At 49.5% G+C, this 61,986-nt stretch overlaps 2 protein-coding genes across 6 annotated transcripts; one reads left to right on the forward strand and one right to left on the reverse strand.

The window, feature by feature from the left end:
- Nucleotides 1-14,906: 14,906 nt before the first annotated feature.
- Zc3h12a (zinc finger CCCH-type containing 12A) lies at nucleotides 14,907-23,960 on the forward strand. Of its 3 annotated transcripts, XM_052715845.1 has the most exons (6): nucleotides 14,907-15,043; nucleotides 15,742-16,215; nucleotides 20,398-20,537; nucleotides 21,453-21,687; nucleotides 22,140-22,246; nucleotides 22,443-23,960. In XM_052715845.1, the coding sequence occupies exons 2-6, from the start codon at nucleotides 15,776-15,778 to the stop codon at nucleotides 23,306-23,308; spliced, it is 1,788 nt and encodes a 595-aa protein (XP_052571805.1). In that variant the 5' UTR covers nucleotides 14,907-15,043; nucleotides 15,742-15,775; the 3' UTR covers nucleotides 23,309-23,960. The 3 variants fall into 3 exon arrangements, with proteins under 3 accessions (XP_052571805.1, XP_052571806.1, XP_052571807.1); XM_052715846.1 differs by lacking the exon at nucleotides 14,907-15,043 and having other exon boundaries at nucleotides 15,287-16,215; XM_052715847.1 differs by lacking the exons at nucleotides 14,907-15,043; nucleotides 15,742-16,215 and having other exon boundaries at nucleotides 19,681-20,537; nucleotides 21,364-21,687.
- A 9,246-nt stretch (nucleotides 23,961-33,206) lies between these two features.
- Nucleotides 33,207-58,172, reverse strand: Meaf6 (MYST/Esa1 associated factor 6). Of its 3 annotated transcripts, XR_008213631.1 has the most exons (9): nucleotides 58,039-58,172; nucleotides 57,012-57,127; nucleotides 52,449-52,536; nucleotides 52,254-52,299; nucleotides 39,475-39,667; nucleotides 35,605-35,634; nucleotides 35,443-35,500; nucleotides 34,803-34,836; nucleotides 33,207-33,977 (listed from the first exon to the last, which is right to left on the reverse strand). XR_008213631.1 is itself a non-coding variant. In XM_052715848.1 (8 exons), the coding sequence occupies exons 1-8, from the start codon at nucleotides 58,126-58,128 to the stop codon at nucleotides 33,969-33,971; spliced, it is 606 nt and encodes a 201-aa protein (XP_052571808.1). In that variant the 5' UTR covers nucleotides 58,129-58,172; the 3' UTR covers nucleotides 33,207-33,968. The 3 variants fall into 3 exon arrangements, 1 of the variants encoding a protein (XP_052571808.1); XR_008213632.1 differs by lacking the exon at nucleotides 35,605-35,634; XM_052715848.1 differs by lacking the exon at nucleotides 35,443-35,500.
- Nucleotides 58,173-61,986: the final 3,814 nt, after the last annotated feature.

Raw genomic sequence — 61,986 nt, forward strand, 5'->3', positions numbered from 1 at the left:
CTGTAACTCCAGGATCCAACACCCTCACACATACATATAATGCAGGCAAAACACCAATAACACACAAAATTTAAAAAACGAAAATAAAAAAGAATATGTTAGTAATGTTTATCCATAAAGGAAAACCAGGCTGAAGCATAGCTCAGTGGCAGAGTGCTCACTTAGATTTATGTGGGGTTCTATCCCTAGCACTGACCAAAAAAAAATGTTTTTAATGGATAAAAGCTTATGTGCATATATTCTTTGTTATGGGGTGAGTTGCATTCCCCAAAATTCAGACATGAAGATCCTGGATGCCTCCCCACCCCAACCCTGTGACTTAATTTGGAAACAGGCCTTCTGAGAAGTAGACTGGGACCCTGATTTAACATGCCTAGTATTTCATTTAAAAAATAAAATAAAATAAAGGACCAAGCTGGGCGGTGGTGGTGCATGCCTTTAGTCCCAGCACTCAGGAGGCAGAGGCAGGCAGATCTCTGAGTTGGAGGCCAGCTTGGTCTATTGAGTGAGTTCCAGGACAGCCAGGGCTACACAGAGAAACAAACCCCTGTCTTGAAAAACCAAAAAGAAAAGAAGGAAGAAGTGAGGGGCTGGGAATGTGGGTTCAAGGTAAACCTTAGGTTCAAACCTCAGCACCGCACAAATGTGGAAGAAGTCAGGGCGTGGACACACACAGGAGAGCGGCATGTCATACAGACACTGGCAGAGCCCCAGGTGCTACAGGAACAGGCTAGACGGACATCAGTAGCAGATCCTCTGCAAGGCCTGTGGAAGAAGCTGGCCCCAGATACCTTGGGCTCCAAGACTCCCAAGCAGTGGACAGAAGCATCATTTCCATGGCCCAGACTACCCAGATGCCAGGCCTCTGCTCCAGCAGCCCAGAAAGCCAAGACACCCTCTGCCATTTGCCTCCGAAGCCCCTGGTGCTCTGGTAAGTGGTGGAGCCTCCGGGAGGAAGAGGGGCTGCTGAGACCCTGGCCCTGTCTGCCTCCCTCTGCTCCCCAGCTGCCATGAGGAGAGCAGCTTCCTACCCTGTTCTCCGGCCTCATGCTCACTCTCCCCAGTCTCGATGAGGAGAGTGGCTTCCCACCCTGTGTTCACACCTCAGGCTCACACTCTTGGATGGTTCATTTTGGTTGTCAGTTTGACTGGCTATGGAATCAACTAAAATACAAGCTTCCAGACATTCCTAAAAGGGATTTTCTTGATCGGATTATTTGAAGAGGGAAGACCCACCCTGAATATGGGCTGTACCTTCTGGTCCCTGGATCAAAGGACGTGGAAGGAGGAGACTGTATTTTGCCTGTTTGGCCTCACTCTGGCTGCCAAGTCCATCTATCCTGTGTCACCCCTTTGCTAGTATTAGAGGCAGCTTCTTCAGGCTTCCAGCTTAGACTAAGGACCAGCAGCTCTCCGGTAATCCTCCAGGCCTTCAACACCAGGTTGGGACCACCAAGACATCCAGCCCTGTGGACTGAACAACTCCTGGCATCTCTGGCATGTCTGAGATGAATCAGCTTGTCAGGAAGAGAGGTTGGCTTTCTGTTGGAGGTTTCAGACATGGTTGCCAGGCTCCATCACCCTGAGGCCTGTGTCAAGGCATTTAGCATGGAAGGAGAATGGGGCATGTATTGGTCAGAGTTTTCTAGATAAAAGACTGATAAAATGCATACATGTTATTATATTATTAGAGGAGCATTTATGGGGCTGGAGAGATGGCTCAGTGGTTAAGAGCACTGGCTGCTCTTCCAGAGGACCAAGGTTCAATTCCCAGCACCCATACGGCAGCTCACAACTGTCTGTAACTCCAGTTCCAGGGCTTCTGACACCCTCACACAGACATCCATGCAGGCAAAACACCAATGCACATAACGTAAAAATAAATAAATCTTTACAATTAAAAAGAGGATTTATTAGATTGGCCTACAAGGTATGTATGGTCCAGGTAGTCCGACAATGACTGTCACAATCGATGTGGAACTGCCCCGCACACTTGGTGTGCTCTGGTGCCTTGCACAGTGATGAGCCCTTGACAGCTCAAGACCAGAGATAGCCTAGAGCTCAGCACATCGCCGGAGGAAGCAGGGCTAGCCTCATCTACATACAAGACCAGAGATAGCCTAGAGCTCAGCACATCGCCAGAGGAAGCAGGGCTAGCCTCATCTACATACAGTGTTGTTCAGCTGAGACCGGGGAAGTACCTCAATGGGGTGTTTTCAAATAAAAACAGCCAAGTGCAGCCTGGGTGGATAGAGAGCCTCATTAGGGGCTGAGAGGCATGTGAAAAGCCAGGCAGGATTGTGTGTGTGCTTGTAAGCCCAACTCTGGTAAAGCGGAGACAGGAAGATTCCAGGGGCTCGACAGTCGGATGGTGAGCCTAATTAGCCTAATCGGAAGCCCTGGGTCCCAGTGAGAGACATGTCTCAAAACCAAGTTGGATGGTCCCTAAAGAATGCCACCCAAGCCGGGCGATGGTGGCGCACGCCTTTAATCCCAGCACTCGGGAGGCAGAGCCAGGCGGATCTCTGTGAGTTCGAGGCCAGCCTGGTCTCCAAAGCAAGTTCCAGGAAAGGCGCAAAGCTACACAGAGAAACCCTGTCTCGAAAAACCAAAAAAAAAGAATGCCACCCAAGGTCATCCTCTGGCATCCACATGTAGATACATACATGCACACAGATGTGCACATAGTTTGGGTTACTATAGCTTGCTATGATAAAACATTGTGACCGAAAGCAAAAGGGTTTATTTGGCTTACGCTTCCACATCCATCACTGAAGGAAGTCAGGACAGGAGCTTAAAAGGGAGAGAACCTGGAGACGGGAGCTGATGCAGAGGCCATGGAGGAGAGCTGCTTCTCTGCCTGCTTTCTTCTAGAACCCAGAACCACCTGCTCAGAGGTGGCACCACCCACAATGAGCTGGCAATTACTAATTAAGAAAATCCTCGCTGGCGGTGGTGGCGCACGCCTTTAATCCCAGCACTCGGGAGGCAGAGCCAGGCGGAACTCTGTGAGTTCGAGGCCAGCCTGGTCTACAGAGTGAGATCCAGGACAGGCACCAAAACTACACAGAGAAACCCTGTCTTGAACCACCCCCTCCCCCCAAAAAAGAAAATCCTCTATAGGCTTGCCTACAGCTGGCTCTTACGGAGGCATTTTCTCAGCTGAGGCTCCCTCCTCTCTGATGGCTCGTGTCAGGTTGACATAGAACTAGCCAGGACACCAAATAAACAGGGGCTAGAAAGACGGCTCAGTGGTCAAGTGTGCCAACTCCTGCACTCTTCTGGCCTCTAGGGGACCCTGCATTCGTGTGCACACACCTACACTCAGACACACAATTAAAAATAAAATAAAGCTTAAAATAAAACAGTCTGGGGCTATGGCTTAGCAGTAGAGCACTTGTCTAGCGTGTGCAAATGTCCTCAACACTACAGAATTTTAAAAGCCGAAATAAAATAGAGGCCGAGGCTCATGCCAGCACTCAGGAGGCCGAGACAGGAGAATTGCCATGAGTTCAAGGGCAGCCTGGGTTACAAAGTGAGACTGTCTGAAACAACAACAGAACAAAGGCATTGTCTGTGAGTGCATCTGTCTGTGGGAACTCTTGGAGAGCTTGGCTCCCTCCCCAGCCCCGCAGCCCGAACAGAAGGGAATGCTTCTCCGGCTGAGAAACTTTCCGCAGGGAACATCGGGGTGTCTCTCGTACTTCAAACTGGGGCACCGGACTGGGAAATGTAGCCGTGTTTGCTTTTCATCTTCGGGAAATCACAGCCACTCAGAGCCACGTGGGTAATTTGAGGAAGCAGCAGCTTCTCTCTTGTCTTTTCATCTAGAAGCAACAGGAGCAGATCACAGCACTGAAGCCCACGTGCAGGAGTCCCAGACCTGCGTCTGAAAAGCAAAGCAAGACGTCATCGTGGGTTAGACCCCTAGGTGTACGCTTCCAGTCACTAATGAGAACGTCAGAACGCAGTTCCCTAATCAATCACATACGGCCAGTTATTCACTTGTCTATAAGCCCTGCTTTTCCTCATACAGTTCATTTAAGGTCTATTAAGCAGTAAACGTCACTTACTAAACAGAAAACAATCCAAAGTGGTCTTTGGGCTGTCAGGATGGTTCAGAGGGTAGAAGTTCCTGCCACCAAGCCTGAAGACCTGAGTTTGATCCCCAGGACTTGCATGGTGGAAGGAGAACTGACTCCCACATGTTGTCATCTGACCCCCACATGCATCTATGTCATGACTGCCAGTTCACGTGGTGAGAGAGAGAGAGAGAGAGAGAGAGAGAGAGAGAGAGAGAGAGAGAGAGAGAGAGAGAATGTGTGTGTGTGAGAGAGAGACAGAGAGACAGAGAGACAGAGAGAGAATGTGTGTGTGTGAGAGAGAGAGAATGTGTGTGTGTGTGTGTGTGACAGAGAGAGTGTGTGTGATGATTGTGTTTACTGATTTTTCACACGAAGAGTTGAGTCTTGGCTGAATGTCTCACAGGGTAGGATATGGGGCTTCTTCCACATTTAAAAGAGTTAATTAGCCGATTGTGGTGGCACACGCTGGCAGGATTTGCTGAAGGAGGCAGAGGCAGGAGGATCACGAGTTCGAGGCCAGCCTGGGCTACAAAATTTTTAGTTAAAATTAAAAGAAAATTTTAAAAAAAGGAAAAAAAAAGAGTTAATAACGATTTCATAATCAAAACACAGTGCAAGGGGACAGAGGTGCGTTTAGGGCCATTTCAGAAACTGTTGAGTGTTGAGGGATATTTGTTTACAGTGAGTGAAGATGTGTCTATGTTTACCTCACCTGGCTGAGGTACCTGATTGGGTTTAATAAAAAGATGAGTGGCCAATTGCTAGGCAGGAGACAATAGGCAGGACTACGTGGCAGAGAGAGGAACTCGGGGTTAGAATCTGGTCCAAGAAGAGACACCAGAGAGGTACAGAGGAAATCAGACATACAGAATGGAGGAGAGGTAAAAGCCACGTGGCAGAATGTAGATTAGTAGAAGCAGGTTAATTTAGGTAGTAAGAGCTAGTTGCAAACAAGCCTAAGCTAAAAGCCAAGCTTTCCTAATTAATAATAAGTCTCCGTGTCATTATTTGGGGGTTGAGGCTCTGAGGAAAGTCCGATAAGAAAGACCTACTATACAGTTGGGGATTCTGTCCTAATCCCAAACCAGGATTCATTGAACAGCTTTTTGTGAAACTTGAGTCAGCAACCCAAGAAGCAATTTAATAAATTATTATTTTTGAGACAGGATCTCAATGTGTAGTCCTGGCCTAGAACTCACTGTGTAGACCAGACTGGCCTTAAACTCAGAGATCTTCCTGCCTCTGCTGGGATTCAAAGCACACACCACCATGTCCACCTTTAAACAGCGATCTTTAAAATGAAACATCCGAACACAGCACAACCCGAAGGCAACCTGACTCGGTACTTACTGGCTGGGGCACGATGATAGAAAAATGCTGTCTTTGTCTTCTGTAACAAAACTGTCATGTTTCTATAGGAGCATAAAGGCTTGTACCTATGGTGAGAACACTGTGTCCACTGTGCACGGTACTCTTGAATTTGAGCAGGAATGCTCACTGGGTTGCTGTGACGGTCTGCAAAGCACATGTGCTGTGTGCTCAGGACCAGGGCTGTGGTGCAACTCAGGCAAGCTCTGCCAGAAACACCTCAGACGCCTTACAAATTTGATTCTGAGTTTTAATTCTTCTTGTTGTGTGTTTAGAACCTTATGTAGGGCGACACCAGCTTAAGAAGCCAGGCTTGGGGCTGGAGAGATGGCTCAATGGTTAAGAGCACTGACTGCTCTTCCAGAGGTCTTGAGTCAATTCCCAGCAACCCCAGGGTGGTGCACAATGTGGTGGCCTGCAGGGACACATGGAGACAGAACACTGTAGAGATAATAGATAAATCTTAAAAAGTGGGGATGGGGGTGGGGGGGTGGGGGGGCAGGCTCTAAACCTCTCTGTTGGAGGCTCTAGAAGGTTTGAACTTCAGCTTTCCTAAGTGAGGAAGGGCTCCTCAGTCCTTCCCATGACACAATGCCAGAACCCCTTCCTGACCCCTTCAACTTCAATGACTCAGCAGCTGGAGAGGAAGGCCACAGCAGACACTGACTCTCCCATGCCACCTGAATGGAGGAGAAGCAGCTGGCACAAGGGGACAGACAGGACATTTGGGACCTTGAGCAGCTCTACAATCACCGTGCTGTGTGGCCTTTGGTTAATCGGCAGCCTCTCTGGGCTTCTGCTTCCCTATTTGGAAAATGAAAGGAATTGTTGTCATCCTCCTATTGGGAAAACACAAAAGAAAAGGAGAAAAACGTGGAGTGATGGTTTCTCTGGGGATGCAGAGAAATCCAATGAAGAGCAATAATTAGTGGGTGGGGGGCTGGGGATGCCAATGAATTGGTAGAGTGCTTGGCTAGCATGCACAAAGCTCCGGGTTCAATTCCCAGCACAACATAAAAAAACAAGCACAGTAACCCATCCATGTAATCCCAGTGGGTGGAGGCAGGAGGATCAGAAGGTCAAGGTTATCTTCAGCTATATAATGATTCTGAGGTCAGCCTGGACTACATGAGAAACTGTCTTAAAAAACAAGCAATAAGCCGGGCGGTGGTGGCGCACGCCTTTAAACCCAGCACTCAGGAGGCAGAGCCAGGCGGATCTCCATGAGTTCGAGGCCAGCCTGGGCTACCAAGTGAGTCCCAGGAGAGGCGCAAAGCTACACAGAGAAACCCTGTCTCGAAAAACAAAAAAAAAAAAAAAACAAAACAAAAAAAAAAAGCAATAACAACAACCACAATAATAATAATAATAATAATAATAATAATAATAATAATGGAAAAGGAGGAGGGCTTGCAAGCAGCTGTAAATCCCTAAGTCTCATGACTTTCCTAGTTTGATCACGTGCCATACAGTCAAGGTTGAACTGCACCGCCAGTTCCCTGCCTTTGACTAAACATTTATTGTACTATTTCCAAACACAGACTGCATAGTTTGTAAGATTTTACCTTAAACTCTATATAGTTGTTAAGTAATTACTTATCTTTAGAAAGGATTTTTAAACTGTGAGTATTGACAGGCAGATAGCACCTAAAAACCTAGAACCGGGGATAGCTTCAGGTAAGGCTTGATCCAGCAGCTGATACAAAGGACCTGTGGTTTTTTTCGACTGTCAGCTTCTCCTCCTGTGATGATTCCAAGGAAGCCAGAAATTCCAGGCATCACTGGCTTTCCTCATTCATAATGAGCAGAAAGCAGTTCCTTTCCCAGTTATCAAAAAAAAAAAAAAAAAAAAAAAAAAAAAAAAGACAAGAATTGAGACACTCTGGCTCATGTAAGTTGGGCTTGCATCTTTTCTGGACCAATGACTATAACCTGAAGGATGAGATTTTCTAACTTGCTTATGCAGACCAGACCCCTCCCCTTGAGTGGGTCACATCTGACCAAGTCACACGGCTAGGAAATCCCCTGTTAGGCAGAGTGTGGGGCAAAGGGTGCTGCAGAGGTAAACGCTGGCGGCCTTATTGGCCAGCTGACTTCTGACCAGAAGAATCACATGTAGGTGAACTCCAGGGTTTGTGGGGTGCTGCCATGATGACACTTTTCTGAGTGTGATCACGAACGAGACTCGTGTGAGCTGATGTCAGCACAGGAGGCCCCCAGATCCTATAAAGTGGTCACATAGGGCCTTGTGACCCGTCCCTCCTGGCCCCACTCGGTCCTCCAACCCTGTGGTTTTCCTCACAGACAGATTAACTGGAGCCCTGAGCTCCCTTCCAGCTTTGGATCCACAGGCACACGCACAACCTTTTCAAACAGGAAATCTATCAGCCGGGCTTGGAAAGGGGGGGCAGCAGAGGAGGGCAATCCAAAACATAATGAGGGCTATCAGGGCCCTCCCACCCCAGTTCTCCGGGAATGGGACTTGGCCAATCCTCAGTAGCCACAGACAGAGAAGAGAAAGCAGTGCCACCCTGGGCATTCAGCAAGGAAATCTCCACGGCAGGGCAACTCAGTGAGACCCCTACTAACTGCCCTTGGGAGGCCACATGTCTTCTAGAAGCTTCCTGTATATTACCAGGGAATTCAACCTCTAGTTGAGGGTCCAACCCTGATGTGTACACTCAGGACTCCCACAGTCCTCTTTGAGCCTTCAGGGCAGTGATTTCGGTGACTGACATTCAGTCTTTTACCTACCTTCGGGCCCATCTCTTCCTGGAGGTTCAAAACTAGGTGAGACACACACTGTTGCCAACATTAGGGCCTTCCATCTCGCTCTCTAGCCAGCACCTGCTGTTCCAGGGTTGGGGTGGGGTGGGGAGGTCCAAGAAGAGTCATAGGGACTTGGGCCCAGTAGGCAGCTGATTTCCATCTTTGTACAAATAGGGCTAGGGATGCCTGGGGTGGAGAAAGTCAGCCTCACCCTGTTCCCAGCATGACCTACATGAACCCGGCAAGCCAAGGCAAGGCCTCCCGTAGACTCCAGTCTCTGGTCTATAAAAGAGTTTCCGGTGGGCCAGCCTGCAGGGACTTTCCAGCCTGCTGAGCCATTTCAGGGCCATAAAGGAGGGAGCTGGGGTAACTGGATCAGGGCAGCCAGGAGGAGGGCGGGCAGAAGGGCCATCTGCTCAAAGCCCCCAGACAAAGAGGCCTCAAGCATCGACTTTGGATGTTGTCCCCACATGGGTCCAACTCAGGTACAGGATGTAACCAGCAGTGCTAAGTGATGACAAGACCACATCTAGGGCCAATCACTGAAGCACAACTTTTGTACAAGTCAGAAAACATATGCGTTTTCTTTTTCTTTTTCAAGAGTTGTGTGTGTGTACGTGTGTGAGTGCGTGTGCATTGTGAAAAACACATTGTATATCTTCTTTAATTGCTCTCCACCCTACTCTTTTTAATATTTATCTATTTTGGGTCAAGTGAGGTGGTGCACGCCTCTAATCCTAATACATGGTATGCTGAGGCAGGCAGATATCTGTGAGTTCAAGCCCCCCCCCCCCCCCCCCCCCCCCCCCCCCCGCCGATCTACAGAGTGGGTTCTTTGAGAAAGATCCTATCTCAAAAAGAAGAAGAAGAAGAGGAGGAGGAAGAGAAGAAAGAAAGAAAGAGGAAAAGAAGAAAGAAAGAAAAGATTTCATTTGTTTTATGTACATGGGTGTTTGCCTGCATGTATGTCTATGTACCATGTGTGTGTCTATTGTATACAGAGACCAGAAGAGGGTGTCTGATCCATCTGATCTTCTGGGATTGGAGTTACAGATCGTGAGACACCATATGGATGTTGGTAATCAAATGCAGGTCCTCTGAAAGAGTAGCCAGTGCTTTTAACCCCTAAGCCATCTCTCCAGTCCCCTCCAGCTTATTATTTGAGATAGCTAAAGCTGGAATCAAACGTTCTGCTTTGACAGTTCAGCGGTGGTGGCACACACCTTTAATCCCAGCACTCGGGAGGCGGAGGCAGGTGGATCTCTGTGAGTGTAAGGCCAGCCTGGTCTACAGAGGGAGTTCCAAGACAGCCAGGACTACACAGAGAAACACTGTCTCAAAACAAAACAAACAAACAAAAGTTCTGCTTTGTGACCCTCGTGAACATTGTTCCAGCGGGAGCTGCTGGAGCTCCACCTGCACGGTACCCTTTACCCTGCGCCTTTCTTTCATGGTCAGGTGTGTCCTAACTATCCGGCACTAGGAGGTGCCACAGGTTCACCTCTCTTTGTCCCAGCCCTAGGATCAGACACCGCTCCAAAGAAACAAATATTTCAGGCTGGCATGATGACACACGCTGTGATCCTAGCCCTCAGGAGGCAGGGGTAGAGGCGGGAGGATTGCCATAATTTCGAGGCCAGCTTGTAGCCATGCAGCTGTTCTCAACCTGCGGCTCGTGACCCCTTCAGCTACCCTGCATATCAGATACTTATATTACAATTCATAACAGTATCAAAATTACAATTATGAAGATGCAACAAAAATAATGTATGGTTCTTTGTCCTCACCACATGAGGAACTGTATTAAAGGGTCACAGCATTAGATGGTTGAGAACCACTGCTATAATGTGTTCCAGGTCAGCCAAAGCTACATAGTGAAACTTTGTCTCAAAAGAACCAAGAAACTTAAACAAAAAGAAGTATTTTTTTCTTTAAAAGCAAATAATACAAATACGTGGTCCCACATTTGAAAACCTGATTTTTAAAAAGAAGTTAATTGTTCAGCTAATGTTTAAAACCAGGGCTGGAGAGAAGGCTTAGCAGTTAAGAGCATTGGCTGCTCTTCCAGAGGACAGGGGTTTGAATCCTAGCATTCACATGGTGGCAGCTCACAGCAGGCCGTAACTCCAGTTCCAAGGGACCCAGGGCCCTCTATTGGCCTCCCTGAATACTGCATGCATGTAGGGCACAGACATACATGCAAGGAAAATACCCAAACATTAAAAAAAAAAAAAAAAAAAAACCCACTTAATCTTTTTTTCTTTTTTATAAAAACATATACCGGTTGGTGGTGGCACATGCCTTTAATCCCAGCACTCGGAAGACAGAGGCAGGAGGCCTGGTCTACAGAGCTAGTTCCAGGACAGCCAAGGTGGTTACACAGTGAAACCCTGTCTTGAAAATAGGTAGGTAGGTAGATAGGTAGATAGATAGATAGATGATAGATAGATAGATAGATAGATAGATAGATAGATAGATAGATAGATAGATAGATAGATAAAGATAGATAATAGATAGATAGATGATAGATAGATAGATTAGATAGATAGATAGATAGATAGATAGATAGATAGATAGATAGATAGATAGATAATAAAACATACACCATGTCCAGCCAGATGGCTCAGCAGGTAAAAATACTTGGTGCACAAGCCTGACAACTGGAATTCGATTCTTGGATCCCACATAAAGACTCAAAACACTGGAGGCTTTCGTGGCTTGCAGGAGTCCTGGCCACTCAGCAGCCATTCAGCTAACGCATGAGAGTCACTGTTCAGCCCTCTAGAGGGGGCTCAAGTTCCTCTGTCATCCCCAGACTGAGCTGGAATCATTTCTGGGACCTTTCCCTCTCTAGTCTTCCCCACTTATCCCTAAGGGGTGACAGTCCAGAAGTTTCTAGACCTTCTCCAGGTGACAAAGGACAGGACTACTCTAGGAAGGAAGTGGCAAAACCTAGCTTCCAAGACAGGCATGCAAGATGTGAGTTTGGGATGATCAGACCCATAGAGCTCCTGGGAACTGGGCCAATGCTTGCAAAACCCAGTTGTAAACAGGGCATGGCTTCTCAGGAGCAGCTAGGGCTTTCTGCAGAAGAGGGTGTCTCAGGAAGGAGTCATCGTCACAAACCGGAAGAGAGGGAGACTGTGGCTTATGGGGAACTGCATGACTCATCGCTGGCCCTGCCAGCTGCCTCTTTAAGTGCTGGACAGCACAGGGCTTGGGAACACAGGTGGAAGCCCCTGTCTAGTCCCCTCACCAGAGGAGGCCCCAGGCAGATGAAGTGGTTCTTAACTCGGACATATCACTTAATGTTTTCGCCATCTGAACGGCGGTTACCTTAGAGAATGACCCCACTATCGCTGAGCACACATGAAAAAGGGGATGCAGGAGATGAGGGTACAGTGTGCTGAGTTCAGCAGGAGTGACCCTGAGCATGCCACATGCCCAGCACTAGTCATGAGCTGGCACTCAGCAAGGATGTGTTGGATTCTTTTTCTGTTCAACCCTCCAGCTTAAGTAAATAAGGACAGGAACCAAATAAGCACATGCCTACATGTTTTGATGACATTCAGTAAGCCTCAAGGAACAACCTCAGGACCAACTAGCCATGTGTACTTCCTCCTCCTGGCAGCCTCCCAAAGCCTCCGCAAAGCAGGTTTCCAAGGGAGCTGGATGCAGTAGGGAAAGCTGCAAGATTTCCAGCCCCACCAACTCCGAGCCTTAACTTAACCCTTCCCAACCTCTGAATGACATTTTCTCCATTCTCCAATTATATGAGGGCAAGCCATGGTGGCACATGTCAGTAATCCCAGCACTCAGGAGACAAAGACAGGAAGATCACAAATAATGTGATTAAACTGATAGCAATCCACGGAATCAGCTTAATGACCAAAGGAATGTATTTGGGGGTAAACTCACAACCACGGGAGATTTATCATAGGGTCTGGAAAGCTGAGCTATGTCCCATGCTGAGCAGCTTGGTCCAAGATCTCAGCATCCAAACCATGAGGTAGCCAAGAGACACTGCGCATCCCAGGTCTTCAGGGACCCCCAGCGGCCACGCCCCAGGGGCAGGTACCTTAAGGTCATAGGCAGGTGTCACAGCTACAGCTGCCTTACTGGGGGCGGTGCTTCAGGGCATGGCTCAAACAGCTACCACTACACACAAATTGGGATCAAGCCTTATCTACACAGCAAGACTTTGTCAATAGATAAATATGCAAATAAGAAAAGAAAGAAAGCCAGTATGGTGACGCAAGCCTTTAATCCCAGCACTTGGGAAGCAGAGGCAGGCAGACTTCTGTGAGTTTGAGACCAGACAGGTCTGCATCGTGAGTTCCTGGCGAGCTAAGGGACACAGTGTGACCCTGCCCCAAAAAAAGAAAAAGAAGAAAACAGATAATATCCAAATCATAGAAACAACACCCAATACAAGTAAAGGGATAAATAGTTCTGAGTTTCTCCATGAAGCAGGATGCTTTTCAGCAGAAAACCAAATAAAGTGTAGTATGCAGGCAACAGACATGGACTTTCACCATCAGAGGCCTGTGGGAAAAGGGAAGCCTTTTCATTGTAGAAATTTACCTAAAATTTAGGTAAATTTACCTAAAATTCTAGACAGACAGCATGGTCAAACAATATAATGTTAACACAAGGGAGCAACACGGGGGAATGACTGGTGCAGCAGTTCCTCCAGACGCGGGAAAGCGGTGTGGTGGGGGCACCCAGGAGTCCTCAAAGGTACCACACCAGCCTCCTTTCCACATTAGGTGATAGATGCATGGAAAGCCAGGCATGATGGCACATGCCTGTCACCCCAGCATGTAGGAACTACAGGGAGAGGATTCAGGGATAGCCTCTGCTACTTAGTGAAGTCAAGGCTAGCTTGGTCTCCATGAGACCCTAACTCAAAAAAACAAAACAGGGCTGGAGAGATGGCTCGACCATTAAGAGCACTTGTTGCTGTTACAGAGAGCCCAGGTTCAGTTCCTACATGACAGCTCACAACAGTCCATAACTCCAGTTCCAGGAGATCTGACACCCGCTTCTGACCTCCGAGGGCACCAGGCAAGCATGTGGTACACAAAATTAGATGCAGGCAAAACACTCAGATACATAAATAAAATAAATCTTCAAAAATAATACAAAGGATAACATAGACAAGGTTTTAAAAATTATTATTGGGAGCTGGAGAGATAACTCAGCAGTTAAGAGCACTGGCTGCTCTTTCAGAGGATCCTGGTTTGATTTCTAGCACCCACACTGCAGTTCACAACCATCTGTAACTCCAGTTCCAGGGGTCCTAAGCCCCTTCTGGCCTCCTGGGGCACCAGACATGCACATGGTATGCAAAACACCAATGCATATAAATAAGATAACTAAAAAAAAATAAGTAAAGTCAATAAAATTATTGCGATCATTTTTTAGGCTGAACATGTTCAGTTGTATCTGTAGTGTCTTTTACTATAAAATCATTTTATTAAACAGCCAGCATTCTTAGGAGACACCTACATTTGACAAGGCAGGTGTAACATGACTAAAGTATTGATACTCGGTAATAAGCACGTAGTTTTGAGTGTTTTGGCTTCCTGAGCCTCAGTTTCCCTATATACAAGCATGCTGGTGACACAAAAGACTTTGTCCTCCATGTGCAGGTCCTGGGGTCCCTTTCTCCCTCTCCTCTGCCCCTCTCTCTTTTCTGGCACACACACACACACACACACACACACACACACACACACACACACACACAGCCAGGCTTCCTCTGCCCTGGGCCAACAATGGTTCCCAGAATGCTGACAGTGGTCCCTGGTGCTCTGGAATGGGATCTCCTGGTCTTAGTCTCTCTGGCTGAGGCCATCCAGCCTTCTCTGCATCTCTCAGGGGTAAATGGAGCTAGCAGGATAGCTCCTGCCTGTAACTGCAGCACTCAGGAGGCTGAGGTAGGAGGCCACTGGGTTGTTCAAGGCCAGCATGGGCTGTGTAGCTTGACCTTGTACCAGAAAGAGTGACGAAACCCAAAGGAAATACAGAGCAGAAGGATCTGCTACCTAAGCCCCAGGCAGATGCAGTAAAGGGCTGTGCTCATCTGAGGGATCTTGACCAGTGACCTGTCGCCTCTTGAGAGTGAGGGATAGGATGAGTTTTGCAGTGTGCTTACCAGCACTCTTCATGAACTCTCCCATGGAGATTGGTGTCAATGTCCCTCCTTTCTCTGGTTTTCCTCCACCACTGTGCATCTGTGGTGGTGGTGCCCTCCTGCCTTGGGAAAGTATTTATTTCAGGAAAAGTGTCTCTGGCCCCGAGTGTGGTTGCATCTCTGAACCGGCTTCAGACACAGGCTATGGAACTGAAATGGAGTGTCCTGGTCTCCACCAGACAGGAAGGTGCCACCTCCAATGGCTCTGGCCCCACTTGGAAGTCTGGACCAGGCCGGTGGACCTGTCAAGTTGTTGAGCTGAACCATCGAGGCCGTGCTATTCCGGTTTTGCACAGTGCGCAGAACCTGCTTCTGCAGAGTCTGCCTCCCTTAAGCAGTCGGGTGGCACAAGCTCCGGGCCGCCCAGACTTGGAGGGGCCAGGGGCGTGGCTAAGGATGCTTGGGCGGGGTCTGGTCAGGGACGGGGCGGGACCAGCGCGGGTCTGCCGGGGGCGGGGCCGGGGCAGGAGCGGGGCGGAGCAGGAAGGGGCGGCGGCCCTGCCCGGCTTCCGCGTCACGGCCCTTAAAGCACCTGCCCGCCTGTCGCGGCTACGAAGGTGCCATCCGACCTCGGGACTTGGCTCCATGGACACTCTACGGGCTGCGTCCGGCGCTCGGCGGGGTGAGTGAGTGCTGCGGGGTGGGACCGGTGGTACGCTGCGATGGGACTGACCTCAGGGGGGTCGCGGGCCGCGTCTCCATCGCGGATCACCGGGACCCCGCCGAGTTCACCCTGGTGAGTGGAGTGGGCTGTCTTAGGGCACCCAGCATGCGCGAGGCTCTAGCCGGGACCGCCTCGCGTCACCGGGCCCGGTAGCCAACCAGAGTCTCCCAGCAACTTTTCTCCCTGTGGGTCACCCCGGAAACTTGTCCTTCCTGGAATGGGACTCCGGCTCTGGGCTCTTAGTATGGGAGTGAAGAACGAAGGCGATGGCCACAACGGGGAAGCCCCTGAGTCCCCTGCGCACTTCCAGCCCCCAGTTTCCTTCTGAGAGCCCCACCCCTGCCTCTTGGGTCCCTTGGGTTGGCGTGGATCAGGACGGGTTTGGGGGTGGAGTCAGACAAGTTCAAATTTTTTTTGTGTGACAAACTATGAGTTGACGACCTTGAGTAAATTCTTACTGACTGTGCCTCAGTTTCCCTCATATGAGAATAACTCCTTGCCGAGAGCTCTTGAGAGCGCAGCCTAAGCTGGCACGTGAGGATGGCTTTGGATAGTGTCACCTCGGTTCATGTTGCCTCATCCTGTGGGGGAGAGAAGCAGAAAGAGAGAGCTACATTGGGTATTCCTTGCCCCTAACCCTGTGGTCTGGTCAATAGGAGCTGTGATGGACGCCTTCCAAGAATCTGAGATATGAGTGACCCCCGTGGAAAGAAGCCTGTCCAAGAAGCCAGCCCCACCATGAGTCTGTGGGATCTTGAAGACAGCCACAGCTGCCGGGGTCGCCCTCAACCACCCCAGGATCCTGAGGCTAAAGAGGCCTCTGCTGAGTTGCAGATGAAGGTGGACTTTTTCCGAAAACTGGGCTACTCGTCCTCCGAGATCCACAGTGTCCTGCAGAAGCTGGGGGTCCAAGCGGACACCAACACCGTGCTGGGGGAGCTGGTGAAGCATGGTTCAGCTACTGAGCGAGAGTGCCAGGCCTCGACAGACCCTTGTCCCCAGCCCCCTCTGGTGCCCAGGGGCGGAAGCACCCCCAAGCCTTCCTCTCTAGAACCTTCACTCCCAGAGGAGGACAAGGAGGGCAGTGACTTGAGACCTGTGGTCATCGATGGAAGCAATGTGGCCATGAGGTATGTGTCACTTCTGTGGAGAGAACCTGTGGAATAGCATCTGTGGCTCTTCCTTCGGGTCGGGGGGGGGGGGGGGGGGAAGCTTTGCTTGCTTTGTGGACTGGTGAGGGAGTGCAGACACTCTCTGTGAGGTCCCACCATGTGCCAGGAGGCTCCCTGAAGCCTTAAGACTTCTTGGGGTATTGCATGAATGTCCTAAGAAGGAAAATGGGAGCTCAAACCCTTTTCCAGGCATGCTCCTTGATAAATGGGAAGCAAGGATTGAAACTCAGCCTTCTGTGTGCAGAGTGTACCTTGTACCATACTCTCCCCTGAGACCAGTCTTGCCTATGACATGAGGCAGGACAGTGCGGGGGTATTCACCTGAGTGCTTGAGCTTTCGGGGAGCTTAACAGGTTGAGCCATCTCTTGACTCTGTCAGTCTTTCCTCTCAGGTGGCCCTTGTGGGGAGAAAATACAAAGACCACAGAGAGTTGCAAGTCCTAAGTAAACAGTTGTTGTTATTCAGTGGCCGAGTCCTCTGGGACTAAGCGAGGCTTAGTTAGCTAGCTATTGAGAGCTTCCTAGCCCTGACCAGGTGGAATCTATTGATTCCACCAGATCTGGTTCCATGGGTGTGTGCAGGTGGCCTGATGCTCTGGGCTCACGTGAGCCCTGATGGGATCTATATTGCCTGAACTGACGCTGCTTGGGCTGGACTGATCTCTGGGGGTTCCCAGACCTCAGTGCTTGTCGCCTTGGCAGATCTCACGGGGAATGGGGTGGGGAGGAGGCACAATATGAGCCAGGCTGCCTCTGACCTTAAGGAGCCCTTGACTTCTCCCTTCTATCCAGGCCGCACCCTCCAGCCCTGCTTTCTCCCAGTTCCCTGCACAACGGGCTGGTGAGTCAGGACTGGGTGGATCACACACAAGGAAAAGTTCCTGTTGGCAGAGACCAGGGGAGACCCCAGCAAGAGAACAGGAAGAGGGGAAGTCGCCTTCCCAGTTGCCCTGAGGGCTCTCCCAAGTGGACTGCCCAACCTGTAATGATGTCAGCTTCTTCCCTACCTGGCATTTGGGCCTACCTACTCCCAGCCCGGCTGGGTCAATCATGTGAGCTGTCCAGCTGGTCCTGGCCCTACTTAGCTGGTGCACGGGGCGGGGGCAGCCCACCCTCTTCTACACCTTTGGGTCTAGCTTCACATCTTTAAAATGGGCTGATCTTGGGTGGAAGGCTGAGAATCGCTGGCTTCTGTGCCAGAGGGCAGCGGGTCAAACTTGTACATTCAGAGTCTGGAGTTCTCTCTGAGGTTCTGAAATAGGGTAGGAATTAGGAGGGGTCTGACTTTCCCTACGAGTCATGGGCTGGGTGTTAGGAGTCTTGTGGGCAGCCATGTGCTATGTGTATTTGTGTCCTGGGCAGGGGAAGGAGGGGCCTGGACTGGAGGAGGGGCAGTGGTGGAGGGGTTCGGGGAGAGCTGATACCAAAGAGACAGACAGCTACTGTCTGCTGGCCCGTCTGCCCGCCTGCCTATCTGCTGGGGGTTTCTGAGCTTGGGGTGGCCGCGGAAGGGGAATTCCAGCCTCACACTTCCTGTCTCCGCAGCTGCTTGGTTCCTACCCTACTGCTCCCCACACACACAAGGGCAGGCCAGCTAGCCCCCACCATATGCAAATCGTGGGGAAATTCACCTCTGTTTCCTTCTAAGGGAATTTTCCTCCACTCGCTAGGCCCAGCCCAGGCAGTTCTTTCCACCTGGGGAGGCTAGCCCTGCCTTCTCCTTGGGCAGGAGCTGGAGTCTTCCACATACAGAGCCCATCAGGCTGGGAGCCCTGACCTGTGGGTCTGCGGGACTCTGAGGGTGGGAGGAAGTTGGTTTTCCTGGGCCAACCAAGCTTCCTGCATTGCAGTGAGCTGAATGAGCCGTCCAGGCGTTCTGGGCCTCCGGCCTCAAGTGCTCTCTCTGCCAAGAATAGGGCTATGACTACCTGCTGTGGGAACATTCCAGTGCCAGCACTGCTGAGAGTGGACTTGTCCCCAGCCGTGGTTTTAAATGCCCAGAGGCAGTACACAACCTAAGATCCCTGGCATCGTGAGATCCTCAAGCTTGACTTTGCTGGTCCAGGAGGGGCCCATGAATACATAGCGAGGTCAGAGGACAGGTGGACACTGCACACTCAGGGCAGTGAGCCATGAGGCAGATGACTACCTCACATCTGGGGGAGACAAGAGAGTGCCCAGGGAAGGAAACAGAATGATGGGGCAAGGCTGGACATTGTGAAGCCACAGACGGGGACCTGCCCTGGAAAGCGAGGAAGGGCTTCTCAGAGGTTTTGACATGTCACCTGGCTTCCAGAAGGAAGTGCAAGAATTTGCCAAGAGTCCATCATTTCTCTCTGGTTCCAAGGATGCCCCCTCCTCTCCATATGCAGAATGCGCATCACTGATACTTGAGTTCAGAGACTACTTTTCTCTCACGTAAACTCTGGGTCTTCCATAAGAGACAAGATGGCAGTCCAGTAGCCCCACACCCCAGCTCGGCTTTCACCTCTTAGCACTAGCCAGGGAACTTGTACGTGTCGTGGAGTCTTCATTCCCAGCACTGAAAGGTCTGGATGACCCCTGTGCCTTTCCCAACCATCAGGGCTGCTGGTACCTAAATGCCAGCCAGAGTGGTTCTGATCACTGGCTGCTGTGTGACCCTGGTGACTTAGTCTCTGGATCATCTGAACAGAGGGGAAGGGGAGGGTAATTGCAGTACTTCTTGGGGGCTTGCTCATGATCCTGGGGGAACATAGAATGGCCAGGTTTGCAACTCCCCGAGAGTGTTAACTCTATTATGAGCAGGCTACATGGGAGTCAGGGAACCAGGAAGGTGTGAGTGCTACCTTGGGGGTGAACTTTGTTTCTTCTACAATTCAAAGACTTCTAGACTTTGGAGCCTCTTCCCCCGCCCCCCAGATAGCCTCCATGCCTCCAGTTACCCCACTTCCCACTCTATGTTCTCTTGGGGCTCCAACTCTCACTCCCCCAAAGCTACCCACAGGATGTGGTCTGCCATGGACTTGCCTCTTTTGCGTAACATTTATTCTGTTTTATTTGCCAAATATGAGTCTGAGTTGCTCACTATGGTGCTAACCAGAGGCTGGGATTGCGGGGGAGGGAGTCCCCCTTCAGAACTTCCAGGAACTCCACCGTACCAGCTGTCTTTAGCCTCAAGCCTTAGGGAAGTTTGTCCCCTGCTGTGAAATGGCTTGTCTAAGGAAAGATGCTGTCCACAAAGCGTGTGGGCAGAGACCCAGACCAGGGCAACCTAGGAACCAGCTCGGCTGCTTCTGAGGAAAGCCATGTTTAGATAGAAGAAGGCCAAGGCCTGACGCCCCAGCCCTCCTTGTGAGCAAGCAGAGTTCCCCAGCAATTTCCTGCCCATCTTTCTGCCAGGAGTCACACCCTCCTTGGGGCGGGGGGGGGGGGGCAGAGTGTGAGGGGGGAGAAGAGGACACACAGACATGCAGGGAGGGCAGGCTTGCGGGGAATTGGCCTCTTGAGAGGAAAAGAGATGGCCTTTCACTTTCACCCGGAAGAGCTCCTGGAGTGCCTCCTGGCTGTTATTTCCTGACTCCTGTGGAAGCATGACACCCCATGCTCCTTCCCTGCACCCTTTGGGGACCCAAGCTAAGACCTTGTGCACAGACTGAACTTTAATCCAGAACAGTCTGGTTTTTTCTCCTGCTTTACGTGGCTGGTGCCTCCCCCGCCTCCTTCGCTGGTACCTCCTTGCTATGTAGTGTTGAGGTGACTCAGCCCACGTGTGCACATCTGTGTCCCGTGGTCCCTGTAGCTCCTGGGTGGGGCAGGATCCCCAAGTCTCCCATCACCTTTCCCCACCCCCAGGTATGTTGCAAGTGGCCTGACCCTCCCCCTCTACGTGGGGAGCCAGTGTGGCTAGATTCCTGGGTGGATCCACACTTTGAGATGGAATCTTAGGGAAAGTCCCAACTAGGGCTGGCCACCAGGCGCTGTGGGAACCGGCCCAGGGACAAGGCCTTAGGCCCTACTGGCAGAGGGCCAGGGCTTGAGTCCTGCAGCTGCCCAGCAAGGCCAAGCAGGGCTAGAGCATGGCCCACTTCCCACTTCTGCTCCAGCCTGGGTGACCACAGACTGGCCACTCTGTGAGCTGACATGTCCCTCTTCTGCCAGCCACGGAAACAAGGAAGTCTTCTCTTGCCGGGGCATACTACTGGCTGTGAACTGGTTTCTGGAGCGGGGCCACACAGACATCACCGTGTTTGTACCATCTTGGAGGAAGGAACAGCCTCGGCCAGATGTGCCCATCACAGGTATGGATGCCGTCTGGAAGAGGACAGCCTCACTGTACCAGGGACCCTGGTGCTCCTCAAAAGAGTCACTGAATAGGGCCAGCACCTTCTAGATTGTAAACAAGGATCAGTCTCTTTTTCCAACACCTGCTACCTTCAGCGGCCCAGCTCAGACAGGAATGGCTAGAAGTCACCTTGTGCAGCCTTGGGGTATCTCCCTCATCCTACTGGAGGGGTGTCCCTTGTTCAGCCTCCCCAGTGGCAGATGGGCAGTATAGCTTCATGATTGAGACTGTGGGCGCTAGTCCAAGAAGATGGGGTGAGAGGCTTGGCCCCGAGTAACCCAGGCGAGGGTCTTAAGTAGCTATGCTCCGAGCCATGGGCTCTTCCTCTGTGAAGTGGGGCAGGGTGGCGGTGTGCTGACAGTACCCACCAAACACTGCTGAAGGAGCAGCTGAGATGGCACGGCAGTGCCTGACCCAGCGCAGTGTGAATGCTTGGTATGTTCGAGCTGTGGCCACCACCCTCACGAGAGCCCCCACCTTGAGGAGGAGGAGGAGGGAGTGACCGGACAACTTCTCTGGAAGTCTGCGGGTCTGGGCCAGGCTGGGGACTCTGGGCCTCTTCTGAACAAGCCTGGGAGCATTGTTCTGAGTGTATAAGGGACAGGGCCAAGACACTTCTTCCTAGACCCCTGTGGTACAGGCATGGCACACGAGTCGGAGGGGAAGCAGGAAGAGCCGCTCTGGGCTCGGCACCCGTGCTGAACGGGATGGTCCTGCGCACAGGTGCGCTCGGTTTCCACGTGGCTGACTGGTTTCTGTCCTCTTGAAACTGGTGTGAACAGCCTCTGGAGTCCGGCCACTATGACATGGAGCCCTGTGGATGTCCCAAGATGCCCAGTGGCCCCTGACCTGGACCTCTGTCATCCCCCAGACCAGCACATTCTGCGGGAACTCGAGAAGAAGAAGATCCTGGTGTTCACGCCATCCAGGCGTGTAGGTGGCAAGCGCGTGGTGTGCTATGATGACCGCTTCATTGTGAAGCTGGCCTTCGAATCCGACGGGGTGGTAGTCTCCAACGACACATACCGGGACCTCCAAGGCGAGAGGCAGGACTGGAAGCGCTTCATCGAGGAGCGGCTGCTCATGTACTCTTTCGTCAATGACAAGTGCGTTACTGCCGGAGGACTGGGAGAGATACTGGGGGTGGACTCTGCGGGGCCCATGGTCTGGGTTGCAACTTTTGGAGGTGACGTGAGTAGTGGAGAGAAGGCTGAGGCCAGTAGAACTCTTTGCTTGGGGGATGGGGGTTGACACTAGCTTGAGATAGGCCCAATGAGTTCCTAGATGGCTTTCTCAAGAAAGTCTATGGCAGCGTACATCCCAGGATGCAGTTAGCTTGTGGTCTCTCGGTACCCTGAGAGCTCCCAGCCTGAGGAATGCCTGAAGGTAATCCTGAGCTATACCCTCTGAACTGAGGGATCCCCTCTTCCTTTGGGGTACCTGAAGACAGGCAGTTTTGGGGCCTGATCTACTCTTCCCAGGAAGGCTGGCTATCTAGCCCTTTCTTTGTCCCTCTTCATGATTTCTTTCTCCTGAGCGTTCCTTTCATCTGCTGCAGGTTCATGCCCCCTGATGACCCTTTGGGACGGCATGGGCCTAGCCTGGACAACTTCCTGCGTAAGAAGCCACTGCCTTCTGAACACAGGAAGCAGCCATGTCCCTATGGTGAGACCCAGCTCTGTCTTCAATAGCCCTTTGTACCCCACCTTTCCTCTTGCCTGCCCATCCACCTAGGTAGGCCTGCCTGTGCCCTGGTGGCTTCCTTGTGGGGACCACATGTACTAGGCCACCTAAACCCCAAGTCCCTGTGCCTCCTCTTCCCTCTGGACCCATTTAGAGACATTCTCCATCCTTCTTGCAGGGAGGAAGTGTACCTACGGAATCAAGTGCCGGTTCTTCCACCCTGAGCGGCCCAGCCGCCCCCAGCGCTCTGTGGCTGATGAGCTCCGTGCTAATGCCTTCCTCTCACCCCCCAGGACCCCTGTCAAGGACAAAAGTGGCCAGAGGCCTTCCCCTGCCTCTCAGCCCAGCTCTGTGTCTTCAGAAGCTGAGCAAGGCAGCCTGGATGGGAAAAAACTGGGGGCCAGATCATCCCCAGGCCCCCACCAAGAAGGCTCAACACAGACCTTTACTCCATCTGGCAGGAGCCTCCCTGTTAGTGGGAGCAGCTTGGGGCCCACAGAGTGGCTCCCACACACCCTGGACTCACTCCCGTACACCTCCAAGGAGTGCCTTGATTCAGGCATTGGCTCCCTGGAGAGCCAGATGTCAGAATTATGGGGGGTGCGAGGAGGCACCCCTGGGGACTCGGGCCCTACTCGGGGCCCTTACGCTGGTTATCATACCTATGGGTCTGAGCTGCCAGCAGCACCTGCCTTTTCTCCCTTTAGACAGCCCCTGGGTGCTGGCCACTTCAGTGTCCCCACTGACTATGTGCCCCAGCTTCCCACCTTTCCAGCCAGAGAGTACTGGTCTGAGCCATACCCTTTGCCCTCGCCCACCCCGGTCCTTCAGGAGCCCCAGAGACCCAGCCCAGGAGCTAGCAGGGGCCCCTGGGGAAGGGCGAATGAAAGGGCCAAAGAAAGGGCCGGTGTGTACACCAAGTTGTGTGGTGTCTTTCCCCCACACCTGGTAGAAGCAGTGATGGGGCGCTTCCCGCAGCTCCTGGACCCCCAGCAGCTGGCCGCCGAGATTCTTTCTTACAAGTCCCAGCACCTCAGCGAGTAAGCCAGAAGGTGGCGCAAGGGGCTGTTGGGCATCACAGGTCGGTACCCAGCCCCTGGCCCACCCTGGAAGCTGGACAGAGGGACGAGTGGAGCAGGCAAGAGAATCCTCAAACCAAAGATACCATAGGATTGGTTCTGGCCCTGTGGCACCTCTATCCCGCATGGGTCAGAAGCGATCACCCTGTTGATACACATTGTATCTCTGTCATTTAAGGAGACGCTGCCGGTCAGGCCGTCCATCCGTGGCTGATGCCCAAACCCTCTTTTTTTTTCTCAGAGGGCGGGGAGGGAGGCCTGGGGGAGCAGAGGCCTGAACTAGACCCCACCCTCCACCCTGTCCCTGGGACGCCGGCACCACCGGCTAGTTGGGCACCATGTGCCTGCCCTCCGAGGCCCCCCTCAAGCAATGCGGCTTCATCCCTGTTCACAGGGCATGAGGCTTCATGTTAGTAAGCAAGATGCTTCTTATAACCCACCCGCCCGCTCTGTCCACCTACCCCGTCACCCCACCAGGGCTCCAAGGCCCTCTCTCCCCACACCTATTACCTTTCCCCACGGGTGGGAGGACACATGTATGCTATGTACAGGAAAAAAATTGAAATATTTTAAATGGAAAGAATGACAAAAATAAAGGATATTGAAAGTCCTTGCAAGAGATCGTTGTCTTTGGTGTCCTTGGGGGGCAGAGCTAACCTGGAATGACAAGAGGCCAGTAGGGCAGGTGGCCTCAAGTTTTCACCCTGGGGGAGCCATCTGATGTCACTCCCTGTCCTCAGAAAGGAGGCTTTCCAGAACTGGCTGGTCCCTTGGAGCTGAGCCTGGGTAGGAGGTGAGGTGTCCCTGGGCCACAGCAGGTGACGGGTACAGGAAGCAGAAGTATAACATCATAGAACCCTGAGGTTTCAGCTGGATGGGGTGACCCTGGTGGGGGGGGGCTGTTCCCCTTTTCTATGCTGACGAAAATTGAGGGTAGGAAATAGGGAAATGACCTGCCAGGTTATAGCTCCAGAGGGTGGGGAATCTAAGTGGGTGTGAGACAGCCCTTGGGTACTGCACTCCGGGCCTTCCTCCTAGATCTGTGTCCAAAGAACAAGGGTGGCAGAGCAGGGTTGGAGAGAGCTGGGGTAGGGGCAGCAGCATGGAGAGGCCCTGCCACTGACTCTGCCAGCTGGAGCCAAGGGACTGTCCCTCCCAGACCTCAGTTTCCTCATCTATGAAATGGGAATACTAATGGCAGCTACCTTACAGGTTTGTCATGAGGACTCAGTGAGATAATACGTGCTGGGTGTGTGGCCTGCCTCCTGCCACACAAGAACTGCTCATTAAGAGGCCTCCAAAAGTGTGACTCTTGTGGGTGGGTTCACAGGACTGACCCCATCCACCACGTCAAACAGCTCACCAGCCTAGACAAGCCCAGGCAAGATGATACTTCTCTTCCCTCCTCCTCCCTGCTCCAACCTCAAAAATGAACATGAGTATTAAATATTTTAAATGAAAGACTAGGCTGTCACACAGTCCCCAAACAGGGAAAATGGAAAAAATTACAGCTTTAATAATGCTACCTGTGAACAATTCCTCTGATTTGTACTTAATGGCCAGTACAGCTATATTTTGTTTTAAAAACTACAGAACAGCTGTGATACTGAGGAAGAAAATGTCACCCCAGAGGCCCTGACCACCAGCTCCTGACCACCCTTTCAGAAGTCCCTGCTTAAGGCAGGGATAGGGTACTTCGGCATGCGTGGGCTGGAAGCCTCCCTCCCACAGGCACTCAAGATGTCTGTCCCAAGCGGTTCCTCCAGCCTCCTCAGGTGGTTTATCAGCATAAAACCTTACTTAGACTTTACAACCAAACTACAGTTTGCAGTCCAGGGAGCTGGGAATGTAGCCAATCATGCACGGAGTTCACGACTGGGCACCTGGTGCTGGGGCATGCACCTGCAATCCAGCATCTGGGAAGAAGACAAGGGAGGGCCAGGGTTCAAGGCCATCTTTGGTTGCAAAGCAAGGTCCAGGCCGACCTCTCAAACAACATGAAACAAAACACACAAGACACACAAACACCCCAATGTGTTCTCACATTAAAAGGCTTATTTACGGGCATCTGTTTGTCTTTATGGGATAGGAAGCTAAAATACCGGACCGTCTGGTTCATTATCAGCTGCTTGGCAATGCTGAGTGCCTTGCCCACGGTCCCACGGAGGAAGGCAGGCTGGGGCAGGGCTTTCAGTACTCGTCCCTATCCCAAAATCTGACACCAGTCTACTGTGACTCAAGCCCCTGCAGATATGGGAAGAAATGTCCTCCCAGAGAGACAACTATAACGACCTCTGGCTCAGCCACTCAGTAGGGCCCAGTCTCTCTCTGTACAACATAATGGCGCCTGAGGGTCGTGAGAATCAGGGGTCCTCTGGAAGGGGAAGTGGGAAACTCCCCCGCCTGCTTCCTTCGCCAGAGTTGAAGTCGTTTGCCAACTGTCCCGTGGAGGTGGCAAATGAGGTGGTCCCACAGGCAGCCAGGCAGCCGCGTTAGTACCAGCAGGCTGTGGTTAATGTCAGGAAGCAGGGCCTGGCCCGGCTAGTTCCCTGACAAGAACCAACGAGGACTCCACATCCACACCGAAGGTGCCAAATGGGGCTGGGCCCTGGGGAAGAGAAGAGGGTCAGCTCGGGCCCGCTGATGCGTGACCTGGTACCCGTGCTTCCCGACAGCTCGGCTCAGCTGGGCCAGCCGGCCACAGAGCCATGCCTCCAGGCCTCTTTCTCAACCTAGCTTCCGGGCAGGGCAATGCAGGCAGCCAGGCTCAAAGGCAAGGCTGCTGCTTCTCGGTGACCTGCTTCAGCCTTAACTGCAAAGCTCTCACCAGCTCTGTCCCCTTGGCCCACGAAAGCAGCATAGATGGGTGGTGCTGAGTCACGGGGCCTTGGCCTCCCACCTGTCAACAGGACACAAAGCCACACCACCCATCTAGATACTGCAAGGGGATACCTTAGCTAGTGGCAGTCGGACCCCAGTTCAAGTCCCATTCACTAGCTGGGCAGCCCTGGGCAACTCACCACCCTTCTCACAGGGCCTCGGCTGCCTGACCCACAGGGATCCATGTGTGAGCTTAACGGGAGAGGGTGGCCGGGACAGAATGTGACTCCTGAGACCAAAGCTCAAGCCACCAGGCATGCTGCAAGGGATCAAATTCCAAGTAGCTGCCCCAGTTGCTCTTTCCTGCTGCCTTTCCTGGTCACTTGAGCCAAGAGGCCGATGGGGAAACTGGTGTGTATGCAAATTCCCACTGTTGGGAAATGATCCCCAGGAGCGGGGCCTTCCCACAGGCCCTGCCCTACTAGTGCCAGCAGGTGCTGGCCCCTAGGTGCTTCGGCAAGCTCTGCCCCACAAGATTAACCCCTTCACAAGGGGGGCCCCAGCCTGCTCAGAAGCCAAACAACTGCAGTCCGCCTTCGCCGCCGGTAGCCTGATATAGGAAATCTCTGTACTCCCTGCCAGACTGAGCCAGCCCAAAATGGAATGAAGCAGCCCCTGCTCCGGACGTCCATGTCTACTCAGTCCCCATCGGGCTTCTTCAGGACATGGGAGGACCTGGCGGTCCCTGAAGATCCTGGTACCTACAGAGCCACTGTGCAAAGCCCACCTGGAGCTGCTAACGCCCCAAACTGCTGGTGTCTTTCAGGGGGTGAGGGAAGCCAGCAGCTGGGACGAGGCCAGCACCCATCTCTGAAGCTCCATTTCTCACTTCCTTTTTCCCCCCGCCACTCTCCCCAGAAAGAGCCTGAACAAAAGGGTAACCCCCTGTCTCAAGGAGGTGTTGGGTAAAGAAGTGAGCAGACAGAACTTGAGGGGAGGGTCATTAGCTAAGCCTTGCCAGAGGAAGGTGGCCCAAGGACCCTGGAGCCTTTGTCCCAGGCTTCAACTCCTGGCTCATCTTCTGTCATTGGCTCACAGCAGACTGGGTGACAAGAACCTGTCCTGGGGACCTCCTACTTCATGGAAAGGGTGTGGGAGATTTGGCCGAAAGAGGCAGGAAGTAGGCCCCTGTCATTAAGAAAGCCCAAGCTATCCTAGGCCATGGCATGTAAATCCTTGCAGCCAGTTCCTGGAGGGGGAGGAGGTCCAGGGTGTGCCTCCTGAAGCTGCTAGCAAGGCAGCCGCTGGTGATCCTAAACAATTTAAGAAACAGCAAGGAGACTCTGTAGGAGGAAAGGCTTAGGCAACCAAGCCCACAATACACCAAGCAGGCAGCACCCTGCTGCCGCCTTCTGGCAGCTCCCGGTACTACTACTACTGCCTGGAGTGAGCAGCTTGCCCACCTGGAACTGCCAGTGTCTTTCAGGGGGCAAGGGTAGGAGTGGCTGCATGAGGTTTGAGAGACTGGGCTCTGGAGATCTGGCTGTCTGGAAGAATGGGCAAAACAGAGCACTGACATGGACAGGGAACCCCTTTTGGCTTTTGTTTTCAGACAGGGTCTCAGTATGTAGTGCAGAACTGTGTCAAGCTCACAGTCCTCTTAGCTCGTAAAGGTGTGTGCTTTTTGTTTAAGCAGTGAATTTTCAAAAGTTCTTCTTCTTTTTTTTCTTTTGCTTTTTTGAGACAGAGTTTCTCTATGTAACAGTCCTGGCTGTCGTGGAACTTGCTCTGTAGACCAGGCTGGCCCACCTGCCTTTGCCTCCCAACTGCTGGGATTAAAGGTGTGCCCAGCTGCCAAGAAAATTCTTGGGCAGGAGGTATAGCTGAGTGGTTGAGTATTTGCTCAACATGTATCAATCCCCTAGTTCGACCCTCAACATGTGTTGCACACACACACACAACTGGAAGAATAAGGAGAAAAATTACAATTACATATACTTAATAAAGTCACCATGAGTTGCTATTCCAAAATAATTGAAAGGGCCGGGCGGTGGTGGTGCATGTCTTTAGTCTCAGTACTCAGGAGACACAGGCACATGAATCTCTGAGTTTGAGGCCAGCCTAGTCTACAAAGTGAGTTCTGGGACAGCCAAAGCTACTACACAGAGAAACCCTGTCTCAATGACAGTAGTAGTAGTAGTAGTAACAGAAAGGTCGGAAATGCTGTCATTTGGGCAGGATGTAGGGAAATAGGCAATATCCTATCTAGTGTCAACTCTGGAGACCTGGTACTCCAGGTTACCTAAGAAAACACACACCTCGCCCGGGGGTGGGGGTGGGGGTGGGGCACGCCTTTAATCTCAGCACTCGGGAGGCAGAGCCAGGTAGATCTCTGTGAGTTCGAGGCCAGCCTGGTCTACAGAGCAAGATCCAGGGCAGGCACCAAAACTACACGGAGAAACCCTGTCTCAAAAAAAAAACAAAAAACAAAAAACAAAAAACAAAAAAAAAAGAGAGAGAAAAGAAAAGAAAGAAACACACCTCTTGACTCGGCAATCCTACTAATTTATCCCGAGCCCTCATCTGCAAAAATGATGGAAGGCATTTAAGGACAACAGCTAAATTGGAGACATCAGCCCCATCAATAGAGCATGGGCTGAAGGAACTGGCCCGAGCAGTGGAGTATCAGTCAGTAAAAACGAGGCAGCTGTCTATCTGGAGTCTGTGTCTGCTTTTGTCTTGTCTTCCGGGTAGCCTGGCATAGGAAAGCTGCTGCCTCAGTTTCTCACTTGCTGGTTGGGATTACAGGTGTGCACCATCACGCCCGGCTGTGTATGTTTTCACATTTGTGTGCGTACCCACGTGCCCACGAGTGGACAGCTTGAGGGAGTCAGTTCCCTGCTTCCAGGGTGAGGGTCCTAAGGATCAAACTCAAGTCATGAGGCTTAGCGGCAAAAGCCTTCACCTGCTGAGCTATCCTGCCAGCCCAAGGCTGGCTTTGGGATAATTTCTAATCTCAGAAGCTATTTTAAAAACGAAAGGTAGCGCAGAGCCAGCACCTTCCCATCTTTGCATACAGTGTTTGTCCACACTCCTCGGCCCCAAAGTTCCTACAAGACACAGCACCGCTGTCTCTAGAGGACTGGCCACTGAGCCCCAAGTTCCCAATGGGTGCACCCCAGCACCATCTGATCTGAATGTCTACCTTTTGCACACTGCTATGGCCAAGAGTTCTTCTGAAGCCCTGTGGTAATTATAATTCCCAGCGGGAAGGCCTGCAGACAGTGAGCTCAAAAGGGCAGAGCTCTCTAGAGTGGAATTACAAAGTATTTTAGGAAAGAGGCCTGAAGGAGCTCCCCTCCCACCACTCAAGGAGGCAGCAAAGGCCTCTGGGAACCAGGATCCAGACCCTTTACCAAGCACATGCATCTACTGGCGGCCTGACCTTAGATTTTCTTGCCTCTAAAACAGTTATCTGTAAAGCACCAAGTTTATGTTATTGTTATAGTAGCCTCAATAGACTGAGACAGGTATTCAGATGACGTATTTCAAAGCCCCGACTCTTCCTGAGCTGCAGACTAGATTATCTGGGGGTGAAGTGTGGAGCTGAGAGAACATGGACCAGGGGCCTACAGTGTATTCTTGTACATGAACAGCAAAAATTTGGAATGCACAGACCTCCAACACATGCCATTCAACCATGACAGCAGTCATTTTCATAGATGAAAACAATTTCACTATCAGCAGTTCTTGTGGTTCAACCTAACATTTATTTATAAATTATCCACATGTTTTAATGAACTAATATTTAGGCATATTACACAACATATTCAAAGTGAAGAACTACACAAGGCTGAGGTCCAAAGAGCAAACACATCCAAGATCTGGTCTTACCCTCCCACACCCCAAGCCATCCATACCCACTCTCTTTCCCTTGGACGCATAAGTAAGGGCCAGCACCCATGCCACCTGCTTCCTGTGAGACCCACAGTATGACGGCCTCCACAGAGCAGTGTTCAAAATGAAACCTGTGCTTCAATCCTGAGGCTGGCCCTGAAGATCCAAACCTGGGAACACACATTTTAAACACAGGGGATAGACTGACACACACACTCTCTCTCTCTCTCTCTCTCTCTCTCTCTCTCTCTCTCTCTCTCTCTCTCACACACACACACACACACACACACACACACACACACACACACACGGCCTTCCTAGGCACTGTCCACAGCCCCACGCTGAGAGGAAGTTGTGCACACAGGGCACTGCCCTCCACTTCCATCAAGTCAGAGCTTCTGAAGAGAATTTGCAAGTGTGCAAACGCCGTAGTGATTTGGAATAAGGCTGAGGGTGGGGAAACACCAAATAAATGCAAAAACTCCACCAGAGAGCTTTAAAACCGCACACCAACTACGCACAAGTGCAGGCACCTCAGTGCTTCATTTTACTGCACAGGTGGATACAGGAGCATCACTCTCCACACTTCCTGCACCCAGGACCAAAAGCTTCCAGGTGAAGATCCCACTGCTTGCTTCCTACTCTTGGAACAAAGGGTTTTCCTGAAAGCAAACAGTACAGACTCAAGTGTGGGGGAACAGCTAACTCATGCAACGACAGATCCCAGATCTGTTTCTCACAGTGCCCTGAGGCTCCTGAGACCTGGGGCCTCTGGACCAAGCACAGCAGGTTTGAAAGCATTGTTCTTGGTCCACACTGTTCTTGTCCCAATTCCCAAGCTTCCTAAGGTCCCTCTTGCAGGCCCCAACTTTGTGGGCTGGTCGTGTTCCCCACATTCTCCTCATGTACCCCAGGAGTGTTGGGAACACTGATTTTAAACAGAATGGCCCCTTCTTTAGTCCTTGGAACTGTACACTTGACACTCCCATGAGGCTTTGCGCTAGACTGTCCTTCAAGTAACTGACAAAAATGTTACCACAAAAGGTCAGGTCTTGTCTTTTAACTTGCAGAGGCCAAGGGCAAGCAAGCTCTTTCCATGTTAGAGAGACGCACATGGAAAGAAGTATACCTGGTGGAGGAAACGAGTGTGCCACCCTCCACGCCTTGCCTTTGCCCTGCCAGAGGACAGGTGGGTCACTGGAGTCAGCTGTTGCTTCTCGCCCCCTCCCCGCCACACACACACACACACACACACACACACACACACACACACACACACGCCCGCTAGTTACAGCCTAGGCAGGCCTTGAACTCCTGTCTACACTTCCCTCCCAAGCGGTAGGATTACAGGCTTGTGTGCTCTCTGTTACACCTGATTCAGGAATTGGCTTACTCCTTTAAACCAGCCCCTCCCACAACCTGCAGGGCCCTAGTTGTCACTTGGGTTTAGGGACTGCTGGCCGGCTGGTTAAAATAAAAGACTATCCTAGCCACCGAGATTAATGCTCTTTTGTGTAAGCACATTCCTTCTTACCATCAATGACTTGTAAGCAAAGTTGATAAAGTTAGTATCACAGCATGGTACAGAGAGGCAGGAACCGATTGGAGTGGGTCTTTTTTTTTTTTTAAGTAAGGTTTCTTGTAGCTCAGGCTGACCTCAAACTCCCTATGTAGCCAGGGATGACTTTGACTTCTAATCCATCTGAGAGCTTGGATTAAAGGCATGCACCACCATGCCCAGGTTTATATGATGCTCATGATCAATCCCCAGGACACTGCATGCCAGATAATCACCCCATTAATTAAGCTACATCACTAGAGTCTTCTGGATGCCTTTTTCTAAGCCACCTCAAAGTAGGAAAAGCAAGTCACCTCTCGGAGCCTGAGTACCACTGGCCAGTATAGGAAAACTAGAAGACCCAACCAATGGTTAAATGCTATGGGGTGGAGGAGGCATAAAGCAATCAGCCCACAGCCACAACCTTCTACATGCACACAGGGACAGTCACACACACAGACATGCCGCTACATAACACACATTTAGGGCCTGGAGGGTACGCAGGAGCAGATCCCTTGTCTAGCATGGTTGAGGTCCTCTAGCCAACTCTACAATGCAATAAATAAATAATCCACCTTCTACTGAGCAGGACCACTACTCCTCTAGCACACAGCCAACTATGGAGGTCCAGATGTTTTGAAGTCGGTTATTTGCTTTCCTCAGAGTTAAGGACAAGGCGATAAACCAATGAGAGAGGGTCCAAAACGTTTCTGAGGTTTTTCATTTTCAAGGAACAATCTACATATTATAAACTACTTCCTTAAGAACTGGAGCTCTGCTGCCAAGGACATGGCCAAAGACTGGAAAATCATCAGAGGAAATGGCAGTTTAAGAATGAAAAGAAAAGCTTTTGCACATCAGAAGGTGGTTCTGGTACAGGCCATCTATGCTCAGCCTAAAGCATGGCCTTGATGGCCCAAGTCTACAAAGGCCCAGGCATCAGTCAAAGGAAAGGGAAGGCCCTGAAGCTTACCCCTCAGCCTGACCCGGCTATATGTATGGCTCAGTCTCTAACACTACAGCCTCGAGCAGACTTCTAATCAGCAGCCTGGACTCTGAGAGAACCCCAACACGCAGGCGTACCCTAGACTCTTGGGGTTGGGATCCCAGCATCGGCACTGGGTTGAGCTTCCCAGGTGACCGCAATATGCAGCCAAGGCCACTGACCTGAAGACAGCCAAGGACAGGAGCAGGGGCTGAGCTCTGTAGGAAGGGCTGTCTGTGGGCAGTGCTGGCTCTTGGGAGGCTCTCACTCCCCTCAGTGGAAGCTGACTTTCAGTAAATTGGGGCTTTTCTACTGCCTTCGTGATTTTTTAGAGAAATATCTAACTAGGTGAATGTCAGCAAAAAGAGAAAAGATAATCCCAGCACTCGGGAGGCAGAGGCAGGTGGATCTCTGAGTTCGAGGCCAGCCTGGTCTATAGAGCGAGTTCCAGGACAGCCAGAGGTACACAGAGAGAAACCCTGTCTCAAAAAAGAGAGAGAGAGAGAGAGAGAGAGAGAGAGAGAGAGAGAGAGAGAGAGAGAGAGAGAGAGAGAGACACATGATGAAAAGAAAATCTCAGGCTTAAAAGGAAAGCATGAGAAATGGAAGGCAAGGAAATTTTATTTCTACAAAGAAATCAAAATGTCTGTTCTAGGAGTATGACAAATGTTTTTCAGCTTTCTTGTTCCTCAAACACGAGACTGCTCCCAACAGGCCATCATTAAACACTCTACCTTCCCCCTGCAGAAATCAAAAAGCCAAAGAGCCAAGTTGCCCATTTACTTCTAGAAAGCCACTTTAGTTTCAGTTATGAATATTGACAGCACATGAAACAGATGATCAGAGTGTCATCAGGAAGGTACAGGCATCACAAAATGTCCCAAAAGAAAATCAGATGGTAAAAACAACAATAAAAAAATAATACAACACAAAACAAAACAAAAGAATGGCAGATATGTACAGCCTCCATCTGCAGAGGAACCTGGGTTCTACTTCAGCGTAACACAAAATCAGAGATGTGCACTTCTCGATGCGGGGTGGGGGTGGGGTCACAGATGGAGCTGGTGCCAGCCAGTTTGGGGGGAGACATTCATTCTAAGAAGGGAGAAATGCACAGTTAGCCACCCATGGGGACTAGGACCAAGGACAGATCTTCCCGCTGCTCTGCTACTGCCGGATGACAAGGAATGACCCAGTCTTATAGAGAGGACTCGTCACTACGGTTAGGACAGACTAGCCAGCTGCAGGCACTGGGTCTGGGGGAGCAGAGGCGGATGGCCACAGTCAGGTGAGGGACATTTGTCGCTGTGTGAGGTCAGAGGGGAAGCAGGGCTCCACAGCCGGAAGCTGCTGCTAACAAGTCTTCTAATAGTCCTAAAGAGAAAGAAACAGAAGTCACAACATATAGCCCGGTTTGAGCAAATATGTATATATATATGTATATGTATACATATAATAAACTAAATCTTAGGGGGGAATATGCTCAAAGAACATTATACAGCTGGGTGAAAATGGTCTTAACTTAGTAAATCTATAGCACACACATTTTTAAAAAATATCATAAACAACTGAATTTCTGTGTAGCTAAAAGTTCTAGTTCAGGTATAATACACTGCATTTCACAAGTGCGGTGACCCACCTCTGAGCCTAAAAGACAACCAGTGGAAATGTCAATTCTGCTCACTAGCTGACCAGCCAAAAAAGAGCCAACATTAATAATTTAGTATGAATTAATCGAAGAACAGTTTTCTTCAATAAAAATGTGTAACTCATTCTCTAATTGTTTTTGCTGGGTTTTGTGGATTTTTGGTTTTTTCAAGACAGGGTTTCTCTGTGTAACAGCCCTGGCTGTCCTAGAACTCACTCTGTAGACCAGGCTGGCCTAGAACTCACAGAGATCCGCCTGCCTCTGCCTCCTGGGTGCTGGGATCAAAGGTGTGCGCCACCACGCCTGTTCTAAAGCATTTTAGTGAAGAACACCTGGTAGCGGGAGTATCCAGAGGGACCCTCAGAGTCTAGAAACCGGAGTGTGATCCTAGACTAGGGACATCCAGACTCTGAAAACCAAAATTACCTACAAGCTCGTCAGCCCAACTGAGCCCTTGTCTAGTACGGATGAGCCCTGTCAGAACCCACCAAAACCAATTTGTTTTAAAAACAAAACAGTGGCAGCCTCTGAGTGGCCTGGCGGATACTTACAGCTCGGGGCTTTTTGTTTAACTTCAGATCAATCCTGCGGTGGGAGAAACAGAAGAGATTTCCACTTTACCTCCAGAGTCAGGGCACAAGCAGCTACTGCACAGGGCACAGCTATCACAAAGGCTACTCAATTAAAGGCCACAGTCTTCATAGACTACGGCATCATTTAGCTGTTTCCTCAGATATTAAGCCAGTATTAAAAAATATGAGCAGATACTTTGGCCATAAGGCAAACTGAGGTGACTAAAAAAGGAAATAGACAGCAGTTACAAAAGCCATAATTCTTAAATAAAAACTATTGCAGAATTAGAAGAACTGGATTAAGAGGCATGCTCAGGTCAATGTGTTAGCTCTGTAACTATGTCACTGACAGGTTCTGAGACAGGCAGTGACCAGCAGCAAACAGATTAGGAGTTTGTGTTTCTGGATATGAAACACAAAAGAAATTACGAGAATTTCAACTTTTCAATCTTTTCAAAGCAAAATATCAAAATCTTAAGCTATGAATCTCCTTACGAAGCAAAGCCAGAAAATCATTTAAATATGAATTAAAAGTACAGGTTATCTACTTAAAAAGAAATTAAAATGCATAAAAGTGAAGTTTACTTAATTTTGCTTAAGTTATTAAATAAAATGTTACCTCCATCACGTTTTTCTGTTTTTAAAAAAAACTTCCCAGCCTAACCTAATATACATACCTACAATCAAACAGACAAACTATGGGTTAGAAAGGTCTCAGAACGGCATCCCGGGTCTACACACTAAACAACACAGTACAAACACTAATGCAGATCAAACTTACTCAAAGTCATAATCAAACATGCCAGACGGGCTGAGGGGCAGCATTGGAGAGGAAGAAAGCAGTAGAAATTAATATACTAATTGAATAAATTAGTTGATTAGCCATCCTAGCAAGATTTGTGGAAACAAAAGTCAGCTTTAAGACTCTTAAGCCATAAGGTTTCAAACATCGAAGCACCAAAGACTGTGTGGTCAGGGGGATTCCCTTCCCGCAGCGGAGACCAGAGCAGAGAGTGGACTACGGGAGGGCAAGCGGCTGTGTTAGAGCACCCAGCAGCACCAGCCCCGGTGTTAGCTGCCAGACTTGGGGTTAGAACTGCTAAGATATCTGGACTGAAAACAGAATTAGGGGATTAGAAGTGAGGGAAGGAGGTGGAGGCGGGGGAGGGGGGGAGGGAGGAAGGGGGGAGAGGTTTAGCCATACAGCAGAAGGTGCTAGAAGCAGGCATAACATATTGTCATTAAAACAAAACACTTTGCATTTTGAAAACAGCAAAACATGTAACTTTTTGTTCATGTTCGTGTTGTAAACACGTCCAGTGCCACCAGCTCCTGCTGCAGGGTTCCTCCTGGAAGCCATATGCTGACTGCACAAACGTTGTGACAGTCCTCTTTCACAAACCCACCTCCTAAACTGGCGAGGGCAGGTCACTGGTCTTTTTATTTTTAATGAGATGCGGAGGGTCTTGCAATATAGCCCACACTGGTCTCAAACTTGCTATCCTCCTGCCTCAGCCTCCAAGTATTGCAAGTGCAAGCATGTGACACCTTGCCCAGCATGGGAGCCAACTGTTTACATCAGTGCAGCAACTAAGGAGCGCCAGGGTCTGCTGAGCCCCGTGGGCACACAGCAGAGGAGCCCGTTCGGCGCTGTCAGTGCTGTGGGGACAGGCCACGCCTGCACAGACGTCCACAGCAAGCATCGGCCTGGCATGTGACTCCAGCTCCTGGCTGGCTTTGGCACCTTTCAGACTGCAGACACGTAGTTAGACAACACTGGTTGGCTGTTCCGCTCTTTAGACCGGGTCTGTGAGCGTCACAGGAGAGCCGAGTGTCAGCACCCCTACAAAACCACTTCACGTAGGACCTTCCTGGGCACACACACCAGTGGACAAGCAGGACTTGTAAAATGCTTTCCTCTCAAACTGATTCACCCTTCACAAATTAAAATGGATGGTGTCAGCTGGGGGTGTGGCTGACTGGTAGGTGCATGCTGGGTTCAATCCCTAGTAGTGGCAATAAATACATACATGAATAAAAGTGTATCTATTAGCCAAACTTGGGTTTGGTGGCAGGCATGGCAATCCCTGACGATCCCAGCATTCAGGAGGCCAAGGCAGAAGAAAGTAGTCTGAGGCCAGCCAGGGCTACATAATAAACCCCGTCTTACAAAGAAACAAGCAACGACTTACAAAAAACAAATCTTGGGTGCAATGTAATAGTAAAAACCTCTAAGAGCAGCTAATATTTACTCTTTTCTCTTTAAAGACAGTGGGACTGGGCTGGAGAGGTGGCTCAGCCGTTAAAGGCTAGGCTCACAACCAAAAATAAAGCCTTAGCTTGTTCAGACATGTAAAATATAAGAATTCAGAAAACTAGTGATTTTCATTTGACTAGCATGCATGAAGCTTTGCATTCAATCCCCAGCCTGGGGCGGGAGGGGGTAGGGGGTGAGGGGGGGCCAGTGTCTTTAATGGATTTTCATATCCCAGAAGAAGGTAAGTTCAAGTACTTCCTCCTGCTTCTCCTCAATGGTGTCTGGCACGAGGCAAGTCCAAAGACATCTTGTCACCATGTCCTGACTACACGGGCCACCGAACAGCAGAGAAGGAAGCACTGCTCTGGGTGCCCCCTCCCCTGAGTGTCCGGATAAAGTGCTCCACCCCTGCCCTCGAGTGTGCAAAGGTGGCAGGACTCCCACAGCCTTAGCCCACTGAGGTACCACTTCGGGAAGTCCTGACCCCAGCTTCCTAAGAAACAACGCAACTCGGTGCCACTAGCCTTTGGGCGCAAATGAGCAGGCGAGGCCCTGGGAGGATCAGACAGACAGGACTTCTGGAGATGAAAACTCGGTCCACCTTCTGAGCAGGACTAGCCCCTTATGAGAGCAGTGCCCAAAACGGTCTTTCTAAACGCTAGAGTGTTTCTGGAAGGAATTCATTCCTGGGGCCAGGGAAGGGAGGGATAAGAAGAAGAAGTGTTATCCTGTGGAGTTGTTCTAGAAACCTGCAAGGACAAAGTTAAATGGAATGCTTCTCTAGAGCCTTCCAGCAGTCAAGAGCTGATCCCATCACTAGTGCCAAGGAGATGCTACATGGAAGCAGCGGGTCTAGAGGACACTGGCCAGTGGGTGCAGTCCCGGGGACTTTCAATAATGTCCTCCCTGCTCTAGACACTCTGAAATAGGAACAGAATCACCAAAATGACAGTAAGATAAATGTGATAAAAACAACACAGAAGAAAATGCTCAATGATCTTGGCAATCTGTGTGCATGTGTAAACACGTGTGTGCATCTGGAGGCCAAAGGTCAATGCTGGGTGTCTCCATGTAGTTTTTGAGAAAGGGTCCCATCACTTCTATTAGACTGGCTGGCCATCAAGCCCCCCGGTTCTCAATGTCCCCAGTGCTGGGGTTACAGACATGCACAACTCACTGAGTACTTTGACATGGTGCTGGGATTAGAACTCAGGTCCTCAGGCCAGCAGAGCAAGTACTTTACAGACTGAGCCATCTCCCCAGCCCATAAAATACTCGTTTGTAAGAGTATGGGTCTCTGCCTACCACAACGCTCCAATAACCTACAGCCGAAGCAAGACTGTAGGGGCAATCCTTCGCCGTTCCTTGCTATAGTTTAGATTAGCACAGTGGGGTTTGGTTTGTAGAAAAACGTAAAGCGGCAGTCGTTCAGCACTATTTATTGGGAGGAAACACTATTTCTGCAATTTAAAAAACAAGAAAAACTTAAAAAGATTCAAGAATCTGTTGATGACAAAGAGGTTTAAACCAGTTCAATTTAACACTCTATTATCCACAGTGCCAGGTCTATGAAGTCCAAGTGTAACACCTCAAGTGCAGGAAGGGACACCCCACGGGCTTCTGAAGCAACCAGAGGACGGGAGCCCCACGCAGCCCTGCACACCCCTTTCACCCCTACAGTGTTCAGGCTTCCAAGACCAAGAAGGAGAGCCCCCTGCTCTATACTCATTACCCTCTGAGTTAAGGATCAGCATTAGCATACAAACCCAGGCAGAGTGACCACTAAAGTCCCTGAGACACCTGACCTCTTTGTCCACTGGTGTCATTCCCATCTCATTTCCCACTGCCAAAGTAGCAGTGCTCACTCAGATGGTTCCTACGAAGGAACGCTCGCGCTTAGCGACTTTTAGGGTTTCCCCGTATCTGAAGGCAGCATACTCAGAGAACTACAAAATAGAAAAGTCATAACAATCAAAACCAAACCCATATTTAAAAAGTCAGAGAACGGCATGTCAACTGAGCTCTCCTAGGAGCAGGCAGGGCCCAGGATTCAAAGAACTCTCTACCCCAGGCCACAGCTTCCCAATAGCCAGAGTCATCTTGCAAGGACTCCTTTCTATTTTCGTTTTCCTCTTAGCAAAGGTACCAAAGCCCACGATGTCAGGTGGCTTAAAGGAGTCACATTCCACCCTAGCGACTCCCACTGATTCCTCGGGGCCTCTCTATTGCCACCCACTCCTCCCTCAGACAACACCAGCCCACTTGACTTGTATCAAAAAAATCTCTGCCACCCAAAGTGTGAGGGCTTGCCACTGTCCCAGGCAGGTTCATTCCAACCGAGTCCCTCCCAGTAGTCACGAGAACTCTGGGACTGGGTGGGACCTTGCCACTAACCTGTGCCGGTTTTTATTCTTCCGTTTTTTGTGGCTGCTGTGATGGCTCCCTGAGGAGGTAGAAGAGGCAGCCTTCTGGGGCTTCACTCCCTGAACGGACCCGTCCAGGTCCTCAGGGTCCTCCGGGGCGGGCTCGTTCTCCTGATTGTGAAAGTCTGGAGAAGTATCGCTTTCGGTCCCACTTCCTGGTTCCCCTAGAGGAAAGGAAACAGGTCCCAAAAGCCTGAGCAGTATTCCCCAAATTCCTGTCATCAGCAGACATTTGCTTGTAGGCCCACAGGCCACGTGACAGAGAAGATACAGTATCAAAGCTGGAGAATTCCTGGAAACCATGCTACCTGGAACAATGCTGGAGATAAACCAGACCACCACACAGAGCACCATCCCACTACATGAGGGCTGTGTAACATACCGTGTGCTGAAGAGACAAGAGCTACACCCGGAGAGGGAGGATGACGACCCTGGCAAAACTACAGAGCACGGAGAAGCCTGTCTTTCTTTCAAGAGTGGCGGGAGGCGGGGAGAGCTGGAGAAATGACTCAAGGTTAAGAGCATGTACTGCTCTTGCAGAGGACCTGAGTCTAATCCCCAGAACCCACGGAATGAGGCTCACCACCTGGGGCTTCAGTTCCAGGACAGCCAACACCTCTCCTTGGGTGCCTGCGTTCACATGCACATACCCCCATACAGACACACAAATATGATTAAAAATAACAAATAAATAAATAAAACAAAGAAAAGGTACCCACTGAGGAGGAGAGTTTGGTCCAATCCCTGAATCATTGAGGTTTTAGATCTTTTGGGGGGGAGGTGGGGGCGTAGAGAAGGTCCCATGTAACTCAGGCCTTGAACTCCCTAGGTCACAGAGGATACCTCTGAACTTTTTCAAAAGATATTACTGAGCTCACTTTTAAATTCTACATATGTGTGTGCGGGCAGGGTTTTGGGCAGTGGAATACTGGCGTCTGTGGAGGCGAGAAGACATCAGAGCTCCTGGAGCAGCTATTACAGGCCTTCAGACATGGGTGCTGGGAACTGACCCAGGGTCCTCTGCAGAAGCAATAAGCCATCTTAACAGCTGAATCTCCAGCTCCCCCTCCTTTTCAAATCACATTTTACTGACCTATGTGTATTCTGGGGGGTGCCGAGGCAGGGGGTTGACTGGAAATGTCCCCACAGGCTCACCTGTTTTTTGGTGGGGGAGTAGCTTAGAATGGTGTATAATCTGCAGGAAGAAGTCTGCCTTAGGGGTAGACCTGGGGGGTATAGAGCTTCACCCCACTTCTTGCTTCAAGTGTGACAAAATATAACCAGCCAGCTTCCTGCACAGAAAACCCATTCTCGAACCATAAAGGAAGCCAAAATATACTTTCTTCCATTAGTCCCTTTTGGTCATGTTATTTCATTACAGCAACAAAAATAACTAATATCCACAGCAAGTAGGAAAAAGTCAGAACACAACGGAGGCAGTCCACTCTCCCCTCCCACCTCTCACGTCATCAGGCTTGGCCAGAAGTGTGTTTACCCACTAAAACAGCACACACACCCATCTTGAACTTCTGATCTTCCTACCCTCATCTCCTGAATGCTGAGATTATAGGCATGTCCCACAATGATATCCCACCCTTCATCTTTGGCAATCCTGGCTACTGAACCCAGCCAGTAAGCTAGACCACCAGCCCAAGGATGCTGGAACAAAGTAGTAATTAACGTTCTTCAACTGACATAAATCACCAATTTTATTTTTGGTTATGAGCCTAGCCTTTAATGGCTGAGCCATCTCTCCAGCCCTAAATCACCAATTTTAAAATAGCTCTTCAACGCCGGGCGGTGGTGGCGCACGCCTTTAAACCCAGCACTCGGGAGGCAGAGCCAGGCGGATCTCTGTGAGTTCGAGGCCAGCCTGGGCTACCAAGTGAGTCCCAGGAAAGGCGCAAAGCTACACAGAGAAACCCTGTCTCAAAAAAAAAAAAAAATAGCTCTTCAAGAGCCACGTGTGTTCAGGCCATCTTCTGTACCCAGGCAAGGCTTCCAGTGGAGGGAAGACTTGGGGGGTACAGAGCTTCACCCCACAAGGTTTCCAGTGGAGGGACACCAACCCAGCCACAAACTGTTCGACCTACAATTTGTCCTGCCTGTAAGATGTGCTGGGGCAGAGGTGGCATAGAACTTGTGGGAGTGGCCAACCAATGACTGGTGCAATTTGAGATCTGTGTTGAGATCTGTGTCACGAGGAGAGGGAGCCCATGCCTGACACTGCCTGGAAGGCCAGGAACCAGAAGCTGGATAACCCAGAGACCTAGGAGAGAACCAAATAAACTGGGGGAAAAAGTCAGTGAAATGATGCCTAATGGTATTTGTCTATACTTGTAGACTGGAACCTAGCATAATCATCATCAGAGCAACTGGCGGGAGCAGATGGAGAGACCCACAGCAGAACATTGGGCGGAGCTTGGGGAATATATCAGAAGAGGAGGATGAAGGATTGTAGGAGACGTAGGGGTCCAGGACACCACAAGAAAACCCACAGGATCAACTCAACAGGGCTCACAGGGGCTCGCAGAGACTGAAGCAACAATCATGGGGCCTGCATGTGTCTAAGCTGGTCCTCTGCCTATATGTTATGGTTGTATAGCTTACTGTTCTTGTGGGGCTCCTAACAATGGGAGCAAGGCTGTCTCTGACTCTTTTGCATGCTTTTTTTTTTTTTCCCGAGACAGGGTTTCTCTGTGTAGCTTTGCACCTTTTCCTGGAACTCCCTCTGTAGCCCAGGCTGGCCTCGAACTCACAGAGATCAGCCTGCCTCTGCCTCCCGAGTGCTGGGATTAAAGGCGTGCACCACCACCGCCCGGCGAAAAACTTTTTTTTTAAAAAAAAGCCAGAAGGGGCTGAGTAGATGGCTCTGTAGGCAAGGCACTTGACACGTAAGAGCAAGGACCTATGATTGGATTCCTAGAACCTACATAAAGCTGGACACCAAAGTATGCATTTGTAGCTCCAGCTGAGACAGGAGAATTCCTGGAAGCCCCCAAGCCAACATGCATGGCATATGTAGTGTAGTGAAGAACAAGAAGAGACCCTGTCTCATATGAAGTGGATGGTAAGTGGTGTGGAATAATCTTTTTGTACCCTGTGAAATGTGTCTTTGCCAAGACACCTTCTGATTGATTTAATAATGAGCTGAATGGTCATTTGCTAGGCAGGAAGGGGGTGAGGAGACGGACACAGAGAGAAAACAGGAGGTGCAAGAAGGTAGAGGGGTTAAAAAGCCACAAGGCAAAACATAGATGAATATAAATGGGTTAGTTTAAGTTATAAGAGCTAGTGGGACAAGCTTAAGCTATAGGCCGAACTTTCATAATTAATAATAAGTTTCCATGTCATTTTTTGTGAGTTGTCAGCCCAAAGAAAAAGCAGTCAACAGGTAAAGAACTAACATCTGAAGATGTCCTCCAACCTACATGTGCGCATGTATACACACACACACACACACACACACACACACACACACATTAAAAAATAACGTAAAGGGGTTGGAGAGATGGTTCAGTGTGGTGATACATTGTGTACCCTAATAAATTTGCCTGAAGATCAGAGAGACAAAGGAATTAGCCACCTCTTACTTCTAGGACTCCTCAGCCTGAACAGCTTTCCTCAGCCAAAAGACTTCAGCGAAAAAGCCTCCTCAGCCAAAAAGGCTTTAGTTCCTGTCTCCTCGCGCCTCATATACCTTTCTCCGCCCAGCCATGTCATGTCCTGTCTCAACTTTCCTAGTGCTGGGATTAGAGGCATATGACTCTCAAGTATTGGGATTAAAGGTGTGTGCCACCACTGCCTGGCTTCTAGTTTAGTCTAGTGGCTTGTTCTGTTCTCTGATATTCAGGCAAAGTTTATTAGGGTACACAATCTATCACCATAGCTCAGCGGTTAAGAGCACTGGCTGCTCTTCCAGAGGACCAGGGTTCAATTCCCAGCACCCACATGGCAGCTAACAACTGTCTGTAATTCCAGTTCCAGGGGACCTGACACCATGGCAAAACACCAATGCACATAAAATAAAAATAAGTACATTTTTAAAAAAGTAAAATAGAAGGTGTGTAGTAGTGACGTATATCTGTAATCCCAGAGCTGGGAAGCTTGAGGAAGAAGGATCAGGAGTTCAAGGCCAGCCGGAACTACGTAAGAGACCTTATCTCAGAAAGATGTTAGGAAAAAAAAATTTTTTTAAAGCAGAAGAGCCCAGCCAGATGGTTTAGCAGGTGGAGGTGTTTCCTGTGTAAGCCTGACGACAACCTGGGATCAATCCCTAAAGCCTATGGGAGAGAGAGAATCAACTCCCAAAAGCTATTCACATGCAGGCCATGGAACACATATAAACACAGTCCCCCAACATACACCAGGCCATGGAACACATATAAACACAGTCCCCCAACATACACCAGGCCATGGAACACATATAAACACAGTCCCCCAACATACACCAGGCCATGGAACACATATAAACACAGTCCCCCAACACACACTTCTCCATCGCCCCCCCCAAAGTAAACAAACAACCCGATCTCAGAAATGATGGAACTAATTTGAACATGATGCAGCAAAGTACCAGGAGAGGGAGCTCCAGAGTCACGGAGCTGCACAGGACTGGAAAAGCATCTGATTCCACATATAATTTACAAGAGCTGGGTGTTGGCACACACCTGTAATCACAACACTCAAGAAGCTGAGGGAGGAAGACCATGAATTTAACACCAGCTCGGACTACAGAACAGGACCCTCTCTCGAAATAAATGAACGAATGAAAGAGGTAAAAAGGATTTTAAAACTTATCTTCCCAAAGCTACAGTCATCAGCACTGCGCTGCTCATGCTCATGGGGTAAGGATAAACAGCTCTTGGGAACCGAGCTCAGTCCGAATGAAGCCTAATGTTAAGGTCAGCTGATCCCTGACGAGGTTAATGAGATGATTCTATGCAGAGAGAGGTTCTGTTTGTGCAAGACCAGCCTGAGCAACACATTGAGACCTCACCTCAGAAAGATGCAACAGGCTGGAGAGATGGTTCAGCACTTAAGAACACTGGCTGCAGCCGGGCGGTGGTGGCGCATGCCTTTAATCCCAGCACTCGGGAGGCAGAGATATGCGGATCTCTGTGAGTTTGAGGCCAGCCTCGTCTACAGAATGAGTTCCAGGACAGGCTCCAAAGCTCCAGAGAAACCCTGTCTCAAAAAACAAACAAACAAAAAAGAACACTGGCTGCTCTTGCAGAGGACCTGGGTTTGGTTCCCAGCACCTACATGGCAGCTCACAACCATCTATAACTACAGTTCCAGGGGACCTGACATCTAGGATTGTGTGCATGTGGTGCACATATATAGAGACAAAATATCTAAACATATAAAATACAAATAAATTTTAAGTCTTTTTTTTTGTTTAAAGATAAAATGAGGCCAGGTGTGGTAGCACATGCCTTTAATCCCAGCACTCAGGAGGCAGAGGCAGGTGATCTCTGTGAGTTTGAGGCCAGCCTGGTCTACAGAGCAAGTTCCAGGACAGCCAGGGCTACGAAGACAAACTCTGTCAAAAAAACAAAATTAAATAAATAAACAAACCTAGCCTAGCATCTGAAAGATGCCTACAACTGAAACTTTAAGACACTTTTCTGGTAGTGGGGGTTCATGTCTTTAATCCCAGCAGTCAGGAGGCAGGGTAGTAGATCTCACTGTTCAATGCTAGCCAGATCTATCTATGTAGAGTTCCAGGCCAGTCAGGGACACACAGTAAAACTGTTCCATCTCAAAAAACAAAAAGCAAACAAACAAGAAACCTTTAAGACACTGAAAAACAAATGGACTGGCAGGATTCATGAAGACTAACATGTGACTATTACCAAAAGTGATCTGCAAATTCCCAATTCAACCCCATCAAAATCCTGGACATTCTTCACAGAATTATTTAAAAAAAAAAATCCTAATATTCATATGGAAGTACAAAAGGCCCCAAACAGCTAGATCAATCTTCAGCAGGAAAAACAATGCTGTAAGTACCTGATCTCAAATTACATTATAAAGCCATAGTAACAAAACCAGCATGGTACAGGCAGAAATAGAAACATATGCAGATCCATGGACTAGAACAGAGGACCTGGAAAGAAGCCCACACAATCAAAGCCCACTCTGACAAAGCTGTCAACAGTATACACTAGAGAACAGCCTCTGTAGCACACGCAGGAGAATGAAGCTAGATCTGTAGCTCTCACACAGCAGACACCAAGTCATCAGAGATCACAGCGGTTCACACAAGACTTGAAGCTTTGAAACTGCTTGGGGAGAAGATACAGGCCCAGGCGCTTACCTGGGCTGCAGACCACTCAGCAGTTAAGCCACTGTTCCTGTAGAGGACTGAGTTCTTAGCACCTATGTCAGGACTCCACAAGCACATGGAACTCCAGCTCCAGAGAATCTAATACCCCTCTTCTGGCCTCCAGGGGCAATGTTCTCCCGAAGACCCCCACCCCTACCCACCACACATTATACACATAAAAACAATACACACATACACACACACATATATATATATTTTAAAGATATAGGCAAATGCAAGAACTTTCTGCACAGGACCCCAAGAACTGACAAACGGGATATAAAGAATAAGAAGCCTGCAGGGTAAAGGAAGCACCAGAGTGAAGGACAGGCTACAGAATGAGGGGGGAAATCTTTACCATCTTCACATATGAAATTAATATCCAGGATGTTTTAGTTTTGTTTTTATTTAATGGGGGGGGCTGAAGGAAATGACTGAGTGATTAAGAGCACTTGCTATACATTCAGGAGGACCAGAGCTCAGATTCCAGAACCATGGAACAGGTCAGCTCTGCAGGTAGAGATGGGGGTGCTGGGGCTTAGTGCTTTCCAGCCAAGCAGAGAAAATACAAGCCTTGCGTTTAAGGAGAGACTCTGCCTCAAAGAACTAGGAAGAGTGCTAGGAGGACACCTAACGTCTTCTAGCTTCCACATGTACACACAACTATGCACAAACACTCTCTCTCTCTCTTTCTCTCTCTCTCTTGCATATATGTTTTTTTTTTAACTGCAAAAATTACACACCAAAACCCCAAGTCACCTGATCAAAAAATGGGCTAATGAACTGAAGGCAGCTGTCAAAAAAAGGGATACAAATTGCCAGGGAATAGGGGAGCACACCTTTGATCTCAGCACTCAGGAGGCAGGGGCAGGAGATCTCTGTGAGAAGCCAGCCTGGTCTACACAGCAAGTTCCAGGACAGCCAGTACTACATAGTGAGTACCCTGACTCAAAAAAATAAACGACAACAAATGCTGGTGAGAACGTCTGGAAAGAAGAACCTGTATTCATTGCTGGGGGTTGGGGGGGGGCAGTGTACGGCCAGTACAGGAGTAAGTATGGAGGGTTCTCAAATCAGTAAAAACAGAACCACCACATGGCCCGGTTACACCACTCCTGAAGGACTCTAATTCCACACACCACATAGATACTTGCATGTCCATGTTTACAGCTACACTGCTCACAGTAGCAGGGGAACTGAGCCAGCTCAGATGTCCATCAACACATGGATGGATAGAGTATGGTACATGAATGACATCTGTAGGAAAGTGGACGCCACTGGAAATCATCATGCTCAACTAAATAAGCCAGACTCAAAAAGACAAATACCACCGTGAGGAATCTAAACTTAAAGTTCTGTATAATTAATGTGTATGTGTTAACATATGTGTGTTTGTAGGTTAAGAAACTAGAAAAGGACTGGGCGGTGGTGGCGCACACCTTTAATCCCAGCACTCGGGAGGCAGAGCCAGGCGGATCTCTGTGAGTTCGAGGCCAGCCTGGGCTACAGAGTGAGTTCCAGGAAAGGCACAAAGCTACACAGAGAAACCCTGTCTCAAAAAAACCAAAAAAAAGAAAAAGAAAAGAAAAGAAAAAAAAAGAAACTAGAAAAGGGATCATGGATCATGCGAGGAAGAAGGCATCTGCATCTTCGAGGAGCTGGGGCTACAAGAGGGGACAGAAAACAGTTCCAAGAAAGCAGAATCAGGCTCTCCCTGGGGAGGGGGAAGGAAGCAGTGGGAGCGGCGTGAGGGAGGACAGGAAGATATAGCACAGGGATGCACAGGTATGAAAACCAGTACTTCCTGCGCCAACCTACCATCATTCCCTTCTCGTTACTATTGTTGCTTTTTACATTGTTGGTGCTCCCATGAGCTTAACTGGAGTTAAAAGAGCAGCGGGGGAGGGGGGGGTCTTTACAGGAGCACAGGCAACTTACCAGGGACTAGCCACTGAAGAAGTCTCTCCCTCTCCCAGCAACCATGAACTGCCTGTAGACCCTCACAGGAGGGGGGGTGGGGACAGCTATGAGCCCTTCCCCCAAAAAAAAATCATTTCTAAGAGAACTGAAAGTGGAGGTGAGCCGGGGCAGTGGTGGCACACGCCTTTAATCCCAGCACTCGGGAGGCAGAGCCAGGCGGATCTCTGTGAGTTCGAGGCCGGCCTGGGCTACAAAGTGAGTTCCAGGAAAGGCCTAAAGCTACACAGAGAAACCCTGTCTCAGAAAAAAAAAAAAAAGTGGAGGTGAGCGGAACAGACAAGCCACACTTGGATTCCCGCATCAAATACTGTGGTTATTTATCATTTAACAATCCCATGAGGTTTATACATCTAGACAGAGGGTAAAGATTCAAAACAGGAGAACACGGTCCAGGTCCACACTTAATACACACCATGTGGCCTCACATGAATGAGTCAGTTTTTTCCTTAAACTGGACCACTGAGTGAAATATAGAGGCCTGGTTAGAACTGAAATCCCAGCTACTCTGGAGGCAGGCAGATTACAAACTCAAGACCTGTTTCAGCTACAGGGTGGTTTCAACTGTACTAATAAGTCTCTGTTTATAATAAACAGCATGTATTAAATACATATATAAATATCATTTCTTTTTTTAATTAATTAATTCTTTTTTTTTTTTTTAATTTCACTTGCATTGATGTTTTGCCTGCATGTATGTCTGTGTGAGGATGTCAGGTCCCCTGGAACTGGAGTTACAGACAGTTGTGAGCTGCCATGTGGGTGCTGGGAATTGAACCCAGGCCTTCTGGAAAAGGAACCAATGCTCTTAACCACTGAGCCATCTCTCCAGCCCCTAAAGATCTTGTCTAAAGTCAAGTGTTGAAAATTCTGATGGGGGACAAAGGGATAGTGGCAGGACAGGAGCCCACGGAGCCTTGGACCACAGCAGGGTGACAGGCCAGTCAAGGACTGAGTCAGCAGGGGCCGGAAAGACTAGAATCTGAGAGACAGGAGGGAAAGGCAAACTCTGCTGAAACTCCCATTCTGAAAAGACACCGGGAAGCTGGCCATCCATCAGCAGCCTCTGCTCCAGGAGTACCACGCAAACAGCGGCCACGCTCCAGCTCACTCAGTGGCCACCTGCTCAAAGCCCAAAAACAGAGAACTCACCTAGGTCTCCTGTCTGATAAACTGGTACTCAAGGCAATAACACTGTCCAAAGGACCCATATAGACATCAGGAACCATGAGAACTGGTTGGGGATGTAGCTCAGTAAAGTGCTCGTCACTGTACTCAGAGTTCTGGGTTCAATCCCCAGCACCACATGAACCAGGCTACGGGGCACATGTGTGTGCGCATGCATGTATCAGTCCAACATTCAGGAAGATGAGAAGTAAGTTCAAGGCCATCCTTGGCTGCATAGTGAGTTTCAGGCCAGCATGGGCTATCTGAGACCCTGTCTCAAAAGGTTCAAAGAGAAAAAAAGATGGACTCTCTTTCAGGAACTGCATTTCAGCTGTGGATTTGCAGTGCTGGGCATCAAACTCTAGGCTTCACACATGCTAGGAAAATGCTCTCCCACAAAACAAGTCCCAGCCCAAGGCTGTGCTGCAGAATGACAAGTCTGTTGATGATACATGACAGACAAGGATGCTATTAAAGTACAAACAAGAGTTTCCTTCCTTAGCTCATGGAAACTCAAGGACTGTGCAACTTCGAGTCAATGTCCCACGGACAGCGCTGCACAGAGGAGACACGCACGAGAGCTTGTTTGTCACTGACGGAAAACTGAGCAAGGATGAGGAAGTCTACACGCTCCAGCAAAGGAAGGGTGACTGAGGGCTGTGACTTCTGAGGGAGGGCAGGTTTCCAGGAGGAAGGGAAGCCCTATAGCACTGAGCCCTGGCGCAAAGAGCAATTCTGTGAGAAGGAACACGCAGCAGCGCCTGCTGCCCCTGCCGCACCAGCGAGGTGAAAATCCACCTGCTTGCTTTTTCTTTTACTATATTCTTTCTACTACAATGCCCAAAGATGCTTCACAACTTACACAAAATAATTCCTCTTTAGGGGCCATGCAAATCCACCCTCTTTCTAGTAGGCAAATATACGAAGCCAAAGGAAGCAGAAATAATGCCTTTAATCCTACCACTTGGAAGGCAGAGGCAGGGGGTCTCTGAGTTCCAGGCCAGCCTGGGCTACACAGTGAGATGGAAACTCAAAAAACCAAAACAAACAAGACAACTAGTTGTCCAGGGAAAACCAGTCTTGAAGGAGGCCAACAGTCAGCAGAGGAAAAGCATCTGCAACATCCTCTTACAAAACACAGGGACAAAGGCTGGAGAGACGACTCCGTGTTAAAGAGCACTGGCTGCTCTTCCAGGGGACCAGAGTTTGTCTCCCAGCACCCACATGGTGGCTACAACCATTCTTAACTTCAGTTCCAGGGGGTCTGATGCAGTCTTCTGGACTTTGCAGGCATCAGACACACATGTGATGCATATATATACATGCAGAAAAAACACTTATACACACACATAAAATAAAAATGTTTTACAAGACCAAAGCACGAAACTCTTCAGTCAAAACTAACCTGGCACGGAGTAAAACCCAGGCAATACCAACCACCTACTACAGGCAGGCGGCTAAGTGCTGGGTAATTTCAAAGAACGGCTGGCCAGTATATCCTTTAGAAAATCAGGTATAATACCTAAGGTTCAAGGCTAGCCTAGGCTACACAGTGAGAACCTGTCTCAAATTTAAAGACTTTGCAGCATCTGATGAGGTAGTCAGACAGGCACCAAGATACTGTGCAGGGGGGTTCTGGGAAGGGGAAGGGCAGGAATAAGGTAAGGACAGGGGAAGAAGCTGGAAGGAAAGCTTCTCAAAGTTGGAATTTGACTCTGAATGGAAATGACTCTGAGATAGGCAGGACCAAGGCATGGGAGAGTCTGGCTGGGAGAGAAATCTATACAGAGCTAATAACTGAAGTCACTGAGTGACTCTCAGGTCCAAGCTACCAAAATCCCCTTTCCACTTATCCCTGCCCCAAAGCAGGGCTCTGATCCCACAACAGGACAGAGCACTGAAAACCTACAGCAGCCTACACAAACGCCAGCTGTTTTTTACATTAGACCTGGCTTCCACACAGAAATGACCTGTGTAAGAAAACAGGACCCACCCTCCCTTCTGTATTTAAGAATACATAGATATACCCTTAGAATCCCCTAAGTTGAGCACCAGGGATTTACCTGGTACACTTGAAATTTCCTATTAAATTACTTGCTGGTACTGTTTTGAGATAGTGTTTTGTCTGTGGTGGTTTGAATGAGAATGGCTCTCATAGGCTCACCTATGTGAACATTTGGTCCCCAGTTGGCAGAACTGTGTGGGAAGGATTAGGAGGTGTGGCCTTGTTAGAGGGGGTCTGTTACTAGGGATAGGCTTTCAGGGTTCAGAAGCCATTCCCAATGTTTTTCTCTCTACCTCAAATCCCCAGTGCCTGTCTGTCTGTCTGTGTCTCTCTGTCTCTCTCTGCCTGTGGTTATATCTCAAGATGTAAGCTCTTAGCTACTGTTCCAGCACCATGCTTGCCTACCTACCACCATGACAGTCATGGACTCAAACCCTCTGAAACTGTAAGCTCCAGATAAACTCTTTCTTCTAGAAGTTACTCTGGTTACAGTGGCTTGTCACAGCAATAGAAAACTAAGACAGGGGTTTAAGTACACCACATGCATACAGGTGTCCTCACAGGCCAGAAGAGGGAAACCAATCCTCTGGGACTGGAGTTACAGCTGTTGTGAGGCACCATAGGGGTGCTAGGATCCAAACCCAGGTCCTCTGCACCATCGGTAGGCACTCTTCACCACTGAGTCATTGCTCCGGATCTAAGTGACTTATTGGAAAAGTCTTCCCAGCAGATGATGACACATGCCTATGATCCCAGCACTCAGAAAACAGCAGGAGGAGGGCCAGGAAGTTGAGACAGCCTCAGTTATTAGCAGGTTCAGGTCAGCACAGATTAGAAGAGACTATCTCAAAAAACAAACAGAATTCCTAGGAATTTAAGCCCTACTGTGGCAGTGTCAGAGCACGGGGTCTTTCAGTATCTCCAGCCCCGCTTCATGGGAAAGAAGTGGCAGAAGGCCACTGGGTTCTTCCCTGGAGAAAGGTGGCACAGTGGCACAGGCCTTCAATCACAGCAAGCAGGAGGCAGAGGCAGGTGTATGTCTGATTGGGACAAGTACGAGCCACACATCAGACAGACTATATAGCAAGACCCCCACCCCCAAAACAAAAAAAAGACTTTGGGAAGGTGCCCAAAGGCCTCCCAACTTCCAGAAGCAAGAGAAAACCATAGAAGATGCAGTCCTCAGGAACTCAGCTGGGTAAACCAGAGTTAACTTAGGGCCTATGGCTGCTTTAAAATAAATGGATAAAGAAGGTAAAAACAGACTCACTCTTTTCGATGAGCTGGTCCTGAACTCCTGCCAAGGCACTTACTGCCTAAAAGAGAAGTCACTGGTTACCAGACAAGTGACCTCAGACCCCAAGACACCAACCCACACACGGGGAAGGGAAAGTCCACATTCCTCAATAAAGGGCCACAGGCAGGCACACCCGCCACTGCCACCACCGCCACCACCACCACTTACAGCTGCCGACGTGACTGAGGATTTGCTGAAGAGCCGTTCAGCCTCCTTGAACTTCCGGTTCCTCCGATCGTTTTTGCTATTGGAGTTTCTAAAACGCAGAGACAAGTACCAAGCTATGACTTCTACTCAAACTGGGTGCCTAAGGCAGATGCAAAGTTACGGATTATTATTGTGTTCGTGAATGGTGTGTGTGTGGGAGGGGTGCATGTGTGCCATGTATGTGGGGGGGGGGGGGGGTCAGAGGACAACCTTGCCAAGTCAGTTCTCTCTTTTCACCTCAGGTGACTGAACTCAGGTGGCCAGGCTGCAGAAAGCACCTTCACCTGCTGCACCAACTCCCCAGCCCCACTCTTTTTTCTTTTAACCAAGTTCAATTCAGGAACGCCTCTGATCCACATAATTGGCCAAAACAAACCTCATGTCGAATGCCTACAAGCACCAACACTTTCCACTGTGGGAGGTGAGATTATGTCTAGTGGCTTTATACACAATATCATGTTTCTATCTTCATCTGTTTGTTTGAAGAAGCTCAGGAGTGTAGATGTAATTCTAAACAGTCTTATTAAATAAGAAACACAGAGCCAAATAAAGAGTTAAAAGCCCAAGAGGTCAGAGCAGTAGCAAATAGCCTTTGGCTTACCAGTCGCAACTGTCCTTCCCCTGAGAGAGAGACAGACCTTCTCCTGTGTGACCCGTCTTTTTATTGCCTTTCTGTTCTGCCTTCTCAACCACATGACTTCCTTGTCACTGCCTGTCTTTACAGACCTCCAGGTCTCTATGGTTGGTACTTGGATTAAAGGTGTGTGTCACCATGCTGGCTGTGTCCTTGAACACACAGAGACTTTGCCTGCCATGTGATCAGATTAAGAGCGTGTGCTACCACTGCTATGCCGTGCTATTAGCTCTGACCCCCAGGCAACTTTATTTATTAACATACAAATAAATCACATTTCAGCACAAATAAAATATCACCATACAGGAGACCCCAGGACACCGAGTCATGTCTGGCCTGGCATGATAACACCAACCAGCACTATCGCAGGATCAGTAGTCTGCCCAACCCAATCCCGCTTCCCACTCTATTTTAGTATGCATTTATGATAACGTTTATTGTCAAAAATGTCTAGTGCAGGGGCTGACAAGATAGGAAAGGCACTAAGCTGCTACCTCAATTAAATGTTTTCTTTATAAGAGTTGCTGTGGTCATGGTATCTTTTCACAGCAATAGAAACTCTAAGACACCATGTAAAGGTGGAAAGAAAGAACCAATTCCACAAAGCTGTCCTCTGACCCACACACTGTGGCACATGCAGACCCCCCCCACCCACACATCACACACACATATGATAAACAAATTTTTGTTCTTTAGACAGGGTCTCACTATGTAGTCTTGGCTGGCCTAGAACTAGATGTGCAGACCACGCTAGCCTCGAACTCATACTGAAACACCTGCTTCTACCTCCTAAGTGCCAGGATTAAGGGCATGTGCCACTTTAGCCAGTGGCAAACTTTTTCAATCAAAAAATCACTATGGAAAAATACAATGTGGGCTGGAAAGATGAGCTCAGCGGTTAAGAGCACTGGCTGCTCCTCCAAAGGACCCACGTTTGATTCCCAGCACCCACATGGCAGCTCACAAATGTCTGTGACTCCAGCCCCAGAAGATCAGATGTTATCTTCTGACCTCCGAGGGCATTAGGGCACATGTGGTATATAAACATACATGCAGACACAACCCTCATATATATAAAATAAACAATTTTTTTAAAATGACTATAGCAGGGTGGTGGTAGTGGCGCACACCTTTGATCCTGGCACTCATGCAGATCTCTGTGAGTTCAAGATCAGCCTGGTATACAAAGCAAGTTCCAGGACAGCTAGGGCTGTTACACAGAGAAGCCTTGTCTCAAAAAAAAAAGTGACTATAGACAGGCATGGTGGTGTATAAATTCCATTCAGGAAGCAGAAGCGGATGAAGCCTGGCCTACATATTAAAGCCTAGTCTCATAAATAAGTATATTAAAAAAAAATAATAAGTTTTTTAAAAGTTTCTGCCAGGTATAATGGTGCACACCTTTAATCCCAGCACTCGGGAGGCAGGGCCAGGTGGATCTCTGTGAGTTCGAGACCAGCCTGGTCTACAGAGCGAGATCCAGGACAGGCACCAAAACTACACAGAGAAACCCTGTCTCAAAAAGAAAAGAAAACAACACAACCAGACATGATGGCACATGCCTGGAATCCTAACACTCACATGCAACCATAGGTCTCCTATCTCAAGCAAAAGAAGGGCCAGTGAAATGATGTAACAGGCAAAGGCACTTGTATCAAGCCTGAGGACTCGGGTTAATTCCAGGCAGAAGAAAACTAACTCCCTCAAGTTTTCTTGTGCTCTACACACACATTAAGGCATAAGCATGCCTTATCCCCTATGGAGAAAAACAATGTAATAGTTTTATAAGCCAAGAAGGGGAATATTAGCTGGGCAATGGTAGCACACGCCTTTAATCCCAGCACTCGGGAGGCAGAGGCAGGTGGATGTCTGTGAGTTCGAGGCCAGCCTGGGCTACAGAGTGAGTTCCAGGAAAGGTGCAAAGCTACACAGAGAAACCCTGTCTCGAAAAACCAAAAACAAACAAACAAAAATATAGTGAGACATAACTGTTGAAAGTAATTGGACCCAGGATCAAAAAAAAAAAAAAAAAAGTAAAAAAAAAAAGTGGTAAAGCATTTTAGGGCCAACTGAGGGAAGTTGAAGGACTCAGTGTTAATATTTAAGCTATGAGCATCAGAGTTATATGCAGAAATGTCCTATTCTTCTCAGGAGACAGATAACTGTTAATATACTTTGGTGCAGAGATTCATGGTATAAGCAGCTCAATTTTCAATGGTTAGTAGGGCAGAAAAGTACAGGGAAGCAGAAACGAACTAAAGGAGCAACATGAAGGAGATCTTCATGATGACAAAACAGCTCTGCATCTTTTTTTTTTTTTTTTTTGGTTTTTCAAGACAGGGTTTCTGTGTTACCCTGGCTGTCCTGGAACTCAACTCTGTAGACCAGGCTGGCCTTGAACTCATGGAGATCTGTCTGTCTCTGCCTCTCAAGTGCTGGGATTAAAGGCGGGCGCGCACCAGCACCAGCACCAGCACCAGCACCAGCACCAGCACCAGCACCAGCACCACCGGCACCACCACCACCGGCACCGGCACCAGCACCACCACCGGCACCAGCACCACCACCGGCACCACCGTTGGCCCTTGCGGTTCTACCTTTCTGAGTCAGAGTGGATCTTGTTATTTTGACAGCACTGCATAATCCACATAGCTGGTGTTACAGGTAGTTGTAAAGTCCCCTGACATGGGTGCTGGGGATCCAACTCCTGTCCCCTGACAGAGCAGGAGTGCTCTTAACTGCTGAGCCATCTCTCGCCGAGCCTTTTTAACATAGGTTCTGGGAACTGAACTCAGGCGATCAGGTGTGCACAGCAAGAGCTTTTACCCACTGAGCCCTGTCTCCTGGGCCTCATTTTACATCTTGTGGATATGCACATATGATAAAATGCCATACAACTATACACATACACTATGTCAATATCCATTTCCTGGTTTTGATAATGTACTACTAGAGTTACATAAAATGTAACCATCAGAGAACTGTGTGAAAAACATACAAGACCTATCTGTTGTTTTTGCAGCTTTCTATGTAAATCTGCAATTATTTCAAAATAAAAAATTTTAAGCATACATAGATGGTTCCATATATTAGAGCTTGCACCCACGATAAGTTAGCAACTCATGGATATATGGGAAAAATACAAACTGATCACGCATTACATCATCTCAATTTTTCTACAGATTTGAAAAATTCTCACAAGTTTAGAAATTTTTATATAATCATATTACCAAATCAATAATGACACAATTAGCATACAGTTTTAGCAAAATTTGTAATTGGGTATCATGGTTGATTAAAATGTGGAAAACAGTTAAGTCACATGCTGTATTTCATTTACACCTACACACTCCTGCACCATGGGCCCGACTTTCCCTAGTCACAAATATGGGCTTTGTCCAAGGTTACTCCATGAAGCAATGGCAGGGTCAGAGTTCAAGTTCAAGCTTAGACCTCATTTCACACTATGACTCTATTACCCACTCCCTGCAATGGTAGTCCATACCCTTAAATCCAGCAATTGGGAGTCAGAGGGAGAAGGAGCTATGTAATTAATCTTTGAGTCTGAGGTCGCCTGAACTACTTTAGTAAGTTCCAGGCTAGCCAGGGATACATGGTAAGACCATGTTTTTAAAAAAGAAAACAAAATAAAAACCCTACAGATAAGTATTAGTAGGGGATAGCCGGGCGGTGGTGGCGCACGCCTTTAATCCCAGCACTCGGGAGGCAGAGCCAGGTGGATCTCTGTGAGTTCGAGGCCAGCCTGGGCTACCAAGTGAGTCCCAGGAAAGGCGCAAAGCTACACAGAGAAACCCTGTCTCGAAAAACCGAAGGAAAAAAAAAAATATTAGTAGGGGATAAAACGGGTACTACTAGATTCCGACACTCACTTTTGATTGGTCAGATACCGATCCCAGCCACGGATAATATTGCCATACATCTGAGTGTCTTCCAGGTAGCTTCCTTCAAAAGCATAGATCTGTCTCTCCAAGTTTGCAAGCGTTTCCTAAGTGACGAAAAGAGAGACACGGAGAAGCAAGCATTAAGCATGAGCCAACTGAGATCTGGACAAAGACTTTGTAAAGTCAAGCTTACCCATACTGAACCATTTCTGCGGAAGAATGGAGGTGTTGGACCCTCTTATATATAGAATGGAATGTGTAGCCTGACCTCAGAAAATGCACACCCATGCAACATTTTGCATTTACTTCAGAGGGAAACCTAGCTATCATGAGCAGGGATGAGACAGAATGTGAGCTCTCTCTACTCTCACTCACTAAATGTGTCCCTACCAGCAGAGAAAGGAGTGAAGAGCTTTTCAAAATCATCTTTTCTACATCAACTGCTCCCTCCCCGCTAGCTCTGGAAGGGCCGCCCGCAGCGGATGCCGGTTGCTATGGAAACCTGGAAGGGCAGCTTCAGGTGAGCTTTGCCTCCCGGATGCTCGATGCAAAAGGCGGGAGCCTGGAGGGCTCAGCCACCAGGGTGCCGGCGGCTCCGGGTGCACGTCACCATCCCAAATTCCCTAGACTGCGTCCTGCGTCTCCCGCCAGCCCCTTTCCTGGCATCCTCAAATACACCACGTTCTCCGGCCATTGAAACGCGCCGCCCGTGCAATCCGCCGTGCGGATACCCACCCGACACGCTCCCGAATCCTCTCCAGGCCGGGGTCTAGCAGCCTCCCTCCCACCCGCCAAGCCGGGCCGGAGCGTCGTCCCCGCCTCCTGCCTCTCGCCCTTCCCGCGCCCTCGCCGCCCCGCCCCGCCCCGCCGAGCGCAGGCCGGGAGCCGCGCCGCCGCAGGGAACCGCGCCGCGCCCGGCCGCCCAGAGCGCCCGGACCCCGGCCGCCCGCCGCCTTCGCCTCCGGAGCGGCCTGCGAGGCCAGGCGGGGACGGCGCCCCGGCCCCGGCCCCTCACCGCCAGCTCCTGCTTCCGCTTCACCAGCTCGGCCAGCTCCCGCCGGGTGTCTGGGATCTGCGGCGGCGCCGTCTTGTTGTGCATCGCCATGTTGGGCTCAAGCGGCGGCGGAGGCGGCGGCGCGCGACCGGTAGGCGGACCCTGCGCGCTACTGCCGCCGGCCGCCAGGGGGCGCGCCGCCACTGCGCCTGCGCGCGCGGCTTCCGGGGCCGCTGGCGGGCTCCGCGCGCGAAAGCTGGCACAGAGTGGTGCTGGTTCGGGTAGGGTCGCCCTTGCTGCCCTTGCCCCACTTTGAGCCCCTGATCTTTGCAGACACCCACGGACGTTCACTGCATCCAAAGACCAGCTGCAACATAAGCCTATTAGATATCCTATGTGCCTTGCCTCAGACAGTGCCGTTCCCTCACTACCCAATTGCAGGTGGGAAACCTGAGCGGGTCCGGTCCCACCATCGGGAATGGAAAGCAGATCCCAAACCCAGCCCTTTCCTGGGTGGTGGCGCACGCCTTTAATATCAGCACTCCGGAGGCAGAGGCAGGCTCATCTCTTGAGTTTGAGGTCAGTCTGGTCTACATAGAGAGTTCCAGGCCAGCCAGAGATACATTGTGAGACCCTGTCTCAAAAGATAATTCTTGTGAGAAATGTGAATCAGCAGAGCCTAGTGGCTCAGGCCTGTAATCGCAGCAACTCAGGAGGTGAAGGTAGGGGGTCATGAGTTTGCAGCCAACATGTTTTACATAGCAGAGACCCTGTCTCAAAAATAAGTTGAGGTCAGGCTTACTGGCTCATGCCTTTAATCTGAGCACTCTGGGGGCAGAGGCAGATGAGGCCAGCCTGGTCTACATATCGAGTTCCAGGCCACCCAGAGCTACATGAGACCCTGTCTCAGAAAGTAACAAATTCAATTAATAAATCTATCTCTATATTTGTATCTATGCCAGCGGCACATAACTAAATTTACTTCCCAGTTACCTCATTGTAAGAGAACCTACTGAATACAGTTGCAGTAAGTGCATCGCTTAGTGGACATGGTGGCATCTGTCCTTAATCCCAGCACTCTAGAGGCAGAAGCAGGCAGATCTCCTATTATTGTACGTGGTTTGCCAGAGGGGAAGGACTAGGAAAGAATTAGCTTTTATCTTCAGATCCAGTACTGTATCCCAGGCTGGTATTAAACAGAACACACAGACCTTTAATTTACCGTACTGTTTCTGCCTTCCCAATGCTGGAATGGCAAGTGTGAGCCACCACCACATTGTTAACTGGGGATGGGGATGGGAACCAAGACAGACTAAGCAAGCACTCTACCAATGGGGCCTGCACTCCAGGCCAGCGCCGCATTTCTCAGTGCTCTCAACTTCACAGTGAGTCTAGGTGGCAGTATTCTTTTCCCCGTGTGTGCATGTCCTTGAGTTGCTATGCTCTAGGTGGATATTGTTCAACAGGTCTGAGAAATTCTCAATTTTCTTCAAACCCTCTTTCCTAATTTTCTCTCCTGGAACTGAAACATTAATCTCCTCGCTTCTCTCATGTTCCCCTCTAAAGGTACACGACTATACTCTTAGCCCCTGAGAAGCAGGAAGGTCAAGACGATGCTGCATAGTATTTGGGCCAGCCTGTGCTACAAAAGACCGGGTCTCAAAACAACAAGTCAAGGGCTCGAGCTAGAACTCAGTTCTATCTCCTAAGCCTAAGCATGCATGAATCCCTGATTTTGAGCCCAGCACCCCATCTCTTTTCCTGCCAGGCTGGGGCACATAAGAACTTCACCAGGCCAGGCATGCGGCATATACCTTTAATCCCAGCACTCAAGAGACAGAGGCAGGTGGGTCTCTGTGAGTTCAAAGCCAGCCTGCCTGGTCTACATATCGAGTACCAGAACAGCCAGGATTACATAGTGAAAGCCTGTCTCAAAAAAAAAAAAAGTTCAAGGCCAGCCTCAACTGTTTAATTTGAGGCTAGCCTGGGCTCAAAAAAATAACAAATGATCCTATCTTTTAAAAAATTTATTTATTTATTTATTTATTTATTTTAAGAGACAGGGTCTCGCTATGTAGTTCTGCCTGTCCTGGAACTCCCAGCCTCCGCCTGCAGAGTGCTGGGAGTAAAGGCATGCACCACCACCACCCAGCTTATTTTACCGTATGTGGGTGTTTAGACTGTATGTATGTCTGCACAAGCATGCAATTCCCAAAGAGGCCAGAAGAGGACATCAGATTCCCTGGGACCGGAGTAAGGATTGTGAGCTGCCATGTCAGTGCTGGGGACAGAATCAGGGTCCTCTAGAAGAGCAACCAGAGCTGAGTCATCATCTCCCCAGCACCCCCGCCCCCCACTTAATAACTGACTTATTCCCAGTTCGAGGTGCCCATATACTTATGGGTATGGGGTCATCCAATGGAATGTGCTCAACCTTCCAGGGGCCACACCTTCAATAAAACTTATTCTCCCCCATGGAAGTCATCCTCTGTCAATAGCTCCTTAAGCTAAGGACAGGGCTTGTGAGCCTCTCACTCCTCCAGGCTGGATGTTGACTGGCCTGATCCTATGCCGGTCTTCTGGAGGCAGCCACAGCTGCTGGGCTTACTAACACTGGGCAGTCCTCTCCTGTCCAGAGTCATGTCAGTGCTCCCTGACCTCTGGCTCTTCCAGCCTGAAATGGTCCCTAAGCCTCTGGGTAGTGGTGGTGGTGGTGGTGGTGGTACAGATGTCGAAAATTTGTGGCTCGGCATCTTTATCTTTTTAAAAATATGCCTTTTTCAGACTTACTATTTTATGATTGTTTTGCCTCCATGTGTATCTGTATACCATGTATGTACCTGGTACCTGTGGAAGCCAGAGAGGGCACTGGTTCCAGATTTTTGTTTTTGTTTTTCAGGTTTTTTTTTTTTTTTGGTTTTTCGAGACAGGGTTTCTCTGTGTAGCTTTGCGCCTCTCCTGGAACTCCCTTGGTAGCCCAGGCTGGCCTCGAACTCACAGAGATCCGCCTGGCTCTGCCTCCCGAGTGCTGGGATTAAAGGCGTGCGCCACCACCGCCCGGCTGTTTTTCTGGTTTTTTGAGACAGGGTTTTGCTGTGTAACAGCCCTGGTTGTCCTGGAACTCACTTGGTAGACCAGACTGGCCTCGACTTCATAGAGCTCCACCTGCCTCTGCCTCTACTTCCTGAGTGCTGGGATTAAAGGCGTGAGCTACCATGCCCGGCTCCTCTTTAACTTCTTAACGTAGTGGATTACTCTGATTGACTTTCAAATGTAGCAGCCATAAATGTCAGGAATAAATTTCTTGGCCATCTTAATTATTTTTGTATATTGTTGAATTCAATGGATACCTCTTTATATATTTTCTCTTCCTTTTTTTTTTTTTTTTGTTGTTGTTGTTGTTTTTTGAGACAGGGTTTCTCTGTGTAGCTTTGCACCTCTCCTGGAACTCACTTGGTAGCCCAGGCTGGCCTCGAACTCACAGAGATCCACCTGGCTCTGCCTCCCGAGTGCTGGGTTTAAAGGCATGCGCCACCACCGCCCGGCTTCTCTTCCTTTTTTTACTGGATTTAATTTGCCAGTTTTTAAATGTATTTTCTTTCTTTTTCTTTTTTTTTCTCCCAAGACATGGTTTCTCTGTGTAACTGTCCTAACTCCTGGAACTCGATCTGTAGACCAGGCTGGCCTCGAACTCACAGAGACCTGCCTGCCTCTGCCTCCCAAGTGCTGGGATTAAAGGTGTTTGCCAGCACTGCTTGAATGTATTTTCTATCACTTATCTCTGAGTGCTGAGAATGCCACCAGGACACAGGTGTGGAGGTCAGAGGATAATCTACAGGAGTCCGTTCATTCCTCCTGTCAGCTGGGTTCTGGGGACTGAACTCGGGTCATTTGAATTCCCATCAAGTGCTTTACCTACTAACCTGTCTCCCCTGACCTACTTTGCTAGTATTTTGTTGATTTCTGCAT

This window comes from Peromyscus californicus, unplaced genomic scaffold (assembly GCF_007827085.1).
Source record: "Peromyscus californicus insignis strain IS unplaced genomic scaffold, ASM782708v3 Scaffold_5__1_contigs__length_169319896, whole genome shotgun sequence".
Lineage (NCBI taxonomy): Eukaryota > Metazoa > Chordata > Mammalia > Rodentia > Cricetidae > Peromyscus > Peromyscus californicus.

Coding starts and splice junctions, on each gene's coding strand:
- Zc3h12a (XM_052715845.1), top strand. CDS start 15,776: ATGAGTGACCCCCGTGGAAAGAAGCCTGTCCAAGAAGCCAGCCCCACC. Junction 16,216..20,397: donor GGAAGCAATGTGGCCATGAG/GTATGTGTCACT, acceptor CTCTTCTGCCAG/CCACGGAAACAAGGAAGTCT. Junction 20,538..21,452: donor GCCAGATGTGCCCATCACAG/GTATGGATGCCG, acceptor GTCATCCCCCAG/ACCAGCACATTCTGCGGGAA.
- Meaf6 (XM_052715848.1), bottom strand. CDS start 58,128: ATGGCGATGCACAACAAGACGGCGCCGCCGCAGATCCCAGACACCCGG. Junction 57,128..58,038: donor AGCGGAAGCAGGAGCTGGCG/GTGAGGGGCCGG, acceptor TTCGTCACTTAG/GAAACGCTTGCAAACTTGGA. Junction 52,300..52,448: donor CCTCAGTCACGTCGGCAGCT/GTAAGTGGTGGT, acceptor CTTCTCTTTTAG/GCAGTAAGTGCCTTGGCAGG.